General features: G+C 55.8%; 2 protein-coding genes and 1 long non-coding RNA gene across 4 annotated transcripts; all 3 read right to left on the bottom strand.

Moving 5' to 3' along the window:
* Positions 1-1362: 1362 nt before the first annotated feature.
* Positions 1363-9147, bottom strand: LOC135186876 (uncharacterized). Its single transcript, XR_010307133.1, has 3 exons — positions 8859-9147; positions 3305-3882; positions 1363-1934 (listed from the first exon to the last, which is right to left on the bottom strand). It is a non-coding gene; the product is annotated as an uncharacterized LOC135186876 (long non-coding RNA).
* Positions 9148-15605: 6458 nt separating this feature from the next.
* ETV5 (ETS variant transcription factor 5) lies at positions 15606-32317 on the bottom strand. The gene is made up of 13 exons (XM_064164913.1): positions 32257-32317; positions 31637-31773; positions 31418-31505; positions 31221-31268; positions 31057-31107; positions 25241-25370; positions 24851-25102; positions 22849-23108; positions 22088-22147; positions 21024-21092; positions 20522-20691; positions 18574-18675; positions 15606-17437 (listed from the first exon to the last, which is right to left on the bottom strand). The coding sequence occupies exons 2-13, from the start codon at positions 31679-31681 to the stop codon at positions 17216-17218; spliced, it is 1497 nt and encodes a 498-aa protein (XP_064020983.1). The 5' UTR covers positions 31682-31773; positions 32257-32317; the 3' UTR covers positions 15606-17215.
* A 2080-nt stretch (positions 32318-34397) lies between these two features.
* On the bottom strand, positions 34398-67053 carry LOC135187180 (diacylglycerol kinase beta-like). 2 transcript variants are annotated; one of them, XM_064165707.1, is made up of 25 exons: positions 66925-67053; positions 59571-59839; positions 56665-56741; positions 56093-56258; positions 55125-55361; positions 54005-54175; positions 53622-53671; positions 52840-52914; positions 52630-52749; positions 51830-51947; positions 51121-51209; positions 50556-50672; positions 50329-50427; positions 50105-50218; positions 49933-50006; positions 49731-49805; positions 49558-49643; positions 49270-49359; positions 48250-48410; positions 47058-47122; positions 46252-46342; positions 40307-40508; positions 38539-38659; positions 38394-38454; positions 34398-37802 (listed from the first exon to the last, which is right to left on the bottom strand). In XM_064165707.1, exons 2-25 carry the CDS (start codon positions 59635-59637, stop codon positions 37704-37706), a joined length of 2625 nt encoding a protein of 874 aa, XP_064021777.1. In that variant the 5' UTR covers positions 59638-59839; positions 66925-67053; the 3' UTR covers positions 34398-37703. The 2 variants fall into 2 exon arrangements, with proteins under 2 accessions (XP_064021777.1, XP_064021778.1); XM_064165708.1 differs by lacking the exons at positions 56093-56258; positions 56665-56741; positions 59571-59839; positions 66925-67053 and adding an exon at positions 56002-56022.
* Between the last annotated feature and the right edge of the window lie 1596 nt (positions 67054-68649).

The raw sequence follows: 68649 nt of genomic DNA, 5'->3' as shown, positions 1-68649 counted from the left end.
TTCCCCAGTAAGAAACCTTCCTGGGGCATGTAACTATCCAGCTCTAAATTCTGAGCCACCCTTCCTGGGCCTTGCAGCACATCAACAGGAAGGCTGGAAAGAATGCAGAGCAATTTTTCTTCAGTTGAAGCAGTTTAATGTTTTAGAAGAGCCAGCAGAATGCCCTGTGTTAAGCTGATGTCTCATCCACAGCCTCCAAGAGGTCTGCAGGGGTGAGGATGGATGGGGTGAGAAAGCTGAGTGGGATGTCTCTGTGGTAAGCCCATGAAGGCTGCTGCAATGAGCTGCCGTGGAACAGCTCCATCTGGTGCTGTGCTGGCCATGTAAGGGGAGGGAAAGGCCATGGTAGCATCGCTGCAGCAGATGGTGGGGCAGTACCCAAAGTGGGTGGGACAGTCTGGCCTCCAAAGGGACTGGCTTGGGGCTGGCAGAAGCTCTTCCAACCTGGCATCCCATGATTCTGCCTTAGGCAGATGCTCTGTGCTGGGTGATGTTTTCAAGGCAGCCTCCAAAACCAGGCAGGCTCTCTGCAAGCTGCCAAGCTGTGCTGGGGTCAGGCACTGTGCTAAGAGCCTGCAGCAAGAGTGGGCTTGAGCCTGGGGTTGTGTCCATAGGCAGCATCATCCCCACCCCTCCGTGGGGCCAGGCTGCAAAGGTGTCTGTGCCACACGAGGGCTCAGGATGGCAGGAATTTGCCCTCTTGGCTTGAGAAGTGCTGGAGAGGTGTGAGTGGATGCTCATACCTAGTTTCTAGCTTTCCAAAGAGGAGGAGAGCTGGGCTGGAGCTGTGGTGTTCAGACCTGAGCGTAGCACAGGCTGTGAGTCTGCCCTTAGCCTGCCAGAAGAGCTAGCAGATAGGTTGCTCTCTTGCTGTTAGGCTTCAGCTCTAGTTTCAGAACTGGAGCTGGAGGAGGAGCAGCCAACCATGCAGGGGATGGAGCAGCTGCAGTGGTGAGAAGGCAACTTGGCACCCACCTCAGAGCTTTGGGCCTTCAGATCATTGCTCATGGCAAAGGGCTGTTTATATTTCTGGGCTGTTTGCTGCCCAGGACAGCAGGACTGAGCAGGAAAAAGAAGTCTTGAGGATACCAGGAGCCAGAACTGACAACACGTTAAGATTAATCTGCAGTGATTTACATCAGCCTATTTAGGAGCTCATAAAATGCACAGCACTTCAGGAGCATCCTGGGGATTCACAATGCACTTTCCAAAACTCAGCTGTCTTGTGAAGATAGCTTCTTAGCAAGAAGCATTTGTTGACTGCATATATTTATGTCTGCAGACATAAAAATTTCAATCAGCCCCTCCTTTGAGGGGAAGAAGAGCAACTGAGAAAACATTTGCCCTTTCTCAAAGAGCTTTATTTACTTTTGGGATCAGAGTGATTCAGCATGGAGGCACCAGCCAGGCTGGAGGCAGTGCTGACCTTCCCCTCAAGATGGGGCTAAGGGTGATATTAAAAGTGAAATTGAATTCTTCTGTCTTTCATTTGAAGGATTTAGCAAAGTATCTCCAATTTACTGCAGCAACCTCTCCTAGCACAGTGATGTCCTCAGGCTCCTGTCTCAGCGTGGCTGCAGGGCAGTGCTGTGCACGATGCTGGTAGCTGGAGGGATGTGGTGCTGCCTAAGCAGAACTTAGAGTGTTTGGACAAAACAAACCCCAGCATCTCCCTCTTCTCCTTTAGTCACAGTTCACCCTCCTGAAAATGCATTACTTGCCTTAAAATGCAGCCTAGGGACCCAACACCTTCACCTGTGCAGCTCCAGTTGCTGTCACACAACCCTAAAGCTCACAGGCAGCTGTGTGGTGGTGTCTCCCGGGCAGCAGCAGTGATGCTGAGCAGACTCACCCTCAGCAAGAGGCTCCATTTTCTTTCCAAGCATTTGTGGTTATGAGTCCTGGCTCCCTGCTGATGTGTCCCCTGTAAAACACTACAAACAAACCTATTAAAGAGTGGAGGCATCATCAAACAAACAAAACAGCAAAACCAGAGCTGCACCAGAAGCTTGGGCTGCTTTTCCAGGCTCTCTTCTGCAGATCCAAACCTTTATGTGCTTTCATGAACACAGTTGAAGCCAGGGAGTGTGTTACCACCTTGACACTATGGGGTTGTTTAGCCTGGAGAAGAGGAGGCTCAGGAGTGACCTCATTGCTAGAAGAGCCCAACCCCACCTGGCTACAACCTCCCTGCAGGCAGCTGCAGGCAGCAATGAGCTCTGCCCTGAGCCTCCTCTGCTGCAGGCTGCACACCCCCAGCTCCCTCAGCCTCTCCTCACAGGGCTCTGCTCCAGGCCCCTCACAGCTTTGTCGCCCTCCTGTGGACACCTTCCAGCACTGCAACATCTCTCTTGAATGGAGGAGCCCAGAACTGGACACAGCACTCCAGGGGTGGCCTGAGCAGTGCTGAGCACAGGAGCAGAATAACCTCCCTTGTCCTGCTGCCCACACTGCTCCTGAGCCAGCCCAGGATGCCACTGGCTCTCCTGCCCACCTGGGCACACTGCTGGCTCATGTTCAGCTACTATCTACCAGCACCCCCAGGTCCCTTTCTTACTGGCTGCTCTCAGCCACTCTGTCCCCAGCCTGTAGCACTGCCTGGGGTTGTTGTGGCCAAAGTGCAGAACCCTGCACTTGTCCTTAAAGTTTTTTTCCAACCTTACTGATTTTATGGTCATCTGAGGCAAAGAACTGCCTGCAGTGCCCCCAGACTGGCTTTGCAGTGTCACCCTGAGCTGCTGTTGCATAAGTAGCAGGGACGGTCAGCACAGATCAGAGCTGGCAGCAAGATCAGAGCAGCCAGCCTGGACCAGCCACCACCAGCAGGACTAGGGCCAGAAGCAACATGTGAATGCCCTGGGAAGTCACCCAGCTACCAGAGCTCTCAGAGGCTCAGGGATCTCTTTCTGAGAGGAGTCAGAAGGGAAGCACAAGACAATCCCACTAAGCAGCTATGGGAAACTGGAAGGCAAGTTTGAGAATCTCTGAAATTCTGGGACTGTGTTTGTCTGAGCTCTGCCAGAGTCTGTCTGTAGCAGCTGTGATTGCCTCCAAAGGCCAGAGGCAAATCCCAGCAAAAAGCTAAGCAAAATGGACAAAGTAAATAGCAAACAATAAACCCAAAGTAAGCACATGCCCATGAAAGTGTGACTGCATTCCTCTAGCTGTACGATCAGCCCAGGAATCAGTGCTTGTTCCTGGGCTTGTGCAGCTCCCAGATGTCCTACAGGAAGCACCCTGGAGGGAATTTTGCTGTTTTCATTCTTCCAGAGACACAACTTAATAAAAAAAAAACAACAATAACCTCAAGAGGTTGTTTGTTGAGTGGAAAGTCTCATTTGAAGAGCAGAGGAGGAAGGGTCTGGAGACAGCTGGAGCTCCAGTGGAAGAGAGCAGTATTTGACCCAGAGGAGACTGGATCTCCTGCCCCCGATCAGCTGGACCTCCTGGCACTCAGGCAGGCATGAGCACACCCCAGAGACAGTTGCTGGGGGACACCCTCCCTGTGCATGCCCTCAACTCTGAGTCCTTCCAGAAGACCAGCACTGACAAGTGCACTTGGCTGCTATAGGAGGGTATTAAAACAAGACTCTCTTCTTTCTTCCTCCAGGAGCTGCCACTGACTGCTGCTGGGTTCTGGACTAGCCAGATCTTCAGGAACTTGGATTTTAATCATCCCTTCTCATCTTATAATCCACAAAATAGCCTTTGGAAACTGTTATGGAGCAGATAAGCCAGGACACTATGCAATGCTTCCAAGAGTTCCTGGAGGCATCGTATGCTTAGATCCAAACTTGGCCATCAGCTGGGTCTCAGAGTTCTTTCACCTGTAGTAACTCAGACCTCGGTCCAGGCACCAAATCCATCAACTGGGAGAGTGTCCTAATTTAGGAGATGAGAAAAGAAGACCACTGAGGTTAGGTTGCTCTTCAAGCATGCCAAGGCTACAGCAGAAGAAATCACCCATCAGAGGTGCATGGAGGTGCTTGGTAGTGCCACAGTCTGGGCAGGGTTTGTAATACAGCTGACATTAAAGGCTTGTGGGTGGAGAGGCTGCAGGTGGTGGTTAATATCATCACAGCCCCATCTTGACAGGGCCATGAGCAGTGTCATACATGGCATACACTCTGCCATGAGCAGTATCATACATGGTTTAAGTGAGGTATTAGATCTGAGCTTGCTTAGAAGGAGGACCCTTGTCCTACAGGAGCAGTGTGGCCAGCAGGACAAGGGAGGTTATTCTATCCCTGTACTCAACACTGCTCAGGCCACCCCTTGACTACTGTGTCATTTCTGGGCTCCTCCATTCAAGAGACATGTTGCAGTACTGGAAGGTGTCCACAGGAGGGCGACAAAGCTGTGAGGGGCCTGGAGCAGAGCCCTGTGGGGAGAGGCTGAGGGAGCTGGGGGTGTGCAGCCTGCAGCAGAGGAGGCTCAGGGCAGAGCTCATTGCTGTCTGCAACTACCTGAAGGGAGGCTGTAGCCAGGTGGGGTTGGGCTCTGCTGCCAGGCAAACAGCAACAGAACAAGGGGATACAGTCTCAAGTTGTGCTGGGGCAGGTCTAGGCTGGATGTTAGGAGGAAGCTGCTGGCAGAAAGAGTGATTGGCATTGGAATGGGCTGCCTAGGAGGTGGTGGAGTCACCATCCCTGGAGGTGTTGAAGCCAAGCCTGGCTGAGGCACTTAGTGCCATGGTCTGGTTGACTGGATAGGGCTGGGTGCTAGGTTGGACTGGATGATCTTGGAGGTCTCTTCCAATCTGGTTGATTCTATGAGCTGTATCTCCCTAGGAAAAGAGAAAGCTCTTTAAAAGCAGCCACTGTTGAAAGTCGCAGGGGAGCTGACAGATGGAGCATGGATGCTGGAGCTTTGTTTCCTTTAGAAACCAGGCTAAAAATATCCTGCTCCTGGCTGACAGCTCTGCCACAACCAGCAGCACAGCCCAAACGTGGGGCAGCTCCTCTGCCTTTGCCTCGGCCACAGTGGAGTGCACACTGGGTCTTGGCTCCCTCATAGGTTGTCACTGGCTCTATCTGCTCAAGCCACAGCCAAGGCTCTGCTCTGATATTTGCCTCCCGAGGTTTGCACTAAGAAATTCCAAGTGGCATCTTCTGACAGCTTTGGGGCTGCTGTCAGATATGTGTGGTGCCCACACAGTTCCACTTCTCAGCTCCCTTCCAACACCTCTGTTGCTTGTCCCACACTACTTTTCACAGAATTATAGGATCATCAAATTGTTTTGGTTGGAAAAGACCTTTAAGATTGAGTGCAACCACTGACCCAACACCACCACACCTATTAAACCATGTCCTACAGTGCCATATGTTTATTGGCCACCTACAGGGATGGTGACTCTGCTGCCTCCCTGAAAAGCCTGTTCCAATGCCTGACCACTCTTGCAGGAAATATGTTTTTCCTACTATCCAACTTAAACCTCCCCTGATGCAACATTTCCTCTTGTTCTATCTCTTAACATCAAGTGTGACATGGCTGTATATCATGTATACATGTATGGCATGTATGACAGCTGATGTCTTCTACCTGGACCTGAGCAAGGCCTCTGACACTGCCCCACAGCACATCCTGGTCTCCAAGCTTGATGGCCACACCCAAAGAGTGGCTGTCAATGTGTTCCCATCCAAGTGGAGGCCAGTGACAAGCAGAGTCCCTCAGGGATCAGTCCTGGGACCAGTCTTGTTCAACATCTTTGTTGGTGCCATGGACAGAGGCACTGAGTGCAGCCTCAACAAGTCTGCTGATGACACCAAGCTGTGTGGTGCAGTAGGCAGGCTGGAGGGCAGGGATGCCATCCAGAGGGATCTGGACAGTCTGCAGAGGTGGGCACAAACCAACCTCAGGAGGTTCAACAAAGAACAGGTCTTGCAGCTGGGTCAAGGCAGTCCCTAGCACAAATCCAGGCTGGACAGTGAGTGGCTGGAGAGTAGCCCTGAGAAGAGGGACTTGGGGGTGCTGGTGGATGAGAAACTCAACAGGAGCCAGCAGTGTGCACTTGCAGCCCAGAAAGCCAACCAGAGCCTGGGCTCCATCAGAAGAAGTGTGGCCAGCAGGGCCAGGAAGGTGATTCTCCCCCTCTACTCTGCTCTGGTGAGACCCCACCTGGAGTACTGCATCCAGTTCTGGAGCCCCCAATACAAGAAGGATGTGGAGATGCTGGAGTGTGTCCAGAGCAGGGCCACAAGGATGCTCAGAGGGCTGCAGCAGCTCTGCTATGAGGACAGACTGAGAGAGTTGGGGCTGTGCAGGCTGGAGAAGAGAAGGCTCCCAGGTGTCCTTCTTGTGGCCTTCCAGTATCTGAAGGGGGCCTACAAAAAAGCTGGGGAGGGACTTTTTAGGCTCTTAGAGAGTAACAGGACTGGGGGGAATGGAGCAAAGCTGGAGGTGGGGAGAGTCAGCCTGGAAGTGAGGAGGAAGTTGTTGAGCAGGAGAGTGGTGAGAGGCTGGAATGGGTTTCCCAGGGAGGTGGTTGAGGCCCCATGGCTGGAGGTGTTTAAGGCCAGGCTGGATGAGGCTGTGGGCAGCCTGATCTAGGGTAGGGTGTCCCTGTCCATGACAGGGGGGTTGGAATTAAATGATCCTCGTGGTCCCTTCCAACCCTGACTGATTCTATGATTCTATGCAATGCTCCAGGCTTCATATTATGATCACCTTGATCACCTTGGCCACCAGATTGAAAAGAGGTGTCTCTGCAGGAAGGATGGACACAGTGACAGCTCCCCAAGCAAGCCACTAGTCTGGTACAAAGCATGACATCACCAAATTGTTACCACACCTACAAACATTGAGGGACACTCCCCCAAAACTTCAAGTTCAGTATCTCATAAAGGCTTTCCCAGCACACAGAGTGAGGCATGAGGCTCTCCTTAGCAGATCCCCTGATGGACATCTGCAAGGCTTTGAGTCATAAAGATGTACAGGAGCTTCTGGTTGTGCACACAAACATAGGATCATAGAATAGTTGGGGCTGGAAGACATCTCTAAATCATCAAATCCAGCCTTCAGTCTAACACCACCAGGGCCATTAGACCATGTCCCAAGGTGCCATGTCCACACATTTCTTGACCTCCAGAGATAGTGACTGCACTGCCTTCCTGGGCAAGCTATTCCAGGAGCTCTTGCATGTCCAGCTTACAGACATGGAGAGCCTTCACCCAAAAATAGGGTGGAAAGGGCTGCTCATCAGAAGAGGTCAGAAGAATGCAGAAGTTCCTCTGTCCAGACTCTGGCTGGAGGCTGGGTGACATCCTGGGTGCAAGCAAGTTGAAGCTCAAATGAAGCAGCAAGCTGGTCCCTGGTCATTACACTTAGAGAAGCAACCAGGCTGTGTCTGGCAGAGTGACAAAGCTCCTTCTTTAATGACTCACTTCAGAAGAACAGCTTTGGTAAGCAACAACTTTGCATTTTGCTGTGATTTCAGAGGAGCTGAGCTCAGGAAAACATTAAAAAGAAAAAACCCAAACCCAAATCAAAAGAATCAATGGAGCCCAAGTGAGGATGGAGCCCACATGACTGCAGGCTCAGCCTCAAGCTGCAGCCCAGGAGATTAACATGCTGCCACCCATGTGCCATGGGGAAGACCAAGAGAAGTGGAAATGAAGGTGCCTGCAGCAAAAGCCAGCTGGGTAACAAGACGGTGCCAAAGTGGTGGCCAAGATTTCAGTGTGACTGCAAGGACGTCCTCTTCCCACTCACCTGCTGTGTGACTCACCCTGGTGGCCTCATTCAGCAAAACCAGGAGGATGCTACCCATCTGGCTGGGCTGAAAGGCAGATGAATGTGGAGATGCTGACCCAAAAAGCCACTGCTGTGAGGGAAGACATGCAGGATGAGTTCCACACTGTTCAGCTGTACACCTCAGGCCAGGCTTGGAGAGGCCTCAGAGAATCATGGCATCATTTCAATTGGAAAAGACCTCTAAGACCATGGAGTCCAACATCAACCCAACACCACACACCCACTAAATCATGTTCCCAGGTGCCTTGGCTATGCATTTTCTGAACACCTCCAGGCAGAGTGACTCCAGCACCTCCCTGGGCAGCCTTTTCCAGTGCCTGACCACTCTTGCAGCAAAGGCATTTTCCCTGATATCTGACTCGACCTTCCTCTGGCACAGTTTCAGTCCATTTCCTCTCATTCTGTCACTGGCTACTTGGGCTAGGAGCCCAACCATGACCTCACCTGACTCCAACCTCCCTTCAGGGAGTTGTAGAGATCAATGAGGTCTCCCCTCAGCCTCTTTTTCTCCAGCCCAGACAATCCCAGTTCCCTCAGCCACTCCTCACCTGTTCTCCAGACCCTTCACCAGTTTCATTGCCCATGTTTGGGCAGGGAGGTGAAGAAGTAGAAAGTTCTCCTGTTTCCAACCTTGCCTTTCAAGGGCAGCAAGCTCTGCAAGGGAGAGGCATTTGGCATGCCTATGAAGCTGTGGTAATCAACATTTTGTCATCCTGAAGTGCTCTGGTTGAAGCCACAAGAGTGTCAGAGCAGGATTTCATGGGAATTTAGAATCATAGAATCAGGCAGGGTTGGATGGGACCACAAGGAGCAGCCAGTTCCAACCCCCCTGCCTGATCTAGGGATCAGGCTGCCCATAGCCTCATCCAGCCTGGCCTTAAACACCTCCAGCCATGGGGCCTCAACCACCTCCCTGGGCAACCCATTCCAGCCTCTCACCACTCTCCTGCTCAACAACTTCCTCCTCACTTCCAGGCTGACTCTCCCCACCTCCAGCTTTGTTCCATTCCCCCCAGTCCTGTCACTCCCTGAGACCCTAAAAAGTCCCTCCAGTCATTTAACATCTCTGCAACAGCACAGACTGCATATTTTTTGCCTGTACTTACCTTCAGCCCCTATTTGAAGCCTCATCCTCCTCCTCCTCATCTTCTTTCTTGGTGCTGTGATCAGCAGTATCAAAAGAACTGCACACTGCCATGGAAGGTCCCTGGCACTCCTGGGCTTTGGGTTGGGGTTCTTTTCCTTAATAATTCTCTTTCCACTTCCACCTTGAAACCAAACAGTTCTGAGGTCCAAGAGAGTGCCACCAAACTGCCCACTGGGTTCTTGCTTTTCCCTTGTTCTCTCTGTATGCTGCTTTTTTGTTCTCAGCCTCTTCCCATCTGTTTAGGCGAGGAAGAGGAGATTCGGGAAGGGTGGCTGAGGCTGCAGCCTGGGGTGCTGCTGCCCTCTCCTGGGTCTGAGATGGACAAGAAGCCAAGAGGATTTTTCGAGGCCGATTCCTGCAAGCTCGAATGCAGGCTGCGCACTGCAGATGCTCCTGCAGCCTGGCAGGAGAGTGCATGGGGCTGGCAGGCTGGCATCGCAGCCCTTGGAGGGTGCCAGGCCCAGCCATGCAGCCCAGGCTGGTACCAGGGTTGGCCTGGCTGGGCCATTTGAAGACCTTTTCATAAAGAAACACATTCATAGAATGGCTTGGGTTGGAAGGGACTTCAAAGATCACCCAGTGTCAGTGCCAATCCCTGCATCATGGGCATGGGCAGGGGCACCTTCCAATAGACCAGGTTGTGCAAGGCTTCATCCAACCTGGCCTTGACCACCTCCAGGGAGGAGTCATCCACAGCCTCCCTGGGCAACCTGTGCCAGTGTCTCACCCTCTCTGTAAAGAATTTGTTCCTAATCTCCAGTCTAAATCTCTCCTCCTCCAGCTCCAAGCCCCTCATCCTATCACTGCAAAGCCTTTTCTCACTGGATTTGTGCAGAAGTTTCTGGCAAGAAGATGGATGATCAGCTCAGCTGGGGCCTGTGAGGGTAACAGCTCTGCTAGCCCCGTGTTGTGGGAGCTCATAGTGTCTGACCTTGCTTGCTGCCTGCTCTCTCCAGTATGGCATGGTCTCTATTAGGGTAAAAAGCCTTCATGATCAGATGCTTAGCTGTTATTTGTACACCAGACAAGCTTCCAGATCCTTCCTCTGGTTCCTCAACCTGGCTTCACTCCCAGCTGAAATAAAGCCTGCTGATGGCCCCTGGCTTGCCCATGCTGTGGGGCTCCCCTATGGTGGGGAGCACCCAGCCAGGTGAGCATCCACCCCTCGAGCATCCCTCCACCCATCCCTTTCACCCCACCTTACTCCTGCTGCAATGAGGCAGGTGCACTCCTCCTCTCCCCCCAAGCCTCTAGGAAGCTGCTGGTTGATAATGCCTCCTCTGTGGCACAGAGAGCATCTAATGCAGCAGTTGGCTAATGGCTTCAAAAGCCACTTAGTGTCTTATGACAGCGTGATTGCTGCAGCTGGGAGCTTAGCCCTCGGGGTCCTGGACACCCTGAGGTAGTTGTGGAGCCTTTCTTTTCAACAGGAGCACAGGAGAGGGTGGCTTCACTGTTCTCCTTCTACCTACAGCCTGCCCAGAAGTGGGAGAGGTGGAGTCAGTGATGAAGACCCACATCCACAGCTCCCTTAAAGGAGGCTGGAGTAAGGTGGGAGTGAGTCTCTTCTCCCTAGTATCAGAATAAGATGGAATGACCTCAGATTGTGCCACGGGAGGGTTAAGTTGGAGATCAGGAAAAATATCTTTGCTGCAGGAGTGGTCAGGCATTGGACCAGGCTGCCCAGGGAGGTGCTGGAGCCACCAGCCCTGGAGGTGTTTAAAAACTGGGTGGACCTGCCACTTGGGGGCATGGTTTAAATACTGTGGTGGCACTGGATTGACAGTTGGAGTCAGTGACCTTAGAGGTCTTTTCCAACCAAAGCAACTCCATGCTTCTGTCATCTCCCATGGCAGGCAGACCACCTGCAGCCTAAAGCAGAACAAAGGCCCAGGACACGAGCTGTGAAGTCCTTGTTGCCATGTGAGTGCTGCAGCCTGCAAGGATGAACACAATCACATTTTGGATACTAAAGATCTTTCCAGCTGTGCTACCACGTCGTGCTACAGGGCCAGACCCCACCGTGGAGCAGAAGATGGATGCCCACGAGGTGGTGCCAGACTGATGTGAAGGGAGCTGTGTGCCCTGCACGCCCCTGGGTGATAGCACAGTGCTCGGTGGGTGAATGCTCCTCACCTCTTCATTATTTGCCAGCCCAGATCTTTCCTTTTCCTTTGCTGGAGCTCATCCATAGTGAAGGTGGCCTCGCAGATGCAGCCACTTACGTTGCTTCAGGTATTTAAAGGCCAAGTGAAGCCACCTAGTGAAAAGAACAATCCAGCTCCAGAAGAGCTAAGGAAGAAAGGAGTTGGTGGGATCATAGAATCAACCAGGTTGGAAGAGACCTCCAGTATCATCCAGTCCAATCCATCCCCCAGCCCTATCCAGTCAACTAGACCTTGGCACCAAGTGCCTCATCCAGGCTTCTCTGGATGTGACTGATCTCCCCAGGCAAGGCAGCCAGCAGCCATTCAGACAAGCTACAAATCTCAGGCATGAGGCCACCAGGAGGGCCAAAGGGACCAGAGAAGAGGAGGGTCAGGGCAGAGCTCATTGCTGTCTACAAATACCTGGAGGGAGGCTGTGGCCAGGTGGGGTTGGTCTCTTCTGCCAGGCAAGCAGCAACAGAAGAAGGGGACACAGTCTCAAGTTGTGGCAGGGGAGGTCTAGGCTGGATGTTAGGAGGAAGTTGTTGGCAGAGAGAGTGATTGGCATTGGAATGGGCTGCCCAGGGAGGTGGTGGAGTTGCTGTCCCTGGAGGTGTTCAAGCAAAGCCTGGCTGAGGCAATTAGTGCCATGGTCTGGTTGATTGGCTAGGGCTGGGTGCTAGGTTGGGCTGGCTGATCTTGGAGGTCTCTTCCAACCTGGTTGATTCTATGATTCTATGACGTGGGGCAGGTGGAAGCTGTGTCTCCTCAGGGAGCTGCTGCTGATCACACAGCACCTCTGGTCTCGACAGCCATGCTGGGCTTGCTGCTCCTGCCAGCTACCATAAGAACAAGCTGCGTGGGCAGTAGCTCTTCCCACAAATGGTCTTCCAGTAAGGGATGGAAAACTCCATCATGAGTTATTAAATATGAAGTCTCTGAGCCATAAGTCCTGCCACAGACAGAAGTGATAGACTATTTATACTGCTGTGTAAGAGCTGCTTCAGACCTCTGGTGGTTTCAATTGCTTTTCAAAGGTTTTTCCAGTCCAGCTACATCCTTCTGAGGCAGGGTAAGCAGAAATGCAGGTTGTGAATTATGGATGTGCAGAGGGCTGTAATTATCTTCTCCCATTTATGGGCTCCTCTTTTCCAAACCCTTTTTAACACATGCCTCGCATTTTAACGGCTTTTGGACTCTGGTAGGGCTGAGCTTTTGTTCCAGGGAGGGAAGAGCTAAGTGCAGGTTATGAGAATGAAGGATCATAGAACTGTTTTGGTTAGAAAAGACCTTTAAGACTGTCGAGTCTAACTGCCAACCCAACCCCACGAGAGCCACTAAACCAGGTCTCAGAGTGCCATGCCCAAGCATTTCATGAACACCTCCAGGGACAGTGACCCCAGCACAGAATCACAGAATTGCCTAGGTTGGAAAAAGCCTTCAAGCTCATCAGTCCATTTAGTTTCACACTGACAAGTCCCTGACTAAACCAAATCCCTCAGCACAACATCTAAGCACTATGAATCACTATGGTTGGAAAGGACCACCAGGATCACCCAGATCAACCTTCATCCCAGCATCCTTCATCACTAGACCACAGCCTCGAGTGCCACATCCACTCTCCTTTTAAACACCTCCAGGGATGGTGACTCCACCACCTCTCTGGGCAGCCTGTGCCAGTGCCTGACCACCTGCTCAGGAAAGAACTTCTTCCCAACATCCAACCTAAACCTCCCCTGATGCAACTTGAGGCCATTTCCTCCTGTCCTATCATTAGTAATTCGGGAGAAGAGACCAGCTCCAGCCTCACTACAACCTTCTTTTAGGTAGCACCTCCCTGGGCAGCCCACCTTTAGGTTAGCACCTCCCTGAGCAGCCTGTTCTGATGTCTGACCACTATTGCAGCAAATCCAGTTTTACTAGTATCCAACCCAAACCTCCCCTGGAACAACCTGAGGCCATTTCCTCTTGTTCTATCAATTGTCACTTTCCAGAGGAGACCAACCCCCACCTGATGCCAGCCTCTTTTCAGAGAGCTGCAGAGAGCAATGAGCTTTGCCCTCAGCCTCCTCTTCTCCAGACTAAACAACCCCAGTTCCCTCAGCTGCTCCTCACTTCTGGATTCCATGAGTACTTAAAAGCCAGTGTGGCATCAAATTCTTTGGCACCTGACCCTTTTTGTCCCACGGGCAGGCAGGACACACACTTGTGGCCCGTCCTCACACTCTGGCAAGAGCAGTGCATGGGATGCTCTTTGTGCCTCTGAGCCCAGCCTGCGGCAGGATTTGCAAGACTGGTTGGGTTGGGACATGACAAGCTGCTCGAGGAGGGCTTTGAGGAGAAGATTTTGCCTTAGCTGCTCATCCTCACCCTCCATAACTGGTCCCACACACCTCCTGTCCGCTGGGTTGAGGTCCTGCTGCCCCAGGCCATCTGCTTGCCGGCAGCGCTGCCGGTGGCCCTGATTCCCCCTCACTCTACCCTCAGCATCAGGACCCAATCTGTTGAGATCACCATCGAGATGGGATTACTGTCTGGAGCTCAGATTGTCAGCAAGGGTCTTCACATCCCCTCCTGCTTAACTTGACTTTTGCAGCCTTAGACAGAGGATAAGACTTTGTGAAAAATAAAGATGAGCTGCCAGTGTCTGCCCAGCCTGGGAGGGTTCTCTGTACCACCCGTGCAGGGTGCAGGCAGTGCTGCTGCCCGTGGGTGCCCAGTGGTCCTGCTGCAGCCCCCAGCCCCAGCACACTTACTACTGCATTCACCCTGCAGCTTCTTCCCATCTGAATGTCTCCCTGCTGCTAGATGGCCACAGGTTGCATTCATGAGGGAGCCTACCTGAGTGCCAGTTAGAGGTCTGCTTGCCACAACACCAAGGGTCACTGCCATGGGCCTTGCTAAGCAGCTGGTAGCAACTCCTGGAAGGCTTCATGCTGAGTGACTTGGGTTTGCTGGGTGTTTTGGGACACTGCTTTGCCCTGCCTGGGCTAAGAGATGGCAACACCTCTCTGCTCAGCCTGGTCCTTCAGGCACAGTGGAATAAGAGCAGCTCAAGCACTCATTAGCAGCCAGGCTAGCAAGAGCACTGCAGCATGTAAGGAGCTTCCTTCTCCCTCCTGCCACATCTAAGGATAGAGTTTGAGCTGTGGAAACAGCCTGCAGGAGAAGAACCATCACTGTCTTCATCAGCACCATCCCACTACCCTGGACAGAGATGGGGCTGGGAGCCAGTGGACACCTTGGCTCAGTATGATTTGACCAACTGAAATAGAGGCCTCCATGAGCAGGCAGTTCTAAGGTGTCTGAGCTTTTCTCCAGCCTGTCAGGGAAACAGAGACCTTTCAGCTGAGTCAAGTCCACATGGAGCAGCACTTGCACTCCACCTACCTGCTTCAGCCTTGTGAAGACCTTGCTGTCCATGCTCCACCTACCTCCTTCAGCCTTTTGAAGACCTTGCTGTCCATGCTCCACCTACCTCCTTCAGCCTTTTGAAGACCTTGCTGCTCCATGGGGATATTTTTTGCAGCCTAGAAAGAAACACCAGTAAGTGCTGGGGGCCAAATGTCAGACGTTCATGAAGGGTCTTCCTCCTCTAGGTGCCAATGCTGAGCAGTTCCTACCAGCCTCAGCTCTGCCTTGTGTTTACAGGGAGCAGCCAAGGGGACAGAGACAGCTGGACCCACTAGATGAGAAACCTTTAGGGAAGAGATAATACTAAATTGAACCTTGCTAAGGAGAAGTTGCCTCCATTTCAAATGGATCCTCTTGATAGACCTGGATCTCAGCCACAGCAGCACTGACACAGGAGCAACAGCCCCAGGGCTGGGGCGAGGGCAGCTCTGCTGTGTGACCTGGACCCTCACTGAGGCCCAGCTCCTACAAAGGACACAAAGTTGCATGTGTCTTGAGCAACAGACCATGCCCTGGACCACTTCTGTCCCCAGAGCACACCCAGAGGCTCCCATCCAGCCCAAGGTGTTATCTCCAAGCCCAAGGGATGGCACTGGCAAGGCTGGGCCTCAGATACTGGGTTCAGTTTTGGGGCTCCCACCACAAGGTGCTGAAAGGCAACAAAGACCATGAAGGGCCTTGAACACAAGACTGCTGAGGAGGGGCTTGAGGAATGGGGGTTGCTTCAGAAGAGGCTGAGGGGAGACCTCATGGCCCTCTACAACCCCAGAGAAGGAGGCTGGAGGTGGGAATCAGTCTCTTCTCACATGCAACAAGTGATTGGATAAGAGGGAAAGACCTCAAGATCTGCCAAGAGAGGTTCAGAGTGGATGTTAGAGAAAAGTTCTTCACAGAGAGGGTTCTCAGGCACTGGAACAGGCTGCCCAGGGAGGTGGTGAAGTCCCCATGCCTGGAGGCATTTAAAAGACACATGGGTCTGGTTGAGCAGCAGCAGCTTAGCAGGAGGGGTGGAATTGTGAGCTCTAAGTGACTGGTTAGACACGAGAACCTCAAAGGTCTCTTCCAACCTCAACAGCTCTATGAGAATGCCCCAGCACAGGGAGCAGCCCCCAGCTGAGGCAAAGCAGAGGGCCAGGCAGGAGGAGGAACAGAAAGCAAGATCCTTTATTGTACACAGTACAGAATGTAATGCAGCTTTGCAGGAGATACATAGCCCTGCTGGAGTAAAGATTATTTCAGATTAGTCCTCAGATTAACCTGCCACACTGAGCAAATAGTTAAACCCCTGCCTCTAAGGTGGGGTTCCCCCAACCAAACACTCCCCCCATAGGTACAGGCCACTGCAGCCACCATGGAGAGAGCAACTGAGCCTACCCAGAGTTAATCTTCATACTTCCCCCCCCCAAAAAAAAAAAAGAATGAATTAGTCAAAAAAAAACCCAAAACAAACAAAAAAATCCAATCAAAGCTAACTAAGGAAGAGAAAAAAATTCCTATACAGCATTTACAACAAAAACCATGTAGCCAGTGGAGGAGGCAGGGGTGGATATATGAGTGGTAGAGGAGTGCTAGGAGGCACAGCGGGGAGAGGGAAGAGCTGGAGGAAGCTGGGTAGGCAGGCAGGGGGTGAGGAACCCCACAGTCCCTGCCCACCACAACCTTACAGCCCAGCTCCAAGACCATGCTGAGCAGGATGGGGGGGAAGCACAGCTGAGCCAGCACCGGAGGTCAGCCTTGGCTCCCCCAGGAAAGGAGATTGGAGCAGTGAAATGGAGTGGACCAGGTATTTGGGCAGCCATTCCAGGGAGCTGTGGGCACCGATGGCTCCCCCTGCAAGCATGACACCAGGAAAGCCAGGGAGGGCATCCTCAGGGGGCTCTGGGAGGAGCAGCCAGGCTGCAAGAAAGAGCTTTGCCTTCAAATACAAAAAAATCTACAAAAATCAGTTTAGAAACTTTTTTTTTTCTTCCTAAAACATCAACAAAACACAAAAAAAAAAGGGGGGGGGGATGGAAGAAAAATAGGGAGGGAGATAGTGTCAAAGTCTGCTCCTCTGAAATGCAACCTATGAGCCACAGGTGGAGCTGGGAAAGAATAAGTGGGGCAGGGAGAGCATCCAGGAGGGGCTGAGAAACCATGACATCAGGTTGTATCACAAGGGCGGGCCAGGGAGGAGTGATGTGGGATGAAGGCAGAAGGCTCCTCAGGGTCGGGGTTAGTACGCTGCGCACACCAGCCCCGGGGTGTTGACCCAGGTGGTCCCCCCAGCCCGCACCCTTCCTCTGTGCAAATCAAAGCCCTTTCCCCCACACAAGGCAGCGACGCAGAGCATGCTCGACGCAAAGCGGATTGTCATGCCAAGGGGCTGGGCGGAGGCTCTGCCAGCCCTGCGCCAGCCCAGCCGAGTCCCGGGGCACCCGCGCGGTGCTGCTGAGGAAGGGGGCTCAGGTCAGAGACTGCATCTCTCGCTCCCGCCGCCCCAAGCCACCGCAGCGATGCTGGGTGGGAGGTGCCAGCCGCAGTCAGTCCTACGCACTAGCCCTTGGACAGTGAGGGTGGGAATTCAACACACTGGGCACGGTAGGTTCCTCCAAGTGGTGTGTACGCGCGTGGGTTGTTGGGTTGGGTTTTGTTGGTTGGGTTTTTTTCCTCTCTCTCTCTCTCTCTCTCCTTAGGAACAGCAAAAAAATATTCTTTACAAAACCATATTTGCCCAAAAGTGGATGCTAGTGCTCGTGGCTCTGCCACCGCCCAGTCAGTAGGCAAAGCCCTCGGTGTAGGGCAGGCTGCCGCAGGGATCCATCTCCAGAAGGTAGGCAGGGCTGTCCTCGAAGTGCGTCAGCGGCACAGTCTCCTCCTCGGGCACCGGGCAGTCAGGCTCTGTCTTCAGGAAGGGACGCTGGTTGTCGGGGTAGGCCATGGAGAAGAGGGCATCAGGGTCGCAGACAAACTTATAGACATACCGCTCACCGGCCACCTGGGGGGAGGAGGAGGAGGAGGAGAAGGAGGAGGAGTGCATGAGAGGTGCACCATGTTTCACCCTTCGGGGAACAATACACACAGTGTGCTAGTTCGAGCCTAGCCAGAATATTTTAGTGAGAACTAGATTGCAGGCTGTGAAAAGGAAACAATGGTGATGTCTGCTTCACTCATAGGCTTGCTGAGATGTATAAGAACAAGAACATATATAGATAGATGGATAAGGGACTCTCTCTCTGGGCTTTGGGCTGCACTTCTCTCTCTAACTTAACCTGCCGTCTGTGTGACTAATCCATCTGCTTCCTAACCCCCCCAGCCAACCCTCCAAACTACCTTGAAGCATAAGACAAAGTCTGGGATAAGGTAGAGGGGTGGGGGGGAAGGTGGAAGGGTGGTTGGGAGCCCCTCCTGGGGACTCAGGTTTCTGGGAGGGCTGTTGTGTTTCTGTATTACTTTTTGTCTTGTCTATTTCTGTGTGTACTGTAAATATCTGCTTGTATTGTGCTAAGCTGTAAATATAAAGCTTCATTCCATTTCCAGAGCCACTGAGTCTAGTCTGGGTGATTTTCCAGAGTGTGGGGGGGTGGGTAACACCCAAACCATCACACACAGCATGACTGAAGGGTCTGGAGAACAGGTCCTCTGAGAGGCAGCTGAGGCTACTCAGATGTTTAGCCTGGAGAAGAGGAGGCTGAGGGGCAGACCTCATTGCTCTCCACAACTCCCTGAAGGGAAGCTGTAGTGAAGTGGGGGTTGGTCTCCTCTCCCAAGTGAAAAGTGATAACAAAAGAGGAGATGGCCTAGGTTGTTCCAGGGGAGGTTTAGGTTGGATGCTAGTAAAATACTTGTTTGCTGCAAGAAGGGTCAGGCTGCCCAGGGAGGTGCTGCAGTCACTGTCCCTGAAGTTGTTGGAGAAACCTGTGGAACGTGGCACTCTGGGACATGGATTAGCAGCCACAGTGATAGAAGGTTGACAGTGGGACTCAATGGTCTGAGAGGTCTTTTCCAACCTTGATGATTTTCTGTGGTGCTACGACACTGGACCCAGCCTGCTGTGCCCCAGGATGCTGGGATAACAGCGGGGGACAGTCATGCCCTCCCTGTCCAACCCCCACTGGCAGCAGTGTCACTTGCCTTCTGCATGATGCCCTTCTCGTAGTAGTAGCGCAGGGAGCGGCTGAGCTTGTCGTAGTTCATGGCTGGCCGGTTCTTCTGGATGCCCCAGCGTCGTGCTACCTGCGGGCACAGAGCGGGCAGCCGTGAGGGCTCTGTCCGGGGCATGGACCCCTGGGCCCTTAAAGGAGGTAACAATCAAAATGTGGGGTTGGGGGTGGAGCAGCCAGGGCAAAAGTGTCACCAGAGTCCTGGAGTAGTGCCTTGCTTGCTGCAATGAATGCAGCAAAACACATCAGTACAGGCTGGGGGCTGACCTGTTGGAGAAGGACCTGGGAGTCCTCATAACCCATGAGCCAGCAATGTGCCCTTGCACCAATGGCATCCTGGGGTGCATTAAGAGGAGTGTGGCCAGTAGGTTGAGGGAGGTTCTCCTCTCACTCTGTGCTGGTCAGGCCTTATTTGCAGTACTATGTCCAGTTCTGGGCTCCTCAGTTCAAGGGCAAAGAACTACTGAACAAAGTCCAGCAAAGATGCTGACTGGAACACCTCTCACATAAGGAGAGGCTGAGGGACCTGGGGCTGTTTATCTTGGAGAAGAGGCTGAGGGAGGGATCTCATTAATGCTCACAAGTATCTAACGAGGTGGGTGTCAGGAAGATGGGCCAAAACTCTTCTCAGTGGTCCCCAGTGACAGGACAAGAGGTAATGGTCACTTGAACACAGGAAGTTCCATCTAAACATGAAGAGGAACTTCTTTACTGTGATGGAACCCTGGAGCAGGCTGCCCACAGAGGTTGTGGAGTGTCCTTCTCTGGAGACTTTCAGAGTCACACTGGAACATGTCAAGGTGGACCTGCTTTAGGTGATCCTGCACTGGCAGGGTGGTTGGACTCAATTTCCAGAGGTCCTCTCCAATCCCTACCATCCTGTGAATGCTCCAGCTCCAAGTGCTGGCTGCCACCAACAATAAACCGAGAGCCAAATCAAAAGACATTTGATTAGGGGAGTCTGCCAAAAGAGCTGCTTCAAAAAACAACACAATTTCCATGCATGGCATAAGAGATATTATGGGTAATCATCCACAGCAGGCAGCTCACTGCTCCAGCTGCTTTCAATTACTCCCCAAACAGCTTCCTCCTCTGTGCCACCCTCCTGGAGAGCTGCACAGCCTCAGCAGGGCACCGTGCTGCACCCAGCCCCCTCTGGGGACCAGGGTCAGGGCTGTTTGTGAAGGAGAAAGCCATGGCTGAGCAAGGGATCTCAGCATGACACCCAAGGCACAGCAGAGAGGCAAGGCCACCAAGCCTGGTGAGCATTGGTGACCTCAGAAGCAGAGCATGTGCCAAGCCAAGAGGCAGCAGAGGAGGCGAAAGGCAAATTTCTATGGCTGCTCAGTGTGGGCAGGAAGCTGGCACTGCCCTCTCATCCTCAGAAGCTACCTGGAGACTAAAGACTTGTGCCAGGTTTGCCATCAGAAAAAATGTCTTTCCTGAGAGCAGTCAGGCATTGGAACAGGCTGCCCAGGAAGGTAGTGGAGTTACCATCCCTGGAGGGATAAAGCAAACACGTAGACATGGCACTTCAAGCTTGAGCAGGCTTGATGGAGCTCTCAGCAGCCTGACCTAGTTGGGGATGTCCCTACCTAGTTGGGGATGTCCCTGTCCACTGCAGAGGAGTTGGACTAGATGACCTCTAGAGGTCTCTTCCAACCAGTGCATTCCACAGTTCTGCGACTGGCTTCGGGACACGGCTTAGCGGCCGGCGCTGGGCTGACAGTTGGACTTGATGATCGCAGAGGTCTTTTCCAACTGAAACAACTCTGATTCTAGCACCAGAGTGAACTGCTGTGGTGCATGGGAAGGATCTAGCCCCACCCCACACCCTCAAGCTCATCCCACCACCACTCCTGGCCTGTGCCTCGCCTCTGACAGGATAGGTGCTGAGGCAGCATCTCTCACCCCCATACCTCCTCTGGCTCAATCAGCTTGAACTCCATGCCTCGGCCAGTCCAGGCGATGAAGTGGGCATTGGCAGGGTCATCCAGGAGGGTAACCAGGAACTGCCAGAGCTGCAGGGACCCACGTCGCTGGTAGGGAGGACCCTCACGGTACAGGGTGGGCTCCTGCTTCACTTTACCTGCCCACATGGAGACACAGCTGGTTAAATATCTGCCCTCTCCCTGGCTGTGACACCTGGCAGGGCCAAATCACTACAACAGGCAGAGATCCCCGGTGCAGGGTCAGGCCAGAGGGGCAGAGAGAGAAGTGCTGCAGGCAGGAGAGGTGCGTGGTAGGGATGAGGCACAGTGGCAATGCTGAGCAGTCCTGTGCAATGATGCACAGCAGTGCTCAAGAGCATAGTGCCAGCACAGCCTGGGCTTAAAAGCTGACTGTCATAGAGTCTAGCCCCTCTTCTAACCCCGTGAGCCAAGGTTACCCCTCAGCCCTTCTCTAGGGCTGGATTCTTACCCTCCAGCCTCTCAGGTACCACACATGTGTCATCAAAATACAACCGCGAGTCCTTTTCATATGGAAATCCTATGGGGAAAAGATCAACAGTGAGCACAGGGCCCCTCAACCACCCCGGCCAGAGGCCCTGAGAGCCTTCTGGCATAGCCAAACCCAGCATCGAGATCCCATCCCCTGTGCCAGGAGCAGTGCTGTTCCCAGTTGTTTTGGCAGCATAGCACCAGCACACCATCTGAGCACCATGCAGCTCTGTCTCCCCCCAACCTCAAGGAGCTGGGGGAACCAAACCCTCCTAAGCAGCTCTATCTGGTGTGTGATCCCGGATTACAGGGCGCTGCCACATTGGCAGGAGCCAGCAGTTGCACAACACAGCCCCCATTTTTAGCAACATGCAGGCTGCTGCAAGCGTTCATGGTGTGCCTGGCAGTGCTGCTGCTGCCCGTGGGCTGCGGTGGCTGTGTGCAGTGTGCCTGGCAGCGCTGCTGCTGCCCGTGGGCTGCAGTGGCTGTGTGCAGTGTGCCTGGCAGCGCTGCTGCCCGTGGGCTGCGGTGGCTGTGTGCGGTGTGCCTGTCAGTGCTGCTGCTGCCCATGGGCTGCGGTGGCTGTGTGCGGTGTGCCTGGCAGCGCTGCTGCCCGCAGGCTGTGGTGGCTGTGTGCAGTGTGCCAGGCAGTGCTGCTGCTGCCCACGGGCTGTGGTGGCTGTGTGCGGTGTGCCTGGCAGCGCTGCTGCCCGCAGGCTACTGCAAGCATTCACAGTGTGCCAGGCAGTGCTGCTGCGGCTGTGCGTGGTGTGCCCGGTACTCTGCTGCCCACAGGCTGCTGCAAGTGTTTGCGGTGTGCCTGGCAGCGCTGCTGCCCGCGGGCTGCTGTGGCTGTGCGTGGTGTGCCCGGCAGTGCTGCTGTGGCTGTGTGCAGTGTGCCTGGCAGCGCTGCCGCGGCTGTGCACAGCGTGCATGGCAGTGCTGCTGGCTGGGGGGCAGGAGGCCTGCCTGCACAGAGGGAGGGACGGGACAGGACATACCGGGAATGCCGCCTGAGCAAGAGGAGGTCAGTGGTATACTCACCGTCATGGCTGCTGGGGAAGACACCCCCCTGCAGGTACGAGGACTGGCAGTTAGGCACTTCTGTAAGGAAAACGAAGGTGGCATTAAGAACGTGTGGGTCCTACTGTGTGCTTAGTAGAATTTCCCCCACCCCAGCATGTCCTCGGGCCAAACCCTGGCATCTCCTCTCTCCCACTCTGTGCACCCTGGGCTGCTGCACCCATCTTTAGCCTCAACCCTCAACTTTGCGGGAAATTGAGTACATTTTAGGGGAGGGGGCACTGGAATGAGCACTGGGAGCAAGGATTAAGTCAGCTCAGGTTTTCAGCACGTTATTCAGGCCCCAAGGGAAGGGAGGCATCGCTGCGCCTCCCCTGCCATCTGCTTGGCTGTGCCACCCTCCAACCCGAGGTCAGGGTATTTTTAGGTCCTAAGGCGATTAGAGGATTTTTCCGTGATGCTGGTGGAGTCCAGCAGCCAGAAATCGCAGCTGGCCCCAGGCCAGGGCTGTGGAAGACCCCAGCCTGCAGCTACAGCATGGCACAGACCACGCTGTGTGGCATTTGAATGCCTGCTATGTCCTCTTTGCTTTGGAAAGAGGAGAAAAAAAATAAAGAAACATCTAGAAAACAGAAAACTAAGGAGAAGAGACCATCTACCACTGTGGGTGGAGCAGCAGGCCAGCACCATGGCAGCCCCAGGTGACACAGCAACTCCTGCCTGCAGCCCAGCCCTGTGCCCACCGTGCTGCCACCACCGAGTCATAGCCGGCTCACTCTCACCTGAGTCAATGCAGTAGTCCCGGGGCTCCTGCTTGATGCCCATGGGGGGCTGGAAGCTGCGGCCTGGGGGGCCGGGCAGGCCAGGGCCACCATGCTCATAGAGTGGGTCATGGTACTCCTGCTTGAATCCCTGAGCGGGGCGGAGGGCAGCAGGGCCCAGGGGCTCCGAGAGCTGCCGGTGGTAGACAGGGCGGTTGTCCCCTGGGACCCCAGGCTGCGGCGGGAAGGGGTGGCAGGGCTCAGACAGCTGCCTCTGAAACCTGTGGTGGAGAGGGACATGGCATTAACCAGGAGTGGTGGTGCCAGCCTTGCCAGCACCTCCTCACCTCCTGTCCCACAAAGGTCAGGCTATCATTGGGTGCCCGCAGCCCAGTGTGTTGTTAGGGTGGTTTGGGTGGCATTGCCCGGCAGCAAGCTGGGATGGCTCCTCAAGAGCGTTGTCACCACAAGGGCTTGACAGGTGGAAACCCAACAGGGTGCTGGGGAGCCTGTCCCCATCCAAGGGCTGAAGATCCCCAAGGGAAGGAGCAGGACAGCACATAGGCCACCACTACAAAGCACCGTGCCCCTCGGGTGCTGGCAGCCCTGCACCACGGCAGGGATATCTGGACAAGAACAGAAAAAGGAAACAAACCAAACACCCCACAGCAGCAGACTCTCTGTGATACAGTGCCATCTCCCCCTAAGGTGGCAGGGCAGAGCCGTGGGGGCCATGAGGGTGTTGCACCCAGGCGGGTGCTTACGCAAAGCCAAATCCACTCTGGAGCTCCAGCCGGCTGCTAATCCACTGCACGGCTGGAATTAAACCTTGGACTCGGCAGCAGCGAGCACTATTTTCAGCTCCAGCCCCAGCATGGTCTCTGCTGGCGGTGGTAGTGGATGAGGGACCATCTCGAGGGGGTGCTGATGCATCTCTCCATCCTCCGGCACCTTGAAAGGCCATCTCTGATCTCCGCGCTGGGCTCCTCTCACCGGCCGTGTGCCATTTGGCTTTGTAACCGGAGCCCTCCCAGCTGCCGGGCTGGGATTACTCCATTTCCGAACCATGTCCCTCTGCCCTTCCTGAGTGAAACCCAAGACCTGCACTGGCACCGTGTTGCCCGAGGGGTCACAGCCAGCCCCCACTCCCCGCTGGCTCTAAAGTCACTCGGAGCCAAGCTCATCTTTGCCTGGGAGGGATGCTCACCCACTGGGGGGTTTTATGGCTCCACTGCATGATGGCCTTTGCTGGGCTGTCACATCCAGCCCCATGCCTGAAAGGGACACTGCCGGTGGTGAAATTAGCCACCACTGCAGCAGAGGGCATCCAAGAGGCCAGGAGTAAAAATGGAGGTTGACTGTGACTTGTGCCATGTCACCATCCGATTGCTTAAGCAAACCTGGCAAAGCCTCAGGGAGTGCAGGGGTGATGGGGAACAGAGCCACAGCCTGGAGAGGAAGCAGGGAGTAAGGTCCCTTCTTCCACAGCCCCCAAAATGTCAGGGCTGCTGCATGATGCAGAGGGCAGCTAAGGACAGACCCTCAGCCCAGGGGGGGCTCAGAGACAGAACCAGGATGCTCCCAGATCCCAGCCCAGCAGCACTCAACTCAGGCAGAAGAGCTGCAGCGGGTGGGAGGAAAGAGAAGCAGGAGCCCTGACTCAGCACCGTCATCGACTGCCGCACGGATGGATGCAGGCACCAGCCTCTGCCACCCTCGCCTTTCCCAGGGGAGAGGAGAAGGGCCTTCCCATGGTCCCCAGAGACTGTCGGGAGCAGGTCCCCATCGGGAGAAAGAGACACAAGGTCACAGTGGCAAGGGCAAGTTTTGCTCTGCTGGTTTCCATAGACCCTCTGGCAGCAACACCCAGCCCATAGCTCATGACCACAGCAAGGGAACAAGGAGACAGTCACCCTCCCTCCTTCCCCACAGCTTGAAGCCACGGATCCATCCCAGGAGGGCCAAAGCCCCCCTAAGCCCACCTGCAAGATGCCAGTGCTGGCATGGCCAGGGGAAGCCTTACCTGTGCTCTGCAGGGTATTGGTTTTCAGACATCATCTTTGGCATGTGCATGGGCGGGTGAGGCGGCTGCGGCATGGCGAACGTCTGCGGCCTCTGCTCTTGCAGCGGGTGCGGGGCTGGGGCCACCCCATGGGCAGCCACCTGCACGGCTGGGGCCGGTGGTGGCAGGGCTGGTCCCTGATGTGCAGGGGACACCGGCGTGGCAGGCGGTGTTAATGGCTTGAACCCGGCAGGGGGCTTCCTGTCATAGGCACTGCAGAGGGGAGACAGGTTGGGAGCTGACGACAACGCTGGTGAGGACACCCCCATGGGACACAGGCTGATAAGCCAGACCAGACCCTGCGCCGTGACACGAGGGTCTGCAGGCAGCAGCTGCCCTTGCGCTACCTACCAGCAGTTGTAGAGGCACTTGTCCCCATAGCCAGCACACAGAGCCTGCTCATGGCTGCAGGACGACAGCTCTGAGGAAGGGCTGTGCAACTCCCGCTTGATCTTTGCTGGAGGTGGGGCATGCAGGACCACTGCAATGAGACCAGGATACGGACTCACCCACGGAGGAGAAAGTGATGGGGGACATCACCTGTGGGTGCTCTTTGCTCCGGAGTGAAGTGCTGAACTGCCCCACCCCCTGTAGCATCAGGCAACTAAATCATGGCTATAGGGTACCCCAGCAGACCCTGACATGTTGGTTGACCAAGCTGAGGAGGACAGAGCTGTCAGAACTGAGATAGTCCCACCAGCCCAGGACAGTGCTGGAGCACCTCTCCTACAAAGACAGGAGGGGAGAACTGGAGAGAGAAGATCCTGTGGAGACCTTAGAGCTGCATCTCGATATCTGAAGGGGACCTGAAGGAAGGCTGGGGAAGGACTGTTCCAAAGGGCTTGTAGAGATAGGACAAGGGGCAATGGCTTGAAACTAGAGCATGGTAGATTTAGGTTGGACATCAAGAGGAAGTTCTTCACAATAGGAGTGGTGAAATACTGGAATATGGTTGAGGTCCCATCCCTGGAGACATAGAATCACAGAATCAAGCAGGTTGGAAGAGACCTCCAAGATCATCCAGTCCAACCTAGCACCCAGCCCTATCCAGTGCCTAGACCATGGCACTAAGTGCCTCATCCAGTCTTTTCTTGAACATCTCCGGTGACTCCTGGGACCACCTCCCTGGGCAGCCCATTCCAATGCAAATCACTCTTTCCGTGAAGAGCTTCCTCCTAACATTCAAGATCAGACTTGATATAGCCCTGGGCAGCCTGATGTAGCCGGAGGTGTCCCTGCTAACTGCAGGGCAGTTGGCCAAGATGACCTTTGAAGGTCCCTTCCAACCCTATACAATCTGTGAATTTGTGACACGGCTCACAGAGGGGAAGTTGTTCCTCACTGGGCTTCAAGACAGGAATGGCATGGGGCAAGAGGGCTGCAGGCAGCTCACTGACAGCTGCAGATGAGACACTACTCAGGCCAGGCCAAAAGCCTCTCGGCAAGCCAAGATGAACCCAAGCACCACTGGCAAGCCCTGCCTCCCTAAGCTATGGGGTGAAGACCAAGGGAGCCTGACATTTTGGAGCTCCAAGAGCTTGCAAGCAGGGCACAGCAACCTGCTTACCCTTGCAGGGGCATGCCCAGCCCTCGGTTAGCCAGACAAAGAGGTGAGATCTACTTTCCTCCAGCCAAGGTGCTTCAAGGAGATTCAGACATCGGGTCCCACAATGGTATGAGTTCAAGTGGCAAACACCCCACTGAACTCCAGTCCTTCCCAGCCCCCCTAAGCCCACTCACTATATATAATTTTAAACCAAGTGATACAGGCTTAAGCTAATTAATTGCTATAAGCAGGCGCCCTGGGAAAGGGAAAGCATCTCAGAGCTCGGTACCTAAATAGTGCCTGCAGAGCAGCCAAGAGGAATCGGAAGTGGAGTATTAGCCTCACGCAAAGCCTAAACACAGCCCAGCTACAGCACAGAGGAGCAAACAGTTGCAGGACAACTGTTCCCAGCTTGCCAGGTAATTAGCCGCTCCTCTAATTTGTCAAAATCTTTAAAGAGCTGCTGACTCCTCTTTCCACCTCCCCCCCACCACCAAAGGCCCGGCACAGCTGGTACCAAGGGCATAAAACCCCCCAAGGAGGATTTGAAACACAAAGCCCAGCGCTGAGCCAGCACAGCCCCCCGCCCGCTCCCCAGCCAGATTTATCCCCCTCCTCCTCCTCTTCACCACCACCTCCCACCCTCCCCCCACCCCCCGCGTGAGGTTTTGCCACTCTCAGCATTTCTAACCTTACTGGGGGGGGTGCTGGCAGCAAAGCCTGGGCGCCCCATGAGCTTTGGGACACGGAAAAGGGAGCCGGCCTTGGAAAGGCTCCAGCTGCCTGTAGCGGGCATGTTTCTGCCTAACAGGCTCGGTGTTGTTGGAGCGAGTTGTTTTTCCGCCAGCCCTACAATGGGGGCTGGTTATTCATTGAGAAGAAGGGGAAAAAAAAATAGGAAAGTCTGCGAGTGGCACCACCCTCCATTCACAAACAATTTGGAGCACTCCATTCATGTGGCTTGGAAAGGGAAAGGAGGGAGTGGGGGGAAAAAAAAGGAGGAAGAAAAATTTCCTCAGAGCTCAGGGCTGCCATTCAAGGAATGGGAAAGGAGTTGTAAGATCCTAAGGGAGCAGCTGGCCAGGGCTGGAGTCTCTGCAGCGCTTGGGTTCCCCGCATAAAGAGAGCGGGGCCACGACAGCCTGGCTGCCAGTTAGCCAGCCAAAACGTCAGCAAGCAGCTAAATGCCATCCACCTTCCTCCAGCTATGGTGCTTCAAGGTGACCCCCATCATGGGGGTCCCCACAGTTGTACGAGTTCAAGTGGCAAACATCCCACTGAACTCCAATCCTTCCCAGCCACCCTAAGCCTTCTCGGAGGGAATGGTGAGGGTAGTGAGGCTGTGGCATCCAATGGCAGGAGCCAAGAGGGACACTGAGCTGCTGGAAAGAAGGAGCTGGTTTGGGGTCCCTGGTGTTGAGCAACCAGGCAAGAAGCAGGGAAAACGGCAGGAGGGTTCCCAAGGAGGGTGATTCTCTTGCCCTAGTGCCTCAAAGGCATGTTGGGTGCACAATCAGGAGGGGAAGATGGGGGTCTCAGGCATCCCAAGCCCCCTGCAATGTTGTACTCTTAAGCCAAGCTGGAGATGCTCCAAACGTCAGCTTTCAGCTGAGAGGTCTCCCATGGTAAAGGTGACCTCCTAAAACTGTCTGGGGCCTTGAATTGTCAGTGAATCCCTTAGTAGGGGACAGAACTATCAGCATGATGGGACTTCTAAGAAGCCAAGCCTGGAGGCCACTGACTTCACTGATGGCACCCACTGCCCAAGCCACAGGGAAGGCAACCGACCCCCCTTGTCCAGCCCCGACACTAGCTAGAGACTTTGGCACCTGCTTAAGCCGTCACCTGGGAGCCAAGCTCCCTGCCTGCCCCTTGCAGGACGTACCCAAGGTCACACCAGGAGAGGAGCCAGAAATAGTAGCCAGGCTCCTGCTTTCCTTTGTTCTAACAACCCTTCCCCAGAAACAAACCTCCTGCTTGACTTTTGGTGTGCAAGAAATCCTGCTCTGCACCCTGCCTGTGGCTCTAAACCTGCACTGCCTGAGCAGGAAGCCACAAGTCCCCTGGGAACAAACCCCTGCAAAAAGCAAAGCCTCTCCTTGTGCTCAATCTCCTCAGCACAACCTAATGGCTTCCCAACTACTTAAACAGCTAACTGAGATACAACATCACACATCCAACCCTTGTCCCGATGCCAGGCCAGCCATGCACTGTGACGGCCAGCACGCTGAGCTCTGCAGGAGTCATCCCTGGCTTCCTCGCCTCCCTGGGAGAATCTGCTCCATCTCTGGCTAGTTGTAAGCACCTAATCTGCCCTCCTGCAGCTTGGACCAGGACACCCAGACCAACAGCCCTTATTCAGAGGAGCCCAGCTTTCTCCATCTCCATGGCAGGATTTGCTCTGGCATGTTACAGCACTTTGCTGCCAAAGCCCAGCTTTAAGCCCATATCAGCCAGGGACTTCAACTACAAAAAAATCAGGAACAGCCAGTGGGCAGCAGCTGGGCTATGGGTAGCTGCCATGCAGTGAGGGATTTTATCATGGCTAAAAACGATGCTGCAGTTCAGAGCATCTCCGAGATTCAACATGACACACATCAGGGCATTCTCCATGGCAGTGGGGTCAAACTGAGCCTGGTTTGTCCCTTTTTGCTGCCGTGCCAAGGAAGCTTGGCCTGGGAATGTCAGGGCCACAGAGCAGGAGACAGGATAAGAAAGAGCAGCAGCTTCCACAAGGAAAAGGCACAGAGCTGTGGGAGCCACACTGAATGCATGTCCACACGGGCTAGAGAATGATTTTCTTTCACCCCAGAAGCAATGAACCCCAACGCAACCCCCAGCCCAGGAGAGGAACACAGCCCTGCTACCAAAAGCATGCTCAAAGCTGGAGTGAAATAAGAGGTAAGGTCAGGAAGCTGCAAGATACTTTCTTTAAACACTCCTCAGTGCAGGTATGGAAGAGCTAGACTCCCTGTCCTCCTCCATCCCAGCCTGTGCACCCCCAGACTCAGCACAGCCCCTTCCACAGCAGGGAGGGAAACCTTTGCTTCCTCTCCCTGGGAAACGTAAGAAAGGTTATTGTAGCAGGGAGTCACTCGGGGAGATCTCCTTTCAAGTGACAAAGTCGTTTCAACACCAAACAGATCAGGAGAACATTTTAACAGTCTCAACCAAATGTGCCTCCTTTTTTGCCTCTCCCCTGCATTGCCCAGAAAAGTTGGTCTCTTCTCCCCGAGCTCTTCAGGTTACAAGGAAACAAGAGACTGCCAAAAGGCACTGGAAACAGCTTCAACTCCAAGAGCCACCCTCCCACGCACGCTGCAGTTTCTGCTGCTCCGAGCAAGAGCTGCAGGGCTGCACTGGGATGTCGGCAGCCAGTTGGGTTTGACTCTGGGCTCATCTTTTATCTCGGGGGAAACAAGGGGAAAAGAGCCTCTGAAACTTGGGCTGTCTGGAACAGTTTAATGGCAAGCTTCCCACTCACAAGTAATCAAAGAGCAATAATTAGCACGCCTTTACTGTAGGAGAAGATACTCTTGCTGCATGCTGTGACAGAACCGGAATGAAAAAATCTGTTCGACTGCAGGCTAAATTTGATTTCCTTCAAGTTCTGTAGCTGCCTGGCTCAGCCAGCAAAACCCAGCCACCGACAGCAAGCTACTACTTCTGTTTGCCAGGTAACAACTCAAAACATCCTGTTCCCCCCCTCCCCTCCTCTCCCCTCCCCTCCAACTGAGCCTTCAACGCCAGGAAAGCCAGCGCCCGCCAGCCGTGCAAGCACCACGCGTCATGAGCCAGCCCCTGCCCTTGCCGCTAAACCATCCTGGCAGAGAACCGAGGCTCAGAACCAACTCTTGTTCTTATGCAATTCAAGAGGGACTGCATTTTCACTGGCCTCCTTTGAAACGCGCTTGCTTGCCAGTGATTAATGCTGCTTGAAGTGGCTCAAGTTTCACCGCTCAGGTCTGCTCTTGCCAACTGCGCTGGGCCGGGGCTGTAAAAAGCTCCAGAAGCTGCAGAGATTGTGGCTAACCGGCATAGGCTCTCACATCCACTTGAAAAGGAGCATTGATAAGCAAACAAACATTACCACGAACGAGCAGCAAGCCTCAGAGGAGCCCAGAGATCAGTTAGAGAGTTTCCCATGCATTTGGCTATGATTTTTTTCCCATTTACAAAAGAGAGGACGTAGAATTCACAGAACTGTTTTGGTTGGAAAAGATCTCCATCATCAAGTCCAGCCACTGACCAACGACCACCACCACAGCCATTAAACTACGTCTCAAAGTGCCATGTCCACACGATTCCTGAACACATCTGGGGGTGGTGATTCCACCACCTCCTTCGGCAGCCTGTTCCAACGCCTGACCACTCTCAGGCAAGCAATTTTTCCTACTATCCAACCGAAACCTCCCCTGGCACACAGCAAGTTTCACGGTGATGAATCCAAACCCACACGTGCTTTCTCCCCAAAGCCCACGATTCCACAGCTTCAGCCCTTACAGCAGTCTCTTGCCCAAAGAAGCAGCTCCAAACACAGCACGAGGTCTTTCACAAACACCCAAACACTTCCCCTTCCTCTCCCCCCTCCAAGAGAATGAAAACCCAGAACAACACTTACAGTTGTCAGACTGGAAATCTGGGACAAATTGTTCATCATCAGGGACCTGAGCTAAAATAACAACAACAAAAAGTGATTTTTATGGCATTTTCAGGTCTCAAAAAAAAAAAAAAGCAGCTCGTGGGGAGATTTTATATGGCAAAAAAGTAGAGGTGAAGACTTGCCTTCGGCTAGCCAGGCCTCTTGGAGCTGGCTGAGATCCTGGAAGAGCTCTGGAACAGAATGAAAGACTTATGTACTCCACAGAAGAATAAATAAAACTGCCATTATGCACAGGATTATTTCTCAAGGGGCGAGCAGAAAGCGAGCAGCCTCACAGGGCTGCAGTGTGGCCACAGCTGCCCAGGCCAGCCCTGCCTACCTTCTGAGTCGTGGGCCAGGTCGGTCTCCAAAAATTTCCTTTTCCTATCAGATCCTGGCCGGCCTCGGCCCTCCTCTGCGCAGGACTTCTGCAAGGACAAGGATGACAGCAGCACGTGAAGCTGGCAGCCCCTAAGGATGTGGTGGGGCCCCAGGGCAGAGGAGATGTCCCCATGGCCGCAGGGGTTCCAGCAGAGAGCGAGGCTCACGGCAAACTTACCCCGGGACCCATGAAGGGAACCTGCTGGTCGTAGAAGCCGTCCATGGTGCGGGGGGGGCAGGCAGCACCCTCGGCCCGCTCAGCATCGACGCCGGCCCGGGAATGGGAGTCCCGCCCGGGCTCCAGCAGGTGCGCGGCTGCGGGGTGAAGGGGAGGGGGAATAGGATCAGGCCCTAGCTCCCGCAGCCCCCGGGGCTGGCTCGGTGCGGGACCGCCGCTCCTCCCCGGGGAGCCACGGCCCACCCCTGCCGTGGCGGATCGCAGCCTGCCGGCTCGTGATGTCAACCGATTTCTATAGAAACGGCCGTGACATCAGGCGCGGCGGCGGGCGGAGGAAGCCTGTCAGGCAAACAGGCAGGGCCGCTCCACGTCTCCGCTGCGCTCCCGGCCGCCTCCAGCCGCCGCTGCCCGGTGCTGGGCGCTGCTGGGCCGCGCAGCAGCCAGGCCCGTTCCCACGCCGCCCCGAGTGCCCCATTCATAAACTCCGCCTCTCCCTTCCCCCTCCCCCGCGCGCGCCTCTCGCGCGCCCCCACCGCCATTCACACCGCGCGGCCCGCGCCATTCATAAACACCGCCCCCGCCCCGGGCCGCGTCGCGCCCCGCCGCCATCCACCGCGTACTCTGCCGGGGCGCCGCGGGCTGGGGCGCCGCGGACTCGGCCGCCGCGGAGGCGAGCCGGGGGCGCTGCCGCCGCTCTCGCCGGGGTGCCGCGCTGCCGCTCACGCGCCGGCCCGCAAGCCCCGAGCCAGCGGCCTGCGCTGCGCCGCGCCCCGCCCCGCGCCGCTTGTTTACCCTCCGCTCCGACCAATGGGAAGGCGCCGCTCGGCGGCCTGCGCAGCGTGATTGGCTGCGGCCGGCGCTCCGTGCCCGCCCGCGCGCCGCTCCGCCCAGTGCCATTGAGGGCGGCTGAGTGGGCGGGGACAGAAGCCGCCAACGGGCGAAGGCTCATTTGCATGGCCCCGCCCAGAGCGTTTTTCATTCATAAAAAAATAGAAGGGGGAAGCGGCCGGCGGGCGGGGCGGGCAGCGCGGCAGTTAAAGGGGCCGTGGCTTCCTCCCGCGGCGGGGGGTTGGGGGTTTAACGGGTGGTCCTGGGTTGGTGGAACAACCTAGTGAGCCGGGTCTGGACTAAGGAGGTCTGGGCCAAGCCCTTGCATGTCGTGCCCCAGAGCTTGCAGCGCAGCTCAATCTGCAGAGAGCATGGACCTCGGACTTCACCTGGCTTGGGGGCCTCCCTCTCTACACCAGCCAGACGGTGTCATACGGGTCCCCTTGCGAGCCCGGGACTCATGCACGCGTGGGTACCTGCTCCTAACAACCTTTTCACTGTAGACACGCTGGAGGTGGGCTAGCCCCTGAGAGAGGTGGGTCTCTTTAGAGGAGGCCATAAGAAAAACGGCTCCTACCTGTAGGGTCTTTAGGGCTGCCCCAGCCACAGATATTCCTCCACAGTGGGTTCATGGAGACAAGCACTTGCAGGAATGCAAATAGCTCAGAGAACTGGGGAGTTTAGAACACAGCTATGCTGCTGGGGCCTGCCATGGACTCCCACTCTGGTGTTATGCTGCTGAGTGACTCAGTTTTCCCACCTGAAGGTGGTGAGACTCGCTATGGAGGCCTGCCTGTGGCCACTTGTGCAGGACACAGCAGGATGCACAAGATAAATGAGCTGTATGGAGGCTTCAAGGTGTTGCAGGCTGGGACTAGGAAATGAATGATGGTAAGGGAAAAAAACAAGGTGACAAGTGCTCTGTTGCACACTTCTCTCAGTTTGGGAAGCAGAGGAGCCTTCTCCTTGGATCCTGGGAAGATGCCCAGGAGCTAGGACAACTCCGGGTATGGGACCATCCTCACCATTTTTAAATCCTCTGTCTCAGGTCATGGGCTTGGCAGTGCCCTGGGGGAGATGCCCAGCATGTCTCTGGGCTGCTGGCCAGAATTTCTCCGTCAATGTTGGAGTACTGTTGAGCTCTTAGAGTCCTCCAGGGCCACCACGATCCCCCAGGAATGACCTGGTAATTGCAGGTAGCTTGTCTCCTATCATGTTCTGCATGAAACTGGGGGGGGGGGCTGCTGCCAGCATATGCTGCCTGGTGAATGCCTGTGTGCTGAAGGGTGGGGGAGAGGAAGTGCACAGCGGGTACGGGATGTCCTCTCCACCCGGGTACTGCTCCCGGGGAGCTCTGCAGGTGCTGGCATTCTCACTTCCCTTCTGTACACAGGCAACCAGGATGAAATCACTGCTGGTAAAATTAGCAGATGACACACGGGTGGGTGGCAAAACCTGGGCCAGGGAGCAAGGCAGGCTGCTGAGGACAAGATGGGTCGTCACAGAGCTGGGCTCAAACAGTGACCCAAGGTGGCCATGATGCCACGCTAGCCAGAGGCTGCTCTAGCACCCCTGGGCCTCTGGCTGCCACGCAGCACAGGGAGAGGTGATGGGGCCAAGTACAGCCATGGAGCAGGCTGGTGGGAGGCTCAAGAGATGCCTTGAGAAGAAACAAAGTCCCTGGAGAGCCAGGGCTGGGAGAGAGAATGGTGACCAGTACTTGCTAAATATAGAGCCCACTCTGGGGGGAAAATAAATAATTAAAGTTGGCAGGCTCCAAATTTAGCCTGTTGCAGCTCCTGCTGAGCATCGCTCCACTGTGCTCCTGCTGGCAACACCCCTTCAGCCTCAGCACCCCAAATCAGGGGACTCCGTGGACCTCATTGCCTGGCAAGGAATCCAGGAACCCCAGTGCACTCCAGGAGCAGCCAAGTGTTTTACCACCATCTTTATTTGAGGCAAGCCCACAGCAGTCCAGCTGGACGCAGCAACAGGCGGTAGGCTACAGACACCGTTTCCATGCAAGCAACCACAGCTACGCACAGTGGGATGACAGGGCTGGTACTGGGCTGGGAGGGGATTCCATGGGAGTGATGTTCTCCAGCTCTCAGGAGTCCCCCTGCAGACTGGCACTGGTACCTGGGACTTGGGGGTGTCCTGCTCCCTACTGCAGCCTTTGGGGAGTGAACAAGGCTGAGGAAATACGAAGAGAGACAAGGGGGCTGGGGAGCCTCATTGGCCTCTTGGATGAGTGAGTGCCTCATTGTTCCCCAGGGCTGGGGACATCCAGGCTGGTGTCCTGGCCCCTGTGTGTCTCTTTCTGGGCTGGAGACCTTTGTATTATTGGACTAAGGAGGTGGATAGCTGCTTGGGACGTTGAACTGTAGCTTTGGCATGGCTGGAGCAAGTTGAAGCTGCATCCCCTGGGGGAGGTGGCAGGGGCTGTCCCACTGATCATCAGAAGAGGATGTTTGTATCAGAGCCATCACTATCTGCAGATCAATGCCAGCATATCATCTTCCTGCTGGTGCAGAGTGGTGGCCTTGAGCTCCCTGTGCCCTGCAGGACATGCTTCTGAGGGCTCCCCTCTGGCTTTGGGCTCAAATGAGTGCTTCTTGCCCATGGCACACATCTGGACTTATGGCTATGGGCACAGTGCCCACTCGCATCCGCAAGTTCTGCCACCCCTGAACTGTGGCAGAGAGGTCTGAGAGCTGCTCTTTGCCCAGAGCCCAGCAGACCATGGCTGGGTGCAAGGAGCAGGTCTGTGGTTGAAACCACTGCTGATTCTACACAGGAACCTTGTAATCAGAGCCCCAGGATAAAACACGGGGCTGAGGCCAAGCAGGCAGGGAAACGGAGCCAAACCTGCTGCTGGAAACTCTGCTGACCTTGGCTGATGTCAGTGCATGGGTCAGACCTATCACCCTGCCTGCTGGCAAAGCTATGGAGATGGCTGAGGGTTTTCCCCTTTCTCCCTCCCCATGCCTGGGGGCTGCAGAGCTCAGCAGCTGTTGGGGAGAGGCTGGGGAAAGGGAGGCTGCTGCTCCATGGCACCCGAGGCTTATTTGGCTTTGTTCTCCTGTGCCTTCACCTGGCTACTCATTAATGACTGCCCCGGGTGAGGAAGGAGAACAGAGGATTTTTGCACCATGGGTGGAGCATGTCCATCATGCAGGCAGCTGCTCCAGTGAGCTGTGGTGACCTCTGCACCAGCCACTCAGGCCTGTGCTCAGACCGTTTGCCTGTGGTGCTGAGCTCCCTCTGCACACTGGGCACTACTGGCACTCCCCTGCCAGCTTGTCTCTGAGACCTCTATGGTGTGGCACTGCAGCCAGCACCTGCTCCCCAGCCAACCCTTGATGGTGCAAAGGGCTGGAGAAAAGGACACCTCAGCAACTCACCAGAGCATCCCTCTGTGCCCTGGCTGAGGTGGACTTATGGACTTAGAGGCCCCTGGAGTGCTGTGGCCTCCTCTCATGTCAGTAGGGCTCTACTGACTCCACGACTCTGAGCTAAAGCTTGAATAGGTGCCCAGCAGCACTGTTCCTGTCTGGAGAGGGGGAGGCTCTGGAGCACAAGGATGGCAGTACCCTCTGCACTGCCAGGGGGAAGCTACTGAATGGGAGCCTGCCTCATGGGGAGGGACCAGGTGCTGGCTGCCTAGGGAGGACAGGATGGCCTCTCCCAGCCAGGCCTTTGTGCTCTGTGCCAGGGGCACAGCAGGGACAAGCAGTGGTACCCTTCCTGCATGCAGCCATGGCCACGAGGCACACGCCCCTTCCAGCTTGCCCACAGCAGCACAGGGCCTCCACCAGAGCCTGGAGAGCTGCCTGGGAGCAGAGGCTGATCTGGCATTGAGTGTCCCCCCCCCAGTGGGTGCCTGCATAAACAATCAGCAGCCTTTCCCTAGGCCAGTCCTGGAAGCACCACGAAGCAGATCACTGCATCCTCCATGCAGTCACCTATTCACTGGTGCCTGCTGCATCCCGGGGAGAAGCTGCGTCCTGGGATCTGTCCTCACATTCCTGGTGGGGCACACACAGGTGAGGCCACAGAAACCTGCCTCTGCATATTTGCTGAGCTTTGGCAGCCAGCTGGGGGAGGAGACAAGGAGAGGCTGGATGTGGGAAAGGGGCTGGCAGCACCAGCACCTGCAGAGATATCTGGCTTCAGGGTGGGGCCAGGGGAGACCCGGCCATGCAGAAACCGAGGTGCAGCAGCTCTGCCCCTAACCCTGCAGCCATCCAGGAGCACTGGAGCAGTACCAGGAGCCATTGGGAAAGCACAGGCCTGGTAGAGCACATGAGAAGAAGTAAAAAAGCAGGAGGGGACACATTTCCAAGTAAGAAGAGCTTCTGGATGTCTGTCCTCAGGGTGCCCAGTCCCTGGTGCAGGCTGGTGGGTGTTAGGAGAGAGAAAAATCCACACAGCAGGACGTGCCATGGGGGACAGCCAGCAGAGAAGGATGTTGGTGTTGGTGTCCAACCCAGACTCCTGAAAAGAAGGCAATCCCCAACGTCCCCCAGAGGTTTGCTAAATAAATACATAAATATGAACACAAAGGTGGGGCATGGGGGGTTCCCAGGATTCACAGCCCCCCTCCCTAGGTCCCTTTTTTGCCATTTCCACATCAAAACACAGCCTCCTCTTGTCCACTCCACGCTTGTCCCCACGGCCCAGGCATTGCTTGTCCCCACGCCTGGCAGCAACCAGGGCCAGCAGTCGGGGCTGCCTCTGCATCTGCTTCAGACCCACCCCAGAGCTGCCCAAGGCATGGCAGAAACTGTCTCCAGCCTAAGGAAATAAATAACTTGTCCCATGTTCAAGGGTTGGTGGACAGGAAACCAGCAGAGCAGAACATCTGAGTGTCCTTGGAGGGGATCAGAAAATAAATAAGTGAAGCACAACGTTCCTCAGAGGAGTGCTCCTCTGCAGCTCTGCCAAGGGCTGGCATTAAATAAAGGAGGGGTGGCAAACCACCAGTCCTAGCCCTGGCTCTGGCCAACACACTCCCCTGCCGCCAGCCTGCCCTCACCCCCTGCCTCTCGATCAGCTGCAGGAGGTACTTGTGGTGCTTGCAAAGGAGCTTCCAAGGCCTTCCCAGCCAAAGTTCGTCCCCACCAAGCTTGTGGAGATGTCTCCTCTCTCTGCTGCGGGGCAGGGAGCTGGGGACTCCCCGCAGCGGGTGGGTGTCCCGACGCCAGGTTACTCTGGGCTGTGGCTCCTGCTGCGCTGCTTACTCTCGAGTTCGGCTTCTCCTCTTCAGGAAGAAGAAGCTGCTCTTCTGCGGGGGGCCCAGCAGCATCGGCACTTGGCTTTTGTGCGTAATTCTGATCTGAAAAGCATTGAAAAGCACAGCTCAGCAGGGGGCTCCGGAGGTCTCAGCCCACGGACCTCAGGGAATTGCTCGAGAGAGCCAGAGGCAGCTCAGCACCCAGCACCAGGACCGTCCCCAGCTGGACCACCGAGTGCTTTGCTGCACAGGAGCAACAGCTCCAGAGCCAGCTGCAGGCACTCTGGGACAGGCAGAGGAGTTCTCCTCTGGGCAAGCTGCCTGCTGGGAGACCTCTCTGCAGCCTCTCTAGGAAGGGATGCTGCTGCACCCAGCTCCCCAGCAAGGGATGAGTGTGTCCCCCTGCCCACAGCTTCTGCAGCAGCTTACCACGTGTCCAGAGCTGGCATGGGCACAGCCAAACTGCAGGTGGCTGAGCTCTGCAGCCACTCACCATCAAGTGCAGGAGCCTCCCTGCAACTCCAGAGGCTTTGCCACACCGCACTGGCAGCCTGCCCCATCCCACCATGCTGCCAGCCCCTGTCTGCCCCATCTCATCATGCTGCCAGCTCCTGCCTGCCCTCTCCCACTGTGTGCCAGCCCGTGTCCACTCTGTCTGCCCATGGCAGAGCTACCCCCTACCCAGGGACTCACAGTACAGGGTGGCTGCATCCAGGGCTCCCCATCTATCTGCATGGGGAGCAGCTTGGAGGTCCTGCAAAGCACAAAGAGAGGGAACTCAGGGTGACAGAGGTGCCAGCTTTTTGGGTGTGTGCTCAGCCAGGACAGGGACAAGTACCTGATGGTGACAGACGAACACTGGGCCAGCCTCTTCCCAGCGCTCTTCAGCCCCGTGTAGATCTGCCCCATCTCCATTGCACCTTCCAGCCCCACCACCTCCAGCAGGTGGTCGCTGAGGTCTGCAAGACAGAGGGATCTGAGTCGGTGCCCCCATCCCCAGAGACCTCCTGCCTTCTGCCATCACCTTGAAACACCAATATTTTTCAGTGGTGCCCAGCGACAGGACAGGGGCAACAGACACAAACGTGAACCTAAGAAGTTCCACCTAAACACGAGGAGGAACATCTTTAATTTAAGGCTGCTGGAGCCTTGGAGCAGGCTGCCCAGAGATGTGCTGGAGTCTCTGCCTCTGGAGACTTTCAGAACCTACCTGGATGTGTTCCTGTGACCTTCTCTAGGTGAAACTGCAGGAGGGCTGTACTCAAAATCCAGAGGCCCCCTCCAACCCCCACCATTCCGTGGTTCTGTGATCAGGGCCAGCACACTGGGGCTGCTGGCTGCCCTGGAGGGCAATAGGGCTGCTGCAATAGTGGGGCTGTGTCCTTATGCCCCCTGTGCCCCGAGACCATCGAGCTGGGTGTCAGCCAGTGCTGCTGCCCAACATCCCTGCGGCACAAACGCTCCTGGTCTGCAGCTGTGCCCAGTGCTGCATGGCTCAGGGTGGCAGCCTGGATCCCCACCAGCTCTTTAACTGCTTGCCTGCAGTGTTAGGCGAAATGGCAGCAGAACCTCTCCCAGCTACCCCGGGGTATATGGAGAGGAGAATCTCCCCCCTGAGGTACAATCTGCTCAGGCTCACTGGCCCTTTCTCCAGCTCCTCCTGCTCTTCTGGGCCACCAGCAAAGGCAGCCAACACCAGGGCAATTCACTCATCTCTCACTCTTTCAGGGTCCTCTTTCACCCATGGTGGAGCTCTCCCCAAAAGAAACTTCCTGAGCACCCTCATGCTTTCTTGCAGCCCTGCAAGTGAAGATGTGCCCAGGTGCCCAGCATTCCTGCCTCTCAGCACCCTTTGGAACAGCCTTTGCCCCACTCCCTTCTGCCCATACTCACAGGCTCACCCAGTGAAAACCAGCTGGTGACAGCCTGGGCTGTCTGGTACATTGCTGTCCTGGCACCCACATGGCAAGAAGGCTTCTTCCCACTCCAGCCCCGGGCTGGGGGAGGTGTCAAACAGGGACATTTTGCTGCTTTCTAACTCAGGACTCTCTGCTGGGAAATTCTGGCAGCACTCTGGACTGCCCCTGCCCACGGGGATGGGTCCAGTGGCTGCAGCAGTGGGTGCGAGCATGGGTACCACACTGCTCCCAAAACTGCCCAGCCAGGCTGGCAGCACCGTGGCAGAGCCTGGGAAGATGCTTACAAAAGTCCTCAGTGCCAGTTCTGCAGCTCTGCTTCCAGCTCTTCCTCAGCAGTCACTGCTTGCCAGCCCTGCAAGGTGCCCAGGGCTCTCAGTCAAACCCCATCCAGGCATCCCTCAAGCTGTGACCCCCAAAGGGTGGGAGGAGAGACAATGGCAGGGCACGGGAGCCACCTCCTGTCTGACCACCGTGGCATGGCATAGCCAGCCCTGAGAAACATGCTGATGGATTATACCCAAGGCAGGCAGAGCCACCAGCTTGGCCAGATCTTTCCTGGGGTCACCTTGGCACCCCAAAAGACAGTGCACTGACAGCAACCTCTCCAGTGCTACTGTTCCAGCACCTGTAGCCAGAACACCCTGCACACCCCACAAACCCCAGTCCCCACCAGCTGCTGCCACTCACCCTGCACGCAGAACTTGAGCTCCTTGGCATCAGTGACCACTGTGGTGTGCAGCTTCTCTGGTGCTTTCTTGCCCAGCCGGCTGTAACTGCGCTGCTTCTTGGTCTCGCCCCAGAGGTTGGAGCCACCGTACATGCTGGGGATGTTGAGGATGGCAATGCCCTCCAGGGATGTGTTGCTCAGGTCTAGCAGGGTCCCATCACACTGCCAGGCACACAGGCAGTGTCAGGCCATGGCAACCCTGCCTGCTGTTTGCCTGTCAAAGGAGCAGGACTCCCCAAACATGCTGCTGAATGGCCCCCAGTGCAAACCTGAGACTTCAGACTAGGTATTAGGAGGAAATTCTACACAGCAAGGGTGGTGAGACACTGCAATGGGTGGTTGTGAATTCCCCCTCCCTGGAGGTGTTCAAGGTCAGGTTGGATCATGTCTTGAGCAAGCTGGTCTATCAGGAGGTGTCCCTGCCCATGGCAGGGTGGTTCAAAGTGGATGATCCTAAAGATCCCTTCCAATCCAAATCGTTCCATGAATGTATAAATCTGCCCCAGGGCAGCTCCTGAGTGGCTTGGTCTGGAGATGCAAACAGATGCCCCTTTTCTGGGCTGACACCACCACTTCTCCCTCTCTTTTGACACTAAATTTACTACCTGTTTCGAAAAGCAAACTCCTCTGAGACCACATCAAACTTTAGTCAGGCTCAGTGCTGCAATCCCAAATAGGAGGCAATAACCACCTCAGCCTTGGAGGGACCTCCACACAAGCATCTCCAGTGGGAGGCAATAACCACCTCAGCCTCAGAGGGACCTCCACACAAGCATCTCCAGTGGGAGGCAATAACCACCTCAGCCTCAGAGGGACCTCCACACAAGCATCTCCAGCAGGTGCTTTCCCACTTCCCCTTGCTCAAACTTGACTCTGAAGAACCAGAAAGTTGGCTCAACCCCAAACTCAAACCAGTTTATCTTCAAGTGTGATTAGAAAACTAGAATCGAGGCTGGAAGGAAATAACAGGGAAGATGTCTGGGTTTGGAGAGAAATGAGAACTTCCCAGCTTTTGCTATCACACAGCTGAAAATTCCCTACCAAAGGTGAAATTGCTGCCTCTGGCTTCCCCACAGAACTGGAAGCTGTACCTATGGAAATGCATTTTTTAACTTTAGGTCTTCTGGCTCCCTGAACATCAGCCAGCAATGTGCACAGGTGGCCAAGAAGGCCAACAGCATCCTGGCCCTGATCAGCAACAGTGTGGCCAGCAGGAACATAGAAGTGATTGTGCCTCTCCAGTTCTGGAGCCCCTGTTACAAGAAGGATGTGGATGTGCTGGAGCATGTCCAGAGAAGGGCCACAAGGATGCTCAGAGGGCTGCAGCAGCTCTGCTATAAGGATAGACTGAAAGAGTTGGGGTTGTTCAGTCTGGAGAAGAGGAGGCTCCAAGGCAACCTTCTTGTGGCCTTTCAGTATCTGAAGGGGGGGCTACAAAAAAGCTGGAGAGGGACTTTTTAGGTTATCAGCTAGTGAAGGATAAGGGGGAATGGAGCAAAACTGGAGGTGGGGAGATTCAGACTGGACATGAGGGAGGAAGTTGTTCAGCATGAGAGTGGTGAGAGCCTGGAATGGGTTGCCCAGGGAAGTGGTTGAGGCCCCATGGCTGGAGGTGTTTAAGGCCAGGCTGGATGAGGCTGTGGCCAGCCTGACCTAGGGTAGGGTGTCCCTGCCCTTGGCAGGGTAGATGGAACTGAATGATCCTTGTGGACCCTTCCAACCCTGACTGATTCTATGATTCTCATCATACCCAGACAACCCTGGATCCCTTTCTAGACAGCTCTGTAGGAAGCAGAAGCTTTCTCCATCCAGTGTACTTTCTGTAGAGCATTTCCATTCTGCACACTTCTGTTCACTGCCTGACACACTACACTGTCAGACACCAGCACCATTTTAACCTTGCACTTTGGTGCTGTGATGGCATTCTTCCCCTGTACTCACTGCTCAGGCCACACCTTGAGTGCTGTGTCCAGTTCTGGGCTGCTCCATTCAACAGAGATATTGAGGTACTGGAAGGTGTCCAGAGAAGGGCAATGAACCTGATGAGGAGCCTGGAACACAAACCCTATGAGGAGAGGCTGAGGGAGCTGGGGGTGTGCAGCCTGCAGAAGAGGAGGCTCAGGGCAGACCTCATTGCTGTCTGCAGCTACCTGAAGGGAGGCTGTAGCCAGGTGGAGTTGGACTCTTCTGCCAGGCAACCAGCAACAGAACAAGGGGACAAAGCCTCAAGCTGTGCCGGGGGAAGTACAGGTTGGATGTTAGGAGGAAGTTCTTCCCAGAGAGAGTGACTGGCATTGGAATGGGCTGCCCAGGGAGGTGGTGTTCATCCCTGGAGGTGTTCAAGCAAAGCCTGGATGAGACACTTAGTGCCATGGTCTGGTTGATTGGACAGGGCTGGGTGCTAGGTTGGACTGGCTGATCTTGGAGGTCTCTTCCAACCTGGTTGATTCTATGATCTCTGCCCTCACCTGCCTTGCTGAGAGGAATGTGAGAGGGCTGAGGAACCCCTGCCACTGCTCTGGCTCACTGCTCTCCTTCAGCAAAGAGTGAGGTCTGGGTGTCTGTTTGAAGGCGCCGTCAGGAAGTGCTGAGCATGCCAGCCGCAGATACGCGAGCTGGGTGCACACAAGCAAACATCTCCGTGCTCTGCTCTGCTCTCTCATCTTATTTTTAGCCTCGGGTTGAAAGTCAAAGGCCTGCTCTGAGAGTGAAGAGCTGTTTCTCCAAGGCTTGTAAAGGACATAAATCCCTTCTTTTCCAATGCCTTTTAATGCCATTTATGACTTAGAATCAGAGAACTATAGAACTGTTGAGGCTGGGAAAAAACCTTGGAGATCATCAAGTCCAACTGCCCCCCTAGAACTCACAACCCCACCACTACTGCTAAGCCACTGCCACTAACCCCAGCCCTCAGCACAACTCCCATGCATCTTTTAAACACCTCCAGGGATGGAGACTCCACCACTTCGTTGGGCAGCCTGTTACAGGGCTTGAGAACCCCTTCTGTGAAGAAATTCTTCCTAATATCCAACCTGAATCTCCCCTGGCACAACTCGAGGTCATTTCCTTTTATCCTATCACTTGCCACATGTGAGAAGTCACTGATTCCCACCTCACTCCAACCTCCTTTTGGGGAGAGTTGTAGAGAGCAATGAAGTCTCCTCTCAGCCTCCTCTTCTCCACACTAAACCACCTCAGTTCCCTCAGCTGCTCCTCACCAGACCTATTCTCCAGACGCTTCACCATCTTTGCTGCCCTTCTTTGGACACGCTCCAGCACCTTGGAGTGAGTGCCCCACGTATCCATGCCTTGTGTACTGGATTCAGATGCGTAGGGACCCAAAAGACTCCAAAGCTCCAAGCAGCAGCCAGTGAGCAGGAGGGCTCTGGCTCCTCGTGGCACGGACAGCACATCCCACCCCACTCCCGACCCAGCCACGCACCGCCCTTGCTGCAGGCATCTTTCCTGCCAGCCTGTGAGGTACCAACCCGGCCCTAGCGGGATGGGAGTGAGCCGCCCTGGGGCAGCCCCAGGGGGTACGGGGTGGGCAAGCCCACAGCTGCCCACGCACACACGTGTGGGGAGCGATGCCTCTCCACGCAGCCCCCTTGTCGGCGTGCCAGCAGGGCCACAATGGGCTCTTTGAGCAGGGGCAGCTGACGGAGAGCTGGCAGCGATGCCGCCAGGCGAAATTTGCAGCTGGGGAAAAAGCAAATTCATTTCCAGGAGCTGTAGCAGAAGGAGTGCCAACTTCCAACACAAAACTGCCATTTCTCTGCAGGGCTGACAGTTGCCTGGGAGCTGGGAGGGGAGGACAGGCTGAGCTTTCAACTTCAAACACTGCGGGGTTAACCCTTTCCTGCCAGCGCACCGACACCCTGTGCAATCCCGCAGATGGCATCTCGGCAGGCAGCATGGAGGGCATCTCTCAAGGAGCACAGGGCACCTCAAGTCCACTTCCTCCTTCTCCACTCTGCCCTGCTAAGGCCACTTCTGGAGCACTGTGTCCAGTTTTGGGCTTCCCAGTTCAGGAGGGTCAGGGCAGAAATCAGTTGAGGCCACAAAGATGCTGAGGGACCTGAAGTATCTCTGTGAGGAAGAAAGGCTGAGAGATCTGGAGCTGTTTAGTCTGGAGGAGACTGAGAGGAGATCTTCTCAGTGCTTGGCAAAAGCTAAAGGGTGGAGGCCAAGAGGCTCAGGCTGGGCTTTTTTCAGTGGTCCCTGGCAACGGGAACAAACTAGAACCCAGGAGGGTTCACCTGAACTTAAGGACTTCTTTCTGTGAGGGTGCTGGGGCTCCAGAGAAAGGTGCCCAGAGAAGTTGGAGAGTCTCCTTTTCTGGAGACCTTCAGTACATGCCTGGATGTGTTCCTGTGCAACTTGCTGGACTAGGTGATCTCTAGAGGTCCCTTCCAAGCCCCACTGCTCACTGACTCTGTGGCCTCCAGTAGCATGAGCATGATCCATTCCGAGATGCTGGTGTGTGGCTAGTGAAGGGTGAGAGATGGCCACACTGCTGCTCCTTCCCACCAGCTGCCCAGGGTGCAGCTATTCCCCTCAGGCTTTGGGAAAGATGCAGCTCCCCACCAAGAAACAGGCTTCAAAGTCCATCTGCCTATGCCCACATGTGCCACAGTGCCAGCTCCTCAAGCTCTGCATTCTGCCTGCCACCAGTGTCCCTGTGCCCACTGCCTAGTCTCACTTAAAGCAGCTCTCTGGTTTGTTTCCCCTTGCCCTCAAGCCTAAGATATAACAAGGTCGTTTATGCTGAGATAAGCTCCCAGCAGAGGATGAAACCCACGGCAGCAGCGGGAGCAGAGGAATGACAGCACTGCTGGCAACTGCGGGCCCTCCTCCCGGCTCCAATTAAAGGCTGTTCCCATCTCAGCCCACACGGGCTGGGAGCAGACATGGAGTTTGCAGAGAGAATATTCCAGGCACGCTCTGGAATACAGCTGGAAAGGGGGGGAAAAACAAGGCTATTCTTCTGCCTACAGCTGGCTGACTTTGCAGCAGAGTGGGACACAGAATCGCAGAGTGGTTTGGGTTGGAAGGGATCTTAAAGACCATCCAGTCCAAATCCCACCACCATGGGGCACCTGCCACCAGAACAGGTTGCTCAAGGCCTCATCCAACCTGACCTTGAACACCTCCGGGGAGGGGGAATCCACAGCCTCCCTGGGCAGTCTGTTCCAATGTCTCACCACCCTCACTGCCAAGCATTTTTTCCTAATCTCCCCTTTTCCAGCTCAAAGCTATTGCCCTTTGTCCTGCCACTACAGGCCCCTGGGAAAAGTCCCTCCCCAGCTCTCTTGTAGCCCCCTTCAGGAACTGGAAGGCTGCTCTAAAGTGTTCCTGGAGCCTTCTCTTCTCCAGGCTGAACAACCCCAACTCTCTCAGCCTGTCCTCATAAGGGAGGTTCTCCAGCCCTCTGATCATCTTCATGGCCCTCCTTTGAACCCACTCCAGCAGTTCCATGCCCTTCTTGTGTTAGAGGCACCAGAACTGGATGCAGTGCTTCAGGTGGGGGCTCACCAGGGTAAAGCAGAGGAGCAGAATCACCTTCCTCATCCTACTGGTCACACTTCTTTTGATGCAGGCCTACACATACTTGTCTTTTGGGCTAACCAACGACCATTGCTGGCTCATGATGAGTGTCTCACCAACTGACACCCCCAAGTCCTTCTTCCCAAGGCTGCTCTCAAGCCACTCCTTGCCCAGCCTGAATTTGTGCTTGGGATTGACACGCTAGCCACCACACCCTCCTGCCACCATAAGGGGTCAGAGATGCTGTGGCACCCCCTGCCTGAACAGCCTAAAGCTCTGCCCATGGGACCCATGGACTACATCTCTCAAAAAGCCTCTGTGCTGTGGCTGGAGCCAGGGACCACCCCAGGAAACCCACCTCCACCTCCACATAGTCATGGAGCTTCTTGCAGGTGGCTGCAAAGGTCTCTGATGTCCCAAATTCGAAGTACCACAGCTTGTTCTTCATCCTGGGTCACAGACAAGCATCAGCAGCCTGCTCAGGAGCAGCACATTGCCCTAGCTGCCCCCAGAGCCACTTCTAGAGCCATTGCAACGTGGACATGAGGCATCACAGGGAGGGACCACTGGTGTGCTGTGGGACAGGGGGTGGTCAGACAAACAGGATTCTGACACCTCACAAAGGAAAAAAGTGCAGCTTCTGAGTGGTCCCTGAGCACTGGGACAGGCTGCCTTTAGCAGTTCTCAGCAGAGCTAAGCATGAGCTGCAATCCCTTGTCAGGGCTGCAGAGCAAGATGCTTGTGTCCATTTGGGCTTTTCCAGCAGGTTTTTCTGAACACAGGGATGGGGGTTGCAAGCCACAGCTCGTGCTGCCATCACACCACCTCCATGCACCTCGAGCATAGCAGAAGCAAGCTGGGACCTGCTGCCTGCCCTGCCCTGGCTGCCTGGCCTGCTTCTGCCAGTCCTGGAATTCAATGCTAATTATAAAGCATGAATGAACCTAATTGGGCATTCAGCCAGGTTCCAGCATCCTGCCATGCTGCAAGGGTCCCGAAGGAGCACCTTAGACCTCCACCACCACACGAGGGGCCCTGCCCACCAGCCACATCACACATCTGCCCTGCCACCTGCCCATCAGCACAGCCCCTTGTTCTGGTGCCCAGCAGTGGGGGGCATTCTCTCACAAAGAGCTTTCAGGGAGAACCGTGGGCAGCCCTCACCTGCTGTTGAATTTCTCCGGGTGCTTTTCCCGCATGATGTGAAAGCGGTGGGCAATGGAGGCATCCTGCAGGGAGACAGGGCACAGGGACACCCAATGAAACTCTGCCTGGGGAAATTTGGGCTGGATATCAGGGAAAACCTCTTTCCTGCAAGAGTGGCCAGGCATTGGAATGGGCTGCCCAGGGAGCTGGTGGAGTTGCCATCCCTGGAGGTGGTAACGGCCACAGCGGTGGTGGTGGTTGGACTTAATGATCTCAGAGGGCTTTTCCAATCTTAGTGACCCTGTGCTTCTCTGCAGATCCCCAGAGCTCTGCTGCTCCCAGGACTACCCCCTGGCACTGGGAAAAGCCCCTGTGGCATGGGGCTGCCATCCTCCTTAGTCTCCCTGCATTAGGAAAACACAGGAGACCACAGGTCCGAGCAGCAGAATGGGGCTTTGCCAGTGGGAGCTGTCTCAGCAAAAGCTTTAAGCAGGGGGCTCAGTGGATCTCAGTCTAACCCTGAGCATCCAACATTCTTTGAACCTCATTTAAGCTCTTTGTACACTTGTTCTTTCAACGTTTCTGGCTGGGAAATGGAGATTCCATGCCTGCTTATGCACTGATGTGCTGCCATTCCAAATGCTAATAAAACCAGAAAAACACCTGGAGATTGTGGGAAGTTGGGAATGTGAGCAAGGAAGAGCAGAGAGGAAGAGTCCCCAGCTTGAAAAGACTCAAGCTCAAACACTGAGTTTCATCACACTTAGAAAAGCTTTTATGGTCTCTGAGGAACATCACCAGCCCCTGATCTTGGGAATTAACTTGGGGCTAGATGGGAACAGAGCTAAGGATGAGTCTAGGAGGTGACAGGGAGGGAAGCACAGGAGATTGACACTCCTTGATTGCACTTGCTGGACTGGATCACTACAGCAACTTTAGGACAACCAAGGCATTTTCCACCAGCTGGGAATCCCTTGATCCAGATAGGTTTAAGGCTGAAACTGCTCTGGGGACCCAGGAGACAAATTCCCTGCTTCTTTGGCCTCTGAAACTCTTCCCTCTGCTTTGCCATGTCTGAGTGACTCTAGGACGCATGGCACAGTGCTGATTTGGGCACTGATTACCAGCCCTGAGCTGCTCTCTCTAGCTGAAACATGGGTGCCATGCTCTGGGCTGCCTCCAAGACCCATCCCTGCCCCACAGCACTCACCACCCCAATGGAGAAGTAGTTGTTGATGATGGTGGATGGGACAGGGTCTCCATTGGCCTCTCTGTCACTGGGCACGATGTCTATCTGCCAGCGGTCTAGCATGACCTCTGTGCTGTGTTCAATGTCTTTTAGGACCTTCATCAAGCTGCCTCCTTCGTAGCCTGTAAGGAAAAGAAGGTGGGCATGGTAGGATGAAGTGGAGAAGTGGAGCACAGCCAGATCTTGCAGGGCTGGCAGCAGTAGGGTGCCAAGCACTCAAAAGAGCCTGGGGCTACTGCTATGGCACCAATGAGAGACCCAGCTCATCCCTGTGGCAGGGGCATGGATTTCAGCTAGTGGCAAGACTCTCCCAGATGGAAAAGGCTGTTGGGCAGGACTTGGCTGATGGGAGTTTGGAAAGCTTTTTCTGGAAGGGGTTAGAAGCACTACCAGGAAGTATCAAGGCTGAGACAAAGCCTCGAGCCTTACCCAAAGAAGGGCAACAAAGCTGATGAAGGGTCTAGAGAACAGGTGCAGTGAGGAGCAGCTGTGGGAACTGGGGTTGTTTGGCCTGGAGAAGAGGAGGCTGGGGGAAGACCTCCTGGGTCTCTATAGCTCCCTGACAGGAGGCTGGAGCCAGGTGAGGGCTGGCCTCTTCTCCCTGCTATCAGATGAGTTGAAATAGCCTGAAATTGTGCCAGGGGAGGTTTAGTTTGGAGATTAGGGAACATTTCTTTGCTGCAAGAGTGGTCAGGCACTGGAATAGGCTGCCCAGGGAGGTGCTGCAGTCACCACCCCAATCGTGTTCAAGAAACACGTGGACGTGACACTCTGGGACGTGGTTTAGTAGCCATGATAGACTCAGGCTGAAGGTTGCACTTGATGATCTTGGAGGTCTTTTCCAACTGGAAGAGTTCTGAGATTCTATGATTCCAAGAGCCCAGAGGCCCTCCCTCGCCCAGGATGGCACCTGCCAAGCTGCAGCCACCGCAATGGGTCCTGTGTGCTGACCACCCCCCAGCAATGCTCACCCAGCCTCACCTCCTCCCCAGCGCAGGCACCTGGCCAGGTCATTGCCTGTTCCCAGGGGCAGGACAGCCACCGGAGGGTGCTTCACCAAGTTGGCCTTGTCTGTAACACAACGGGAAAGAGAACTTGGGGCCAAAAGGGCTCTTTCCTTGCTCCCCTCTATGATGCATTTTGGCCCAAAGGCAATGATGCTGGCAAGACCCTCACACTGCCCTCACCAGGAGGGCATGCTTGCAGGAGGTGGATGGGATGAGTAGTGGTGGATGATGCTGTGCAGCACCACAGCTGCTCCTCACTCACCTATGCAATCCAGGATCCAGCCCACGGTGCCATCCCCTCCACAGGCCAGGACGCGGAAATCTGGGGTGTCCCGAAAGAAGCTCAGCCTGGAGAGAGCCAGGAGAGAGAAGGGGTGACATGGGACAGCAGGGGCAGTGGGAGGGGGCAGGGGACCGGCCACAGCATCTCCATACCCTGGCGCGGGCCCGCCGCGGTCCAGGTTGTACACTTGGCGTGGGTTGAGCAGGTAGTGGAACTTGCGAAGGACCCTGAGGAAAGCGAGGCATGGGACACGCTGCAGAGGCACACAGCCCTCCAGAGAGGGGCTGCGGCAGCCCAGGGCACAGCAGCCCCTGCCCGCCCTGCGTGTGCTCCCCCAGGCAGCACCCCACCTACCGCTCCCCTTGCCTTCCTCCGCTCTTGGGGTTCACCAGCACCAGAAGGGGGTGCGTCCCAGGCCGAGGGCTGATCTGGAAGGCACAAAGCACTGCTGCCAACACCTGGCCACCATGGGACCCGGCATGCCCCCTGTGGCACGGCTCACCAGCAGCCCAGCACACCGACCCACCTGGAGTCCTTGCCCATCCACCGTGGTGGAGTTGAACTTGAAGGCCTGGCTGTCCTCAGGGCTGGTGGTGGCAGGGGAGTCACTCTCCGATCTCCGGCAGTGGGGCTGCCTGTCCTTTGGGAGCAGAGGCAGGGGCGTGTGCTCCATGCCAGGCGGGCAGTGCCACAGCCGGGGAGACAGCTCCCACTGGGACCCTGCCCATCAGCAAGGAGGGGGCCACTCACCAGGACAACAGGGCAGATGTAGGAAGGCAGCAGGATGTGGTCCCGCAGCGAGCCCCCATCACACTCCGGCTTCACGTGGGAGGCACATTTGTTGTGGAGCTGCAGGGGTCAGAGGAAGCGATGCTGGGCAGCAGACACCAGCCCATTTGGGAGCCCCACCTCATCCAGCACTGGATGTGCAGAGGGCATTGCAAGGGGTAGCTGGGCTGCCCACACCTGGTACTCACAGTGACTTGGCACCAGACACAATGCAGGCCAGTGATGCCCTGGTAGCACTTGATGCTTTTGTGGCACCTGTCGCACTTGACTGGAGAGTTGCCCTCGATCCAGGTGTGCTGCATCACCTGCCAGGCATGGAGGGGGGACATTGTGGGCACAGCACCCACCGGCCTGTGGGCACCTCCTCTCTGCTGAGCTGCCACTGTGAATGGAGAGGGTGGCTGGCCTTGCAGGGATGCTGACTGATCCAAACAAGCCCCTCACGTGGCCACCTTCTCTCTGTGCTGCTCTATACAGCACATCAGGGACACCCATTCTAAACCAGGAGCCACGGCAAACCTCACAGTCAGGGGTTCTGGTGAGTATCTAGGGGATGGAGCCTGTCTTGGCAGGCTCTGGGTGCTGGGAATGCTCCTGACCTGCTGCCCAGGACCTGTCAGGCAAATCTCAGAGGAAAAAGCCAGGAAAGACCAGAGCAGGAGACTGATGGCCCAGCTGCTGCTGGTTGTAGTGCCTGGGGGAGGGCTCCTCAGGGGACCCAGTGGCTGAGAGGCATGCTGGCCACATACTCACACTGGTGTTTCTCTTGGATTTGGTGTAGGTGCTGATGCAGGAGGCAATGTCTTTGGACACACACCTCTCGTGGACGGTGTACTTGCAGACTGGCAGGAGAGAAAAAAGTGCTCAGCCTTACAGAACCATAGAATCACAGAAACATAGAGTTGTTTTGGTTGGAAAAGACCTCTAAGATCATCAAGCCCAACCATCAACCCAACACCACCACAGCCATTAAACCATGTCCCAAAGTGCCCTGGCCAGGTTTTCTGAGCACCTGCAGGGATGACTGCAGCACCTCCCTGGGCAGCCTGTTCCAGTGCCTGAGCACTCTTGCAGCAAAGACATTTTTCCAAATATCCAACCCAAACCTTTCCTGGCCTTTTAGGCCATTCCCTCCCATCTCATCTCATGATACTGGGGAGAAGAGAGTGACCCCCACCTCACTCCAACCTCCTTTCAGGGCATTGTAGAGAGAAAGGAAGTCTTCCTTTGGCCTCCTCTTCTCCACACTGAACAACCCCAGTTCCCTCAGCTGCTCCTCACCAGACATTCTCCAGACCTCTCATCAGCTTTTTGTCACTCAGCAGCACAGGCTCTGACTCCTCTCCATTCACCCTGCAGCACCCACAGGGTTCAGCACCGATGGGGACCGATGCCCCTCCCTGGAGCACTGGGATGGGGCGAGAGCTGCCAGCCCGGGGGGCTGCGATGGGTCATGACTCACAGGAGCAGCAGAGGCCCTGCTTGCGGACCCCCAGCAGCATGGTGCGGCAGAAGTTGCAGTAGGCAGGCTTCTTGAAGTGCTTCAGCCTCCAAGCGTGCTGGCCATCGTCCTTCACGTTCTGCAGGGCAGGAGAGTGGAGGGCAAGGGGGAGTCACTGCCCTGCTGGGGGTCTCTGCCTGCTCAAGCCACCATTTGTACCAGCTTTGTGCCGCATGAAAGTCTCTGGCTTGGCACTGGGAGTTCAGTCCTAGGGGGACCATGGGCTGTCCCCTGTTCCCCTTCTCCCTGCTGTTCCCCTGACCACAGTGACTGCAGCATTCTATGATCCATGCCACTACGTTCCCCTGCTGCCCAGGTATGTCCAGCTCCTGGCACTGAGATGCAGCTTCCCATGGTCCCGCCACAGGGATGCTCTGCTGATGGCTGACAGGAGGATGACTCCACATCTGGGACCAGGCCACCACCATCAGGCACGAGTGCTTTGCAGGCACTGCTTCAAATTCCCCATTGCCTTGAATCTTCCTGCTAGGAAACCACCCCTCCGGCCTCACCCCCCACACCTTTCTGTCGGGAGCACCAGAACGGGCACCAGGGCTCGAAAACCTGGACTTTCCCTGCGAACAACCTCCCTGCGGCCAGGGATGCATTGCCGGGTGTAGGGTGCCCTCCCGTGGTCCCTGCATGCCCTCCATCACCACCCTCCTCTGCCGCCGCTGCCAGCCCCAGTCCTTCCTCCGGGAGCGGGCAGGGCAGCTGGGTGCGGCTGAGGATGGGGTCGATACTCCCCTGCAAGCACTCACCGTCTCCATCCCCAGGAGGACCAGCAAGGGAATGGTGGTCATGCCACCCCGGATCCACTCCTCCAGAGTCACAGTCCCGTCATGGTCGTAGTCAATCTCCTCCATCATCTCCTTCAAGATCTGGAGGAGGTGGAGAACGCAGTGACATGGTGATGCCTCCCGTGAACCCCAGCTCTGTCCCCACCAGCTGCTCCCAGCACCAGCACTCACAGGCTTCAGTTCAGCTGAGTCCCACTCCAGATACTCGGCCACATGCATCATCTGGTTGATGATTCGATCCAGCTCCTGAGCAGAAAGAGGACAATAGTGCCTGGCACTTAGGGACAGCTTTGGGCACAAGTAGTTTGTCCAGCCTCATCCCACAGCAGGGGACACAGCAGCCCCACAACCCAGTACCCCCAACGCTGCCCTGCTCACACACAGGGCCAGCAACACCCCACTTCTTGGGGGGTGCTGGCTGCTGCTTTCTCTTCTCAAAATCTGCCAGAAGGTAGGCAGTGAGTCTGCCCTCAGAAATGCTGCTCTGACACAACAGATCTTGTTTTGCACTGGTTCTGGAGGGAGATGCTCAAAGGACAAAAAGGACCCACCCCAGGGTGGGAGCTGTGCACGACTTTGTGTTCTCCGAAGCGCTGCGACCTGATGTGGAGCTACAGTTACTGGTGGGTGGATTTTCTCTAGCTGCTGCTGGATGCTGCAGAGCTGGCACACGTCCCCCAGCCCCACAGTCCAGCTCTGCACCAAATGCTGCTGTCTTCCTCACCGAATCAATCATAGAATCATAGAACTGTTAAGGTTGGAAAAGACCTTTGAGATCCTCAAGTCCAATCGCTCGGCCAGAGCTCACAATCCCACTACTGCTACTAAACCACGTCCCTCAGCACAATATCCTTTTGAACACCTCCAGGGATGGGGACCCCACCACCTCCCTGGGCAGCTTGCTCCTTCCTTCTTCCCTCCTCTTTTCCCCCCCTCCCCTGAGGAGGGCTTACCGAGCTGTCCAGGAGGCCATTTCCATCGGTATCATAGAGGCGAAACATAACTGCAGGGAAAGGAGAAGGCAGCTGCTGGTCAGAGCCCAGGGGCACACTGACCAGGGCTGTGGGAAGGGAGTGAGCAAGATGTGGCAGACTGTAGGATATGGGAGCAAAGCCATGTCCCTGCTGGGTGCCCCTGTGCTGGACACAGGTGCTGGCAGGCAGGTGATGGCAAGAGGGTTTTCCAAGTGCTTCTAAGGTGTCAGTCACAAGAAGTGAGCAGGAGCACTCAGCCCTGTGCCTCAGCTTGGGCAAACCCCCTCAGGCAATGCCTCCAGCCACTGCTCTCCCCTCCACCAGGTATAACTGGCAGCTCAAGGCCCCAGGGTCTCACTTACACTCCAGCTTGTCTTCTGCACGTCCCCTCTCCAGCAGGGACAGGTAGCAGACAATGTCCTTCAGATGGACCACTTGAGCCAGTGGGGTAGGTGGAGGTGCGGGAGTAGCTTTCAGGGAGCCATGGCTCTTCCTCAGGCTGAAGGGCAACCTCTTCTCCATACTCCTCATGCCTGCAGGCAGGGACATGGACAGGGTGAAGAAGACAAGGCACAGGAGAGCAAGGAGCGGTCCCCAGCAGCCACCCATCTGGAACAGGGTGGGCAAGGAGCAGAGGGGGTAAGGCTGAGTACAGGAATAGGACTGGACACATGAAGAGGACACTGCACTGGGTTATGTCACAGGAGCAGGACTGCACATGTGAAGGGGACACTGGGCTGGGCAGCGTGACAGGAGCAGGGCTGAACACTGCCAGTTGGTCCCTGAGGCACAGACTTCCACATCTCTGGCACTGCAGCCGTGGGCAGGGTGAGCGGTGGGAGCCCACAGAGATGTGCCCTGCTGGTGCCTAGCACCCAGGCAGGAGGAGAGAGAAACTCGTCTGGCAGCAGCAGCAGCTCTTGGGGCTGCCAGGCCAGCCCACGCCGGCGGGTGCCCGTGCTGCCGGCAGCCTTCGGCAGATGGCTGCTCCTGGCACAGGGGCCCTTCCTAGCTCTCCCCTTGCCGGTGCTGGCAGGAGCTGGGCTGGTGGCAGCTGTGACTCACCGCTCCAATCCCCCCTCACTGGGAGCTGCAGCCAGGTAATTGAGACATTGATGGGATCAGGGGCTTCAGTTTGCAAAGCAAAGATGTGAAGACACCAGGAAGCCACTGAGTTTGGAAGGCCACATCCACTGCACCATGTCACAGAGTCACACAAACATTCAGGTTGGAAAAGACCTTCAGGATCACCAAGTCCAACCAGCATCTCTACTTTACAAGGTTCACCCTAAACCATATCCCCAAGCACCATATCCCAACAGCTTTTAAACACATCCAGGGCTGGTGACAAAACCACCTCTCTGGGCAGCCCATTCCAATACCTGACCACATGTGTCTGCACCACCGGCAGCTCCGTGGCTTGGGAAACCAGGAAGGCACTGTCACTGCCCGTGTCCCCTCTGGAGATCTAGCCAAGCTCACCTGAGGATTGAGGGCTGAGCAGGGACCCAGAGATCTTTGAAGAGCCTGAGGAGTTGTGAGCAGAAAGGGTGCCAGTGGTGGACTTCTGGGAGGATGATCTGGACCAGCTGGGGGAGGTGTTGGGGATGGATGCTGGGGTGAGGGATGCTGGCTGTGGCTCAGCTGCGTTGCTCTGGCAGCTCTTGGGCTCAGGAGCATGTCGTCCCAGAGCACTAAGGAGCATTTTCCCGTTGATCCCTGCAATGCAGACAGATTCCCCTTGCCAGTGTGACACCAAGGTTCCTGTGCCTGGCAAGCCCCTTACTCAATGAACCCTGCCTGGTTGCCAGTTGCTCATATGGAGATCCCCCAGATTGGCATCTCAGCCCCAGGGCTCTTCAGCAGTCCCTCACCCCTCTGCCTGGTGCAGCAGCTCCAAGAATATCCTGTCCCAGCTGCCATGGTGCCTGAGACAGGGCACGTAGGATATGGTACCATGCCACCATTCTTCAACATGGCAGCCAAGAATCCCAGGAGGGTTCTCCCTGTTCTTTTGCAGGTTACACCTTTCAGCAAATGTCTCCAATCCCCTGGGGCAGGAGCTGGCAGAAGCTGGGTGCCTGGTACACACTCCCTGCCCTGGGTGTAGCCAGGCACTCAGAGGCTGCCCACACTGGTACCTGTGACAGGGGCATAAGCCATCCCTGTCTGGATGCAGATGCCATCATAAAGTGATTTGGGCTCTGAATGCACAGCGGAATAAGGTAATGATGCCCTGTGGGTCCCTTCCCCTGGGTAAAGCCCTCTCCTCCTTGAAGTAGCACAGAGGCCTGGGAGCCCCATCTGCTGACCCCAACACCACCCACTGCAGGTGCCATCCCACAGTCTTTGTCCTTACAGGGCGGTGTGGGAGTGATCCAGACACGCTGCCGTGCCACGCTGCCAGCTACGGCGTGCCTGGCTGGGTGGCAGGGGCAGAGCTGGCTCACCGAGGTTGTTGAGCTGTGAGATGCCGGAGCTCTGGCGCTGGGCTTCAGGGGAGGCTTGGCATATCTTACGCCTGAAGGAGGTGAAGAGGTGCTGGCAAAGCTCCTCGGGCACATCTGCCTCCAAGTAGGTCTTCATGAAGAGGCGAAAGCCCTCATAGTCGATGGGCTAGGGAGGGGACAGAGAAGAAGGGCAGAGGTTCCCTGAGCACGCTGCGTTGATGCCAAGCTGCTGGCAGTGTTGCGACTCCTGTGCCCAGCCTCTGCCTGGCAAGGACATGCCCCGGAATTCTCTCAGCAAGGCAGCCTGCAGCCAACCCAGGACAGCAGCATGCCACTGGGACGGGCACACAGCAAGCCTGGTCCCCAGGACAGCCAGGAGCAGCATGAGTGTAACCTGCCACCTGTGGGAACACCTTTCCCAGTCCCAGGAGCACGGCCATGGTGAGGAGCAGACAGACAGACAGATGATCTGCCTTCTGGCTGTTTTCAGCTGGGGGATGTGGGCTAGGGGAGCTGGGGTGTCTGGGAGCTGCCAGCAGAGTGGAGAGAGGCTGGAGGGGACAGGGCCATACCTGTTCAGGGTTGTACTTCGACAGCACACCGTCCCCATGGAACTCCTCCAGGACATCCTTGAGCTTCTTTGTGGAGTCTGTGGAGACAAAGACATTTTGCTAAGCGTGGTGCCAACAAGTCCTCTTCACCATTAGACCCCCGGCAGGATGGTGGAGATAAGTTTATCTGCTGAATATACAATTTCTGATCCTTCCTTGCCTGGGAAGAGGCCACCCATGCCCTGCTTTCCCCACAGATCACAGGCTCACAGGATGTTAGGGGTCGGAAGGGACACAAGGAGATCATCCAGTCCAACCCCCCTGCCAGAGCAGGACAATGCTATCTAACACAGATCACAGAGGAACACATCCAGACAGGCCCTGAAAGCCTCCAGAGAAGAAGACTCCACAACCAGAAGTTATACTGGTGGGCTGGGCTGGGTCCTCTTCCCCTGTCTGTATAAAATAATGGCAGACCCAGGGCAATGCCATGGTGCTGAACAAGGGAAGCCCAGACCACTCCCCAGGCCCAGCTGGCATGATGCTGAGCATCAAGCCTGCCTGTCCCTGCCCTGCCCCTCTGCGCTGGCTTTTGGTAGATGTCCCCTGCTGACAATCCCTTGGCAGCCCACCTCATGCCTAGACCCTACTCTGGGTTGGCCACCTCCAAAGGATGGGCAGCACTGGCATTGCTCAGTGTCAACTTCCAAGCCATTTAGGAAATGTCTCCTAAGTTTCCCTGGCTGGGTGCCCTCAAAGTTGAGTGTCTGGAGGGACACTGATCCTTCCAAAATTCACAAATAAGGGCAAAATGGCCAAAAACCACCAAAGGGAGGGGATGTCAACCTCTGAACTCCAGATGTATTTCTGGGCATGTCCACTGAGTAAGGCTCTTGGACAGGACAGCCCCGTTGGCTGCTGTGAGATCCTCTCCCCAAGCAAGGGGCTGTACTGGCTCCTGCTCCCCCCAGCCCTCTGCTGGGAATGGAGCTTGACATTGGCCCACAACTGCCCAGGATACCTGGGACAGGTCTGAGGGTCACAGAGCACAGCTAGGGGCCAGCAGGTGCCCAACAAGGGGTCTCCTGGCCGAAGGGCTGGGGAGGACTTGTGGGAGGACCTGTGAGGCTCCCAGGGAGGGGGCAGCTACTGCTGCAGTCTTGCTCCCCACGCTCTGGCCGAGGCGATGCAAATGCCAGGCGCGTTCTGGGCTGGGCATCGCAGATGGTGCTGCGCGTCTGAGTCACCAGCGCTGCGCCCACTCTTCCTGGAGCAGCAGGAGGAGATGCAGCAGGAACGCTGCACACATGCCTCTGCCCGCAGCCCTGCCAGCCCACCTGCAATGGGATACCTGGCAGGGTCACAGGGGCTGGCAGCAGCTCACACAGGGCTGTTTGGACTGGCAGACTGCATCTCCACAGGCTTATCTCTGCCTACAATGCACAGGAGCCCTGAACACAACCCTGGGGAGCTCACAAAGGTCCCTTTAACTCCCAGTCCTCTCCTCCACAGCTACAGCACCCCTAAAAAGCAATGCCCCTGAGACTGCAAACCCTTTCTGCCTTCATCCTGCAATTCTGCCTGCATTTCCTGCCCTGCTCTCAGCACCTCAAAGAATCACAGGGTGCCAGGTTGGCAGGGACTGCAATGATCATCTGGTCCAACCTTTCTAGGCAGTGGTGTAGTTGAAATGAGCTGGTCCAGCACCCTGTCAAAATGACTCTTTAAACTGTCCAGTGCAGGAGGATCCACTGCTTCCCTTGGCAGACGCTTCCAGTGTCTGACTGGTTTTATGGGGAAACATTTCCTTCTGGAGTCCAATGGGAAATCTCCCCAGGAGTAACACGTACCCATTACCCTGCCCAAGCCACACCACCTCTCCACCACCTGCCACAACTGCACGCTGGCTTTCCAGGAGGCAGGACCTCGAGGGCTTGAGTTTGGACCCATGACTCCCTCCACAGCTGTTTACAACCCCAGAACCGCCCCCGGCACCACCGCGATCCTCCTCTTCTTGGCAGGAGCTGCAGGAGAGGCTCACTCTGCAAAAGCACTGAGATTACTGCAGAGGGCTGGCAGCCCAAGGCGGGTGGCGGAGCCGCTCCTGTGTCTGGGCAAAGGCAGCCTGCCTTCCTCGCCGGCATCCTGCTGCACTGCCAGGCGTGGGAGCTGGCCGCCTCCGGAGGCGCTGCGCCACGCCCATCCGTGCAGCCCCCGGAGGATGCTGAAGCCTCCGGAGCACGCAGGCACGGACACCCCTCTCTGTCACACCCCACCAGCCAGCACTGCGAGGCAGGGACGCTCTCACCCTCTCCATCCGTCTAGATGGCTCTGCTGGAATAGGTCCAGAGGAGGCCAGGAAAATGATCAAAGGGCTGGAGCACCTCTCCTACGATGAGAGGATGGAAGAATTTGGGCTGTCCAGCCTGGAGAAGAAAACGGCCTAGAGCTGCACTTCAATATCTGAAGGGGACCTACGAGAAGGCTGGGGAGGAACTGTTTAGAAGAGCTTGTGGTGATAGAAGAGGGGCAATGGCTTGAAACTGGAGCAGGTAGATTTAGGTTGGACATCAGAGAGCTCTTCACAATGAGAGTGATGAAACACTGGAACAGGTTGCCCAGGGATGTGGTTGAGGTCCCATCCTGGGAGACATTCAGGCTCAGAGACTTGATGTGACCCTGGGCAGCCTTCAGGATCAGAGACTTGATGTGACCCTGGGCAGCCTAATCTAGTTGGAGATGTCCCTGCAGACTGCAGGGGGGTTGGCCAAGACAACCTTTGAAGGTCCCTTCCAACCCAAGACAGTCTGTGAATCTAGATCTCCAGGAGGACAGGAAGGACATGTAGGACACCAGTCCAGCACAGATCAGCAGGACTTCTAACACCTGTCTCCAGGAGGGGGGGGTGGAGGGCACAGGGTACTCACAGTCTGTGTACTGCTGGAGCTGGGCAAACTCAGTGGGGCTGAGTGAGATCCAGCCACCATCCCCCATCTTCAGGCAGCAGGGCCCCAAGGCAGGGCCACGAAGCACAGTGCTTGCCGTGCCAGGTGGGCTGCTGGAGGTGCCAGTCGGCTTCTCAGTCACATTGGCACTGCCAGGGGTGCAGCAGGCTCTTGGCTGGCTGCCACCATCCTGCTCAGGCCCCAGGTAGCAAATCTCAGAGCTTCAAAGCACAGGGTCAGCACCTTCCTTCCTAGAGTAGGGATACAAAGAGAGGAGAGGGTCAGTGGTGTCCTGCCACGGCTGCCCTCAGGGGGACAATCACCTGCAGCAGTTGGGGCCACGGCAGCTGGCATGGGTACGTCAGCTTGGAATGGGTCACAAGGCTGCTTTGCCAGCTGGAGAGGGCTCCCCATCATGGCAGAGGGGGATCCCTGGTCCATGGGAGCAGAAAGGGGAGCCTCCATCCACAGCAGGGGTCTGGCAGAAAGGGGGGTGAGGGCAAGGAGGGACACAGAGCATCTCATCAGAGAACCCTGCCTGGGGCTTGGTACCCTCAGGGGAACCTCTCTGTCATGAAGCCAGCTCGGTGCCAACTGCAGCAGGCAGAGCTTATGGTGGCTGAAAGAGGTGGCTCAGCAGAAGCAAGGGGGACACCACGGGCAGGGAAAGGAGCTTGTCGCCTTATTTACCCCCCGCGTTCTCCAGGGGAACACAGCAGAAGGAAGGACACAATTAATTAGAGAAGGTGCAGTGCCTGCAGGCAGGGGATCTAACCAGTGGAAATTCCCAGCTCCTGGCTCCATCTCCAAGGCTGGTGGTGACCTTTAGCTGGCTCTGTCACTGAGAAACACCACAAATTCAAACCAGGCTGAAAGGGAGCCTGCTCAGGCTGGAAAAACCTGCACCACCAAGGAAGTGTCAGAGGACTTCCAACCAATTAGCCACCTCGAGCCCATCCAGCTGCAGGCTTTAACATTTATTAGCGTCTTCGCTTAAGCAAATTGGTTGTGGAGGGCAGGGGCAGCTGCCCTTCAAGGTGGCTGCTCTTCAAGGAGTGGATTACAGCAGTCTGATCTCGATTACAGAGCCATCTCCCTGCTCAATATTGGCTCCCAGTTTGCTCCAGCCTGAGCTGATGAACTGGAGCAAGTGAGGCATGGGTGAGCTGGGAAGAACTACACAACCTGGGGCGATGCTCGGGGGCATCTGTGTCCTCCCTGGCTGGCTGGACTGCCCACAGCCATTTTTTCATTCAGTGGAAAACTGTGACTAAGTGAGAGAGTCATTCTGGTCTACCAGGTCCCACATGCCTCACCAATCCCATCTGGTGTCCCTAGGGACAGTGGCACATGCAGCAGTGGCATGCACTTAACTCTTCATCTCAGAACTTCCTCCCACCACTGGCCTCTGGGATAGAACTTCTCCTTCAGCCAAGCCATACAGGGCAGCCCCAGCAGTGGCAAATAGATGTGACCACCTTGATGGGGTTTTCAGAATGCAATGTGGGGAGCACTGCTGCTCTGTTCCCAGCAAACCCCATTCTTTCACCTTACCTTAGCTTTAACTCCAGCCACTGTGAATGATAGAATCATGGAACCTTCTGGTTGGAAAAGACCTCTAAGATCACCAAGTCCAACCACAGAATCATAGAATCAATCAGGTTGGAAGAGACCTCCAAGATCATCCAGTCCAACCTAGCACCCAGCCCTATCCAGTCAACCAGACCATGGCACTAAGTGCCTCATCCAGGCTTTGCTTGAACACCTCCAGGGATGGTGACTCCACCACCTCCCTGGGCAGCCCATTCCAATGCCAATCACTCTCTCTGCCAACAACTTCCTCCTAACATCCAGCCTAGACCTACCCCAGCACAACTTGAGACTGTGTCCCCTTGTTCTATTGCTGGTTGCCTGGGAGAAGAGGCCACCCCCCACCTGGCTACAGCCTCCCTTCAGGTAGTTGTAGACAGTAGTAAGATCACCCCTGAGCCTCCTCTTCTCCAGGCTAAACAACCCCAGCTCCCTCAGCCTCTCCTCATAGGGTTTGTGTTCCATCACAACCACCAAACCATGGCCCAAAGTGCCATGTCCCCACATTTCTTGAACACCTCCACAGATGGTGCCTCCACTACCCCCCTGAGCCATGGTCCACAGGCTAATCCCAGTGATGGCAGAGGAGGGAGCACTGCAAACCCCTCCTTGGGGCTGCCAGGAGGATGCTGACACTTGGGCAAGCAGCACAAGGCTAAGCACCCGGCTGGGTGGCACATGAGGTGTCCTCCAGCCACGGGGAGTGACTACACATCTGGAGAGAAGCCCACCAAAGCCTGGGCATACACCTGCTGAATGACCCTCCTGAGAGCTGCTGGGCACTGCAGCTGCTCCACTGCCAGGATCTACTCCAGCCCTCTGCCATCTGGGGCCAGTTGGTGGGTCGGGAGGGGTTGGTTTGCCTTGCACAAATTTTGCCCAGTATGAAGCCAGTATGGAGCTGGCTAGGAGGATGCTCTCTGAGAACTGGGCAGATGCCACAGCCCAGGAAAGCTCCTGCCCCTCTCAACCTCATCTGATAGCAGAGAACAGCCCCAGGGTGCAGTGCTGCTGAGGCTTTGTCCCATTGCCTGGGACTTCTTAGTTGCAGCTCAACGTGGCTCTGAAGCTGCTGGGAGCAGAGTTGAACTGACAGGGCCCTGGGAATCCCCCAAGGTGGTCCTAGGCTGATGCTTGGACTTGATGATCTTAGAGGTCTTTTCCCACTGAAACAGTTCTATGATCCTGTGATGCTTCTGCTGCTCCTGCCCAGGGCCATGGGGGGATAGCTGGCCCAGGACTTGGAGGTACAATGCCACATTCCTGCACTGCTCTTCCCTTGGGGCACTCACATGAGGACAACACACAACCCTGAGGGACATGTCATCTCCACACCCTCACTGGAGCCCTGTCAAACCCATGCCAACTTGCCTTCAGCCTGTGGCCATCCCATCCCCTTCCTCCTGGCGACTCTTTGTCTCCATACCACCAACTGGGGTCAGACAGGCTGGACACAACAGTTTCAGGGCTAGAAAATCCTACTCAATGTTTTCCCACTCTGACACTGGTTTTCTGAGGATCTCCATGCACAAGCAGGGATATGGCATCTGTACCCTCCCAGGATTCTCCTGAAGTACCTCTGAGGCTGGTCTATAAAAATTCAGATCTGTAAGAAATCCTTTATCAGGCTTTCTGCTTCCTGGCAAATGAGCTGTTTGGTTTGACCAGAACCTATTTTTCTATCTTAAATGTATACAAAGAAAGGTTGAGGAGGTAGAGCAAGTTCAGCCTGCAGAAGAAAAGGCATCTGTGGGACCTAGCTGGCTCCAGCTGCCTGGCAGAGTTCAGATTCACTAAGTCCTTCTGTGACTGATGTCAAGCAAAAATATCCCTCAGTTCTTTTATTGGCAGGTCACAGAATCATTTTGGTTGAAAAAGACCTGCAAGATCATCAGGTTCAACCATCATTCAACTCTACCACAGATAATGCTGAAGCATGGTCCCTCAGAACCACATCTCTGCCTCTTTGAACACCATCTCCCTGGGCAGCCTGTTCCAGGGCTTGAGAACCCTTTCTGTTTAGAATTTTCTTCAGATACCCAACCTAAACCTCCCCTGCAGCAACTTGAGGCCACTTCCTCTTGTCCTATCACTTGCTGCCAGGGAGAAGTGACCAACCCCACCTCACTCCAACCTCCTTCCATGGAGCTATAGAGAGCAATGAGGTCTCTCTCCTCAGCCTCCCCTTCTCCACACTAAACAATGCCAGTCCCTTCAGCTGCTCCTCATCAGACCTGTTCTCCAGATCCTTCACCAGCTTTGTTAACCCTCTCTGGACACACTCCAGCACTTCAATGTCCTTCTTGGAGTGAGGAACCCAAAACTGAACCCAGCACTCAGGGTGTAGGCTCACCAGTGCTGAGTACTATGGCACAATCACTGCCCTGGTCCTGCTGGCCACACTATTGCTGATCCAGGCCAGGATGCTGGTGGCCTTGTTGGCCCCTTGGGCACATGGCTGGCTCACATTCACCCTGTTGTCAATCAACACCCCCAGGTCCTTGGGCAGTTTCCAGCCACTCTGTCCAAGCCCGGAGCATTCATGGGGTTGTTGTGACCCAACATTTGGCCTTACTGAATCTCATTCCATTGTCCCTGGCCCATCGATTCAGCCTGGCCAGGTCCCTCTGTAGAGCCTTCCTGCCTCCCAGCAGATCAACATTCCCTCACAGCTTAGTATCATCTGCAAACTCACTAAGAGTGCCTTGATCACTGATAAAGACTGGAAAGAGAAGTGGCCCCAACACGTGAGTCAGCACGAAGCCAGAGAAGGAAAGCGAAGCACTGGGCCATCCCCAAGGGCTTTCCCTCAGCAATTGCTGGAGTAACAAATGCCACTTCTGGCACGTCAGCCTCAGACCTCAGCAAAGGCAGAAAAAAGCCTCCTTAGGAATCCAGCTGCTGCTCCCTTGGCTGCTCTCTGAATTGTCAGTGGCAAATTATGTTCTATTAAATCAAATTTACCTTGCTAAAAATAGCTCCCCTGCTAGTGTTACAAACAACACTGGATTACCCTGCCTGAAAGCCCTGCCCGGGACACGGCCCCTCTCCCTCTCCTCACTCCTTGCCTGCCAGCCACACGCGTGGGCTTTGCCGTTCTGCGGCGGCGCAGCGTGACTCAGGGTGGCTGAAGTGCCTGGGGTAGGATGGAGAGCGGGAAGCCAGGAGCACTCCAAGTGCCTCCCAACCTCCCCAGGGGATTAAGTGGTGCCAGAGCCCTCCAAAGCCACCACACAGAGCATGCTGCCAGCCTGGGGCTGGGTGAGGGCGATGAAGGAGATGCCTCCAGGAGCAGTGCTGGTGCAGGGAGAGGCACACCTCAGCGTGAGCCAGAGCCCAGCCATGTACAGCCTAAAACATTCACGTCAACAAGGGAGATGTCAGCCTGAAGCTGGCAATGGGCCAGTCCCTGCTGGCAAGTGAGGCCTGGGCAGGCAGCAGTCTGGTCAAGCCATGGGCAGTGGGCATGCCCTGATATTCCTGAGAACGGGATACCCACAGACATTCCCAGTGCCCAGAGCTGGGGGGCTCCTGGGAGGGCAGAGGAGGTGCTCTCCCACACAGCCACCCCTGCCCATGAGCCAAGAGCTGGCAGCAGAGCAGCCTCTCCCGCAGAGCCTCCAGCCTTGGTCCAGCTCCGCGGGAGCGTGCAGATGGGCTGCCAGCCCCTGCCCTGCCTGCAGGAGCTTTCTGCTTCAGATGCCTTTCGGGAAGGAAAAGTGTTGGCTCCTCCAGCTTCAGAGCATGAAGCAAGGAGAGAAAGCTCCTGTTCTGCGTGCACACAACGGCACGCACAGAGGCTGCAGCTCCCTGCCCATGGCACGGGTACGGCACGGCTCAAAGATGGGCTCTTCCCTGTGCAGCCCTGGCTGGGCAGGCTGAAACTCACTTCCAACATCTCCTCGCGGGGCAGGAGCACGGTGGGTGCCGGCGGGAACGGCATTTTTCAGCACACCCGCCTCATCTCTTGCAAAGATCAGCCTATTTTTGTGTTGGGACTGGGGAGAGGCCCCCGAGGTGGTGGGTGGAGTGCAAATCCCTCCTGTCCCACTGCAGCAAACAAAACCCCACCAAGTCACGCTCAAACTATTTTCTGCGATGACAGGAGAAGGCAATTTTCTGCGTTTTGCCAGCCCGAGAGGACACTCAGCATCTGCTTTTCCCACTCTCCCTGCCTGTTGCTCCCCACACTTCACCCAGCCCCTCACCTACCCTGCTGAGCTAGGCACACTGCCTGGGCGCCTTGCACCAGCATTACTTTGGGTGCCCAGCACTCTTGCAGCACCAGAGCAACAAAAGGTGCTGGCAAGGGTATCCACCGCACCCAGGCAGGCAGCTGCCTGTAAGCCTGCACACCCCAGCCCCAAGCTTCTCCCACGGGAGAAGAGATTCTCCTTCCCACCTGGCGCAGCTGCTTTGTGGTTTGTGGCGCCAGCTGCCCACTCCCCTGCCTTCAGCGGCAGTCCATCAAACACAGAGATGGGTTTTGGTGCACAGACCCAAAACTGACGTGCACACACCTAGCAGGAGCACCTGGCTGGGCCACCATGCCTGCTGCCAGCTGCACAGGTGTCCTTCCCGTCCAGTCTGTAAGCAGCAAGTGAGCGGCATCCTGCTCCCCTCTCCCCTGCTGCTGCATGCAGAGGAGTGGCAAAGCTGGGGAGAAAAACCGTTTTATCTGCCAACAAACACCATGCCCGGCTCTGGTCTCTCCCACACAACTGGGCGGTGACACAGGAGCAGGAAGGTGGCCGAGGTGGCCATGGTGGCCCTCTGGGCAGGCTGCAAACGTATCAGCTCCCGCACAGGTGCCGGGAGAGGTTAGCTCAGCCGAGCAGCGTGGGGACAGCAAGAGCACAGCACAGCCGCCCTGGAGCTCACTCCACTCTCCTCCATCAGCACTCCAACACCAGCACAAGCTCAGCTCACGCCCCGACCCCACCAACAACTTTACAACTGTTGCCTTGTCAGAGAAGCGCTTGGCAGGCTGAGTTGCTGGCAGGCTGAGTGCAAGCAAGCAGGACACTTGCTGAGCAAGACCCAATCCCTTCTCTACACAATCCCAGCATGGTGGAGGCTGGAAGGGACCTCCAAAGATCATCTAGTCCAAACCTCCTGCTAAAGCACCACCTTTCTAGCAGCTCGCAGCCAGACCAGGGCTTGTCCGGTAAAAATGCCCCTTCCCTCGGCAGAGCGGGAGGGGACAGGACGGGACACACACCGAGGCTAACCCTGCAGCCCAGGGACTGGGATCCTGCCTGGGCTCCGGGCTCCATCGCCCCAGCCCTACGAACCCAGGGCTTGCTGCTGGAGTCGCCCGGGCTCACGGCACCTCGCCCGGGGTAATGCTGCTTTCCACAGCTTGGGAACAAATATCTTCTTCCCCCCACCTTCCATCTCCTGAAACAACCTGCAGAACGAGTTGCAACCTGCCTCTTCCCCGAGGCCAAGACAAGCTGAGCACCTCCCTTGCTTCTCCTTGCCTCCGAAGCTAATTTTTTTCAATTAATGAGAAATGTCCCTTGCTGAGCTTCCCCCACCCGGCGAGCCGGCGGGACAGCCCAGCTCTGGGGCCGTCAGGAGGCTGTCTGCTTCTGCCGCACAGAGCTGAGACCCAACACAAGCTGAGACACCAGTAAAGACCTCACGACCACCCCTGGTTGGATTAAAGGCTCGGTAGCAGCCATCTTCTTCCCCCGCTGCCTGTATCCCACCCCGTGTCCCCAACCCACCGCTGTCCCCTTACTTGGTGGCAGCAGCGCGGTGCCATCGGCAGCGGCCAGGTCGGTTCCGGTGCTGGCTCCGGGGCTGCCGGTTCCCAGCCTCGGCGAGATGAGGCAGGCGGAGCCGCTCCCCGCCTTCAGCTGCTCCCCGCCCCGGCGATGAGCTCCGGGGCGGGGAGCAGCCGGAGGGGGGTGGGGGGGGAGCGGCTTTTCCACTCATTTGTTATCATTTCCCACCCCCCTCTAGAGAGAAAGGGCTTTCCCCATCCTTGTCCCCAAATCCCTGCCCCGATCCCTGGAGGTTTTTAACCCGCTCCCCCCCGGGCCCCCTGCCCCAGTCCTGTACCTCGGTCCCCTCGGCTTTTTTTAGCTCTTTCCTAAGGAACGGAACAAAGCACCAAAAAAACCACCCCAAACAAACAACAACAACAAAAAAGAAACCCAGATAAAAAAGCGTTTTTATTTTCTTTCCATGACGCAGACACTTTGCCTGCTCGGGGGTGACACTATTTCAGGCACGTCTATTATTTATGTTTTGCTTTATTTATATTAATTAGAGACGCCAGCCGTCTTACGTTGCTCTCCCAACTTCAAAAAGCAGGAGCAGGAGAGAGATGGATGAGGCTGAGCCTTCTGGAGAGGGACGAGCAGAGAGCAGCAGGATCCACAGCGAGAGCTGCGCTCCGTCTGCTGCTCCCATGTCGTGTCCCTGCTCTACACTTGGGATCCCTCCAATCCCAACCTCACTTTCCCTGTCTCACTCCTTGCTCTGACGGCAGAGAGGTGGGTTGGAACTTCTGGTTGGGATGCTGAGGATGATGGAGTCACAGAATCACAGAATGGTAGGAGTTGGAATGGGTCTCTGGAGATCATTAAGCCCACCCCTCCAAAAGATCATGATCACCTGAAGCAGTTCACACAGGAACACATCCAGGTCGCTTTTGAAGGTCTCCAGAAATGGATTCTCCACCACCTCTCTGGGCAGTCTGTTTCAGTGCTCTGCCACCCTCAAAGTAAAGAAATTCCTCCTCATGCTTAGGTGGAACTCCCTATGTTCAGTTTATGCCCTTTACCTCTTGTCCTGTCACTAGGGACCCTGAGGAGAGTCTGGCCCATCCTCCTGACACCCACCCTTAGGTATCTGTTAGCACTAATAAGATCCCCTCTCAGTCTCCTCTTCTCCAGGCTAAACAGCCCCAGGTCTCTCAGCCTCTCCTCACATTAGAGGTGATCTGGTCCCCTGCACTGGACTCTCTAGTTCTTTGTCCTTCTTGAGCTGGGGAGCCCAGAACTGGACACAGCACTGCAGGTGAGGCCTCACCAGCACAGAGGAGAGGGGCAGGAGAACCTCTCTTGACCTGATGGCCACACTCCTGCACCTCAGGATTCCCCAAACTTCCAGGAGTACCCAGAGTTTTAGGGGAGATGGCAGCACTGATGTCACCTGTGCCCAGGCAAGAGGTCTATCCTCTCAGAGTATATACTGGACCCTGGCCATGGGCTGTGGTGAAATGCAGAGGAGGAAAGAGGGCTTGGAGCTGCCTCCCATGCTGACCACCTCCCTCAGGAGCTGTAACCCCTATCAACACCCAACCAAAATGTGTGGCATCTATGGATACCCCCTCCCTAGAGGTGTTCAAGACCAGGTTGGACAGGCCCTGAGCAACCTGGTCTAGAGGGAGGTGTCTCTGCCAGTGGCAGGGGGTTTTGAAACAGATGATCTTTAAGGTCTCTTCCAATCTACACCA

This window comes from Pogoniulus pusillus, chromosome 26, assembly GCF_015220805.1.
Source record: "Pogoniulus pusillus isolate bPogPus1 chromosome 26, bPogPus1.pri, whole genome shotgun sequence".
Taxonomy (NCBI): domain Eukaryota; kingdom Metazoa; phylum Chordata; class Aves; order Piciformes; family Lybiidae; genus Pogoniulus; species Pogoniulus pusillus.
This window is presented reverse-complemented; position numbering and strand designations above follow the sequence as displayed.

Coding starts and splice junctions, on each gene's coding strand:
- ETV5 (XM_064164913.1), bottom strand. CDS start 31,681: ATGGACGGCTTCTACGACCAGCAGGTTCCCTTCATGGGTCCCGGG. Junction 31,506..31,636: donor TTCCCTTCATGGGTCCCGGG/GTAAGTTTGCCG, acceptor TTGTCCTTGCAG/AAGTCCTGCGCAGAGGAGGG. Junction 17,438..18,573: donor AGAAGGGCATCATGCAGAAG/GCAAGTGACACT, acceptor TCCTCCCCCCAG/GTGGCCGGTGAGCGGTATGT.
- LOC135187180 (XM_064165707.1), bottom strand. CDS start 59,637: ATGGGGGATGGTGGCTGGATCTCACTCAGCCCCACTGAGTTTGCCCAG. Junction 55,362..56,092: donor CTCACAGCTCAACAACCTCG/GTGAGCCAGCTC, acceptor TCTGCATTGCAG/GGATCAACGGGAAAATGCTC. Junction 50,428..50,555: donor GTGTCTGGTGCCAAGTCACT/GTGAGTACCAGG, acceptor TGACCCCTGCAG/CTCCACAACAAATGTGCCTC.